The 55,000-nt window shown below is 39.6% G+C and overlaps 4 protein-coding genes across 10 annotated transcripts in view; 2 read left to right on the top strand and 2 right to left on the bottom strand.

Moving 5' to 3' along the window:
* Positions 1–9,304, top strand: part of peli1b (pellino E3 ubiquitin protein ligase 1b) — a 48,729-nt gene extending 39,425 nt beyond the window's left edge. The window contains exons 6-7 of the mRNA XM_067610738.1: positions 385–573; positions 4,668–9,304. Of these exons, the coding sequence (XP_067466839.1) occupies positions 385–573; positions 4,668–5,246 (768 nt within the window). The 3' untranslated portion in view covers positions 5,247–9,304. The remainder of the gene's footprint in view (positions 1–384; positions 574–4,667) is intronic.
* Positions 9,305–10,287: 983 nt separating this feature from the next.
* On the bottom strand, positions 10,288–46,687 carry ugp2b (UDP-glucose pyrophosphorylase 2b). Of its 3 annotated transcripts, XM_067610729.1 has the most exons (11): positions 45,398–45,889; positions 44,278–44,310; positions 41,890–42,017; positions 39,841–39,948; positions 26,386–26,571; positions 22,129–22,262; positions 17,710–18,007; positions 16,752–16,949; positions 13,496–13,738; positions 13,171–13,275; positions 10,288–12,525 (listed from the first exon to the last, which is right to left on the bottom strand). In XM_067610729.1, the coding sequence occupies exons 1-11, from the start codon at positions 45,414–45,416 to the stop codon at positions 12,418–12,420; spliced, it is 1,560 nt and encodes a 519-aa protein (XP_067466830.1). In that variant the 5' UTR covers positions 45,417–45,889; the 3' UTR covers positions 10,288–12,417. The 3 variants fall into 3 exon arrangements, with proteins under 3 accessions (XP_067466830.1, XP_067466832.1, XP_067466831.1); XM_067610731.1 differs by lacking the exons at positions 44,278–44,310; positions 45,398–45,889 and adding an exon at positions 46,411–46,687; XM_067610730.1 differs by lacking the exon at positions 44,278–44,310 and having other exon boundaries at positions 45,398–45,886.
* Positions 46,688–47,859: 1,172 nt separating this feature from the next.
* On the bottom strand, positions 47,860–54,694 carry mdh1ab (malate dehydrogenase 1Ab, NAD (soluble)). The gene is made up of 9 exons (XM_067610739.1): positions 54,548–54,694; positions 53,907–54,005; positions 53,343–53,439; positions 50,978–51,153; positions 50,346–50,468; positions 50,024–50,200; positions 49,436–49,549; positions 48,890–48,979; positions 47,860–48,759 (listed from the first exon to the last, which is right to left on the bottom strand). The coding sequence occupies exons 1-9, from the start codon at positions 54,548–54,550 to the stop codon at positions 48,637–48,639; spliced, it is 1,002 nt and encodes a 333-aa protein (XP_067466840.1). The 5' UTR covers positions 54,551–54,694; the 3' UTR covers positions 47,860–48,636.
* Positions 54,695–54,717: 23 nt separating this feature from the next.
* Positions 54,718–55,000, top strand: part of wdpcp (WD repeat containing planar cell polarity effector) — an 86,795-nt gene continuing 86,512 nt past the window's right edge. For 3 of the 5 annotated variants that reach the window (XM_067610732.1, XM_067610733.1, XM_067610737.1), the window contains exon 1: positions 54,718–55,000. This exon is cut by the window's right edge and continues 353 nt beyond it. The gene's annotated coding sequence lies outside the window, so the exon portion shown is untranslated. The other 2 variants (XM_067610734.1, XM_067610735.1) reach the window with 1 other exon arrangement.

The following is a 55,000-nucleotide window of genomic DNA, read 5'->3' as shown; positions in this document are numbered from 1 at the left end:
ACCTGTTTACAATCATGTTTCCTGTTACTTTCACATGTATTTATTTCTGTCTCTATCCAAGGCAAATAAGTGACAACACTGAACTCACCCACACTCCATTTATATAAAAATCTTGGGTTTTTCTCAAGCTGCAGCATCTCATTTAGACGTTTTGGCATCAGTGTGTTCAACAGCATGCTGCTGCTAAATAAGTCAAGAATTTTCCATTACTCCCTTTCCTTCCTATATTACACTTTACTCCCTGTTGAGTTGTTTGGGGTTAAGCGCTGAGAGAGTTGGCAGGGATCCAGTATAAATAACAATATACCAATAACAATATAAAATGCATTTTGAATTGTTCCCCGTATTGATCGCACCTTCCCGTGTTTTTTTTGTTTTGCTCAGGAGAAGGCCGCCAAGTGGAAGACGTCGGACGGACAAATGGACGGGCTGACCACCAACGGCGTTCTGGTGATGCACCCTCGTAACGGCTTCACCCAGGACTCCAAGCCGGGCGTCTGGAGGGAGATCTCAGTCTGCGGCAACGTCTTCACCCTACGGGAAACCCGCTCGGCGCAGCAGCGGGGAAAGATGGTGAGAATAGATTTTAAAGAAAAATAAATAAATCACGCACAGAATATTCAAAACATAAAATCAACCACTGAAGAGCTTTGTGTTTCACACTCAGCGTGTGTTCGCCGAGGATTCTTTCAAGCCGACGCCATTGGTTTGAGATTAACCTTAATAGAGTGTGGCTGCTTTGGAAAAGAACAGCGCTTGTGTGTTTCCTGAATGTGAGAACAGTTTGGCCTTTTTTAAGAAGACTACATAATGTTGAATGTCGTAACTCTGAGTCCACTAATGACAACAAAGAGGCAGAGAGAGAGAGTGTTTTTTAACACGCAGGCGTTAGAATAAACAAAGATGTTGCTGCTCTCATTTTAAAAAAATTCAATATGGAGCACACCGGATGTAAATGTAAGACTTGGACGTGAGCTCGGTTCGCTGTGTGACCAGATTTTTGTAATTACACGCAAGACATCTGTACTTTTCTTCCTCGTCCGCTTCCTTCCTCACACTCACTCACGCACTGACACTGTTACTCAGGCAGGAGGAGGTCAGCCACAGCTTAACACCGCTGGGAGGTTATCACGATGCCGTCTCCAAGGCAACACGCCGGGCTGTCAAAGCTGTGTGTAACAGGACCTTGTAAGGGGATCCTCCGGCTGACGTCAGAGTCTCTCAGCCAACCGTGGCGCTCTCGCTGCCTTGTCAGCGTGGCCACCGGTAGGCATGTGTCTGATTGGATTTAGGTTGTAGTCGGGGGGGGGGTTATTGAATAAGATCTTTGTTTTAGACGGATTTCACCCAGAATCCTCTCTTCTCCATCCCGCCTCTCCCACAACACCGACCGCAAAACACATAGTGAGCATGTCCGTGGTCTTTATCTGGAGTCCCACCTGTTTTATAGTCTGTCCAGCGCAGCACAAACGAGCAGCTCTGTTATCGCCAGCTGCCCTTTAAACGTCCAGAGAGTTAACTGTGTGTGTGTGTGTGTGTGTGTGTGTGTGTGTGTGTGTGTGTGTGTGTGTGTGTGTGTGTGTTATGCATCCCTACAGAAACCGCTCATTATTTCACAGTTGATTGACAATTTAGATAGTCGACTGTGGGAAAGCATCTATTTTCATTATGTACGGTGATGGGGTTTAATTGCCATGCTGATTGCACACAGTAGTGAGTCTTCTGTCATTCTGGGTGATGATGATGATGATGATGATGATGTCACAAACACCATATCTGAGATTTTTAGATACATTTTGAAGGTTTATGTTAGTTTATAGGAGATAATAGTATGATAAACCAGAATGGACTTGGCACTCTGACAACATTTTCTCTGGAGTTTGACTGGTTCACACTTTACAATATACTCGACCTGCAATGATTAATTGATTAGTTGCAAACTATTAAATTAATCGCCACTATTAAGATAATTGATTGATCGCTTTGAGTCATTTTTTAGCTTCTCAAATGTGAATATTTTCAGTTTTTTTAGTCTTTTATGACAGTAAATTGAACATCTTTGAGTTGTGGACTAAACAAGACATTTGATGACGTCATCTTGGGTTTTGGGAAACAATGATTAACATTTTTCACTATTTTCTGACATTTTATGGACTAAACAACAAATCCATTAATTGAAAAAATAATCAACAGATTCAGTCAGTTTTCAAGCAAAAACACCAAATATTTGATGGTTCCTGCTTCTCAAATGTGACGATTTGCTGTCACATTTCTTGTCATATATGACAATAAATTGAATATCTTCACATTAAAGACATCACAGACTAACGATAAATCAAATATTCAAGAAACAAGAAATAATTGTCGGATAATGAAAATAACGGTCAGTTGCAGCTCGTTCCCTTGAATGCCTCACACAGTTACGACTACATGGTTCTTGAAATGGGAAAACCGCTTTAGTGAAGGTTAACATCTGAAGGACATTCTGACTGAATGGAAGGAGAACGTCGTCTCAGCAAGTTTGCCAGAAAGCAGTCTGGGCTACCCATAACTGTGTGTGTGTGTGCTTTTTTTTGTTTTGTGAATCCCGTGTCTGTAACCTCCCCTGTCCTTACACTGTTTCTACCTACCTATAAGTGATGAAATGAAGTGACGTGTTTATTTGATACAAAGCTGTAAACACCAGGTGATATTTAATAGTTATTATGAGCTAACGAGGAATCGTGAACATGTTCTTTTTCAGTTTCTGGACGGACTCACTCAGCCTTGCCAGAGGGGCAGCTGGTTGTCCTTCTGCAGTTTGACACAAGGTTGAAGCCAGCGTAATTAGGAATATCTTACAGTGCAGTTTGCACACACACTGGTTTTCTGGGAGCCTGCTGCGGGGAATGTGGTGAAGTATAATAAATGAGCAGAGTACAGTGTCTGAGCTCCTGCTGTGTTTAATAAAAGCGTTTGTGCTGATAAATGATTTGCTTCGGTGTAATTAAATTATAACTGTGTGTCGACGGTGAGGGTGCGTCTGCGTTCACATGGATGACCTCGGAAAATTAAGATCATTACACCAGAGTGAGGTTATTTATTGATCAGGCAAACGGTTACTCATTTTTTTTTCATGACGTGGCGATAGGTTATTGATTAGAGGAGCAGAAGGTTGCCGGTTTGAAATCTGAGCAGAGGAAAAACAATAACAGACGCTGAACTCGTTTGTATCGTTCCAGTTGAGCTGCTTGTTGGGCAACAGTAGAAAGGCTGTGGTTTTACTGGGCAGATGTGAACGTGTGTGTGTGTAAGTGTGTGTGTGTGTGTGTGTGTTGCTGCATCGCTGACATAAAGAGCACACACGTGCTCAGCGAACCTTCTCCCGGGATAAATGAAGGTTAAAAAAACTGTCACCGGGAGGGACACGTCAGCTCGTGGCAGCGTAGTGCTGCTGCCACAGAAATGTGTTTGCCCCGAGACACTCGGTGACCTCGACGTCAGCGTCAGCAGGAGTGATCTCATCAAAGAGCCCTGGGAGCTGCACTTCCCCTCATCTGTGTATCACTTTTTTAAAAATAGTTTGTTATGTCTTTTAGTTGTTTTTTTTTCTGTCTTTCCCCTCTCTCAGTCACTCTGTTTTTGTCTACATGTGGAATTTCCCACTGTGTCTGATCTGTGTACCACCCAAACTCAGCGCTTCTTCCACACTGTAGGTTATTAAATCTTCCAGCTGCTTTCTCTCGTGTCCCCCTGCTGTCGTCGTTTCTCCCCGTGTCATCTTGCCACCAGCTGTTTGTCCCCAGCCTGCTCTCTCTGTCTGAGGGTGAGAGATGGAAATACTCGTGTTATACTGACACCTGCTGTTGTCAGATGAGTACTGCAAACCTCAGCAACACGTCCGACAAACCGTCCAGTCACTTATCGGTTTATCCTATTCAGGGTCATGAGGGGGCTGGAGCCTTTCCCAGCATGCATTTGGTGAGATGTGAAGTGGGACGCACTGGACAGTCAATCTCAGAGGCAGGAAATAGTATGACATAAGTAATAAAACAACTGAGAATATCTAGGGAAAAAATCCCAGAGCCCAAGATAGAATTGATTTGATTGTATTTTATTTTACAGATCAGAAAACAATTGATTTTTTTTTTTTGCAATGGTTTGAGCCTCTTCAGTGTGATTGTTTTCTGCTTTAATTGCAAATCTTTGGGTTTTTGGATTGTTAACTGGACAAATTGAGACTTTTGAAGATGTCACCTTGGACTTTCTGACCTTCTGATGGACATTTTTCATTATTTTGTGGACTTAACGATTACTCAATAATGAAAATAATATTTGTCTGAATCCCTGATACAGTCAACTTATGAAGCTATATCCAGTATTTTGAATTAAGTGAGGCTGGAAAAAACAAAAATAACCTGAAAATAGAATAAAATAGAACATGTATTATAGTGTGATCCATGTTGGGTTTTTGAATCTTACATGAGAGGTTTTGTGTGAAATGTCTCGACAACTATTACGTGTGTTCCCATGTGATTTGTCACAGATGTTCATGTTTTCCTCAATATGAATTGTAATGACTTTGGTGATTTTCTGACTTTTCATTTCACGCCATCATAAGTTCATCTGATATTTAGTGATCTGAAAGTGTGACCTGCTGTATTTTGTGTTTCTGTCTGTCTGTCCAGGTGGAGACTGAGAGCCAGGAGCTGGTCGACGGCTCTCTCATCGACCTTTGCGGTGCGACCCTGCTGTGGCGCACTGCCGAAGGCCTGTCGCGCACGCCCACCCTCAAGCACCTGGAGGCGCTGCGTCAGGAGATCAACGCGGCCCGGCCGCAGTGTCCTGTGGGTTTCAACACGCTGGCCTTCCCCTCCATGCGTCGCAAGGACACGCCGGACGAGAAGCAGCCCTGGGTCTACCTCCAGTGTGGCCACGTGCACGGCTACCACAACTGGGGCAACCACCGCGAGGAGAGGGAGGGCCGGGAGGGCCGGCACAGGGAGTGCCCCATGTGCCGAGCTAAAGGGCCGTACGTGCCGCTTTGGCTGGGCTGCGAGGCGGGGTTTTACGTGGACGCCGCCCCACCCACTCACGCCTTTAACCCCTGCGGCCATGTTTGCTCAGACAAGACGGCGGCCTTCTGGAGTCAGATCCCGCTGCCCCACGGCACGCACACCTTCCACGCCGCCTGCCCGTTCTGTGCCCAACAGCTGACTGGCGAGCAGGGCTTCGTCAGACTCATCTTCCAGGGACCCCTCGACTAGCGGGGGCGGCTTCCCAGCATCCTTTGGGTGAGGCAGCGTGGGGAGTTTTTTTGTTTGGACGCTGACCCTGATCTGCTACCCAGATTTGTTTTCTTTCCTCTGCAGTTGGAATATGAACTTTTTTCTGGACTTTTTGTCTCTTTCTCATTTTTAAGTGACCTTTGTATTGCTTTTTCATGAATGACAACAAAGATTTCTATATTTTCATGTGAAACCAGAGACACAAAAACCAAACAAAGAACACTGCTGGGTAAAAGTTTTGTGTTTGTTTCTCAAAAGAACTTTCAACAACAGTATTTATCTAAATTACTAACATACCGTAGTGCAAATATACGGTTTTTATTCATGTTTATTGTTGCAATATACATCTGTGTACATCTCTTAGAGCTAATTTAAACAAAGATGTTTATTTATGGCCCAGAAACCATTGCTTCATCCTTTATCTGTCAGATATGCCGATCTTCAATACTATTTAGCATTTTTAAGTTGAAAACACAGTATATTGTTGATCAGATATAAAGTTCTAGGTGTGTCCTGAGGGTTTCGTTCTGTGTCTTTCCCCACGTTCACCTCTCAGATCTGTTTGTCGTATTTATACACCCCCGTCCTCTGGCGTGCTCTCACTTCGTGTAACGTGTGTTAACCCTTCAGTTGTCTCTCATTAGGCGTCACCATGGCCTTTTTTTCACATTCAAAGCAATAGATTTGGAATGGGAAACCTCCTAAAGCATTATGGGAAACCAAGTCTTCGCAGGCTTCCGTGTTAAGCCTGAATGACCGTTTTCCTCCCTTTAAAGTCCGAGTGAAACCTTTCTGTGGGTGAGTGAATCTGATCACAGGTTAGCCATGATATGTAGCTAATGTCACACGTCATGCAGACACACACACACACACACACACACACACACATAAACTACAGACCTGGTCAAATACTTTAGTGGAAGTAGAGAGCAACTGTCAGCACAGAAACTCGTGGTACAAAAACAAGAATATGAATGAAAATGTCAGTAGAGCGGTGTGGACAGTGTCTGGTTTATTTTTGCTGTGATGTTTGGGGCTCAAATGCACAGTCACAGTCAGATTGATGGTCAACATTTTGCCAGATACAGTATTCTGATCAGTATTAATCTTTGCATTAAGCTAAAAGCTCAGTTATGCTCCACTTTTCCTGTAACAATGTTTTTTAGCTACCACAGACATTTTAAATGAAGTGAATGACTTTTGCCAGTATTGTGGTAATCAATGAGTGACTGTGTGTCCTACTGGAGGCTGAAAACAACACAGCACAGATCCACTTTACCACTTCAGGCATGTGATTTGCCATAATTACATGGATGCAAACGAGGAGTTGAAACAGTAGAAGGCATTTTGGTTTGCTTCTCTTCTTCTTCTTCTTCTTCTATTACTTTAATTCTTATCATGAAAGAAGCTCCGTCCATCTGATAAACAAGACAAAAGACAACTGTAGCCGTTTGACTCAGGTTTGATGCTCACAAACACATGCATGGCTTCATTTCTTTAATCCAAGCTGCAAAATCCTCTTTATAGATGTGTGTGTGTGTGTGTGAATTTATCAGGGCTTCATATTAATTTGTGCTTTTCAAACAGTACTGAGAAGATCCTCATGGAGCATTTTAGGGGCGATGAATGTGCTCTACAGTGTGTGTACAAAATATCAAGGCTGCCTGTTCTTCTGTGAAAACTCTGATGATAACTCATATATTTATATATTCTAATAACTAATAACACACTGGCTGAATGATTCATTGCTTTTGTATCAAAATTGCAATTTGAAAGAGGTTGATTTCACCAGCTGTATTGTCCACTGTGGCTGACAGATCGATTAGTGATAATGCTCGGTACAAGCCTGTCTTATTTAAAACTATGAACCAGACCACAAATAAAGGCCTGGAGTTCAATTAACATTTCATTTTATGAGGTGGCCAAATAATCAAAAGAAACCATTCTCTGCTGTCGGGATTAATACGGTCTGTGCACATGTTTGTTGGTTATTTACGTCCTCCTAACCAGTCTGTCTGAGAAAAGTCAACTTTTATGTGAACTTGGTTGATTTTCTGAAGAAAAATCGACCAGTTTATCCCACCTTAATGCTAAATTACTAGTTGTTTTTATATCAAAATAGCTATTAGAAAGAGAGCAATCATTTAATCACAAGAGTGGGGATTTTATTTATTTATTTTTATATATTTGAGGGCATTTTTTTCCTTGTATTAGAAAGCGAAATGACAAGAAATGAGGGGAGAGATAGATTAGGAATGACATTCAACGAAGGATCCCGACCAAATGTAATCCAGAGACGTTGCAGTTCAGTTTTTCACCTGAACCCACCAGGGATTACCTGCTGATGACTTTAATTATAACTTGATTATGATTATGTCACATTTCACCAGCTATAATGAAACCTGTCAATAAATTTACTCAGCTGTAGTTCATTAACATCGGAGGACTAAAGTAACAAGCAACTGCATGAATTCATATGATTCTGCGAATATAAAAAAAACACAAGACACATTTGTGATAAAGGTTGGTACAAGCGTGTCTCATGTAAAACTATGTAAACCACAAATAAATACCTTGAAGTTTATTTATAGAAAACGATCACAATATAAATTTCAATCACAATATTGGTCCGAAAAATCCCAATTTTTCCTCAAATCATTCAACCATGACTGTCTTCTCTTTAAAATCCACGTCTACAGTCAGACAGAGAAGAGACAAAAACAAGCATGGCATATTTATTTTTGTGATCAATTTTGTATTGATTTACAAAAAGCAAAGAAAGGACGACCCCCCCCCCCCCCCCCCCCCCCCACCCTCACTAATATCAGCCACAACATCTCAGAATGATGACATCAATACTGTGAACGTCACAGTGATCGAACTTACTTAATGTCAAACAGCACTTCTTAAAAAAAACACAAAAAGAAATTGACTTGATGTGCTGAAGAAAACAGAAACAAACAAGAAATAATTAAAATAATGACATTTTAAAAAAAACCTCAATTTTGTAAGCCAGCCTGTACCAGAAGCCCTTAAAATGCTCAGAAAAATAGAAATTTGAGCATCTATAATTCAAGGAGGTGGGAGAACTCTGAGGAAGATTGTGTGATATGATGGTAAGCTCCACAACAGCTACTAAATGCATACGGTGACAAACTTGTGGTGAGTTTGTCACCGTATGCAAACTGTAATATTTCACTTAAAATGCCAAAAATCATCAAAACAGTAAAGTAGTTTGTACTTTTTTACAGAAGCTCCAAACCACACAAAGCAGAGTGTTAAAAAAATGTCTGTAAAGAAGGCAGTCCTGATATTTTGCTGATATTTGGGTGTGATAAAGCACAAATTAAAGATTCCCGCTGCGTTACACACAACACGTCCTACGACGTCGCTGCGGTTCGTCCACTTCTTCTCATGAAGCCACAGGCGACATCAGAGCGAGACACAGGCTCGTACTGTAGAAACTCTCCAACAGTGAAGCAGCTTTACTGATCAGAGTCACTTCCAAACTGACAGAAACAGTTCTGCATGTGAGGTCTGAATTCAGTCAAAAACTGCAGGTATCAGTAGCGTGTGTGTATCTATGTGTGTGTGTGTGTGTGTGTGTGTGTGTGTGTGTGTGTTTGTGTGTAAGAGAGAGATTGTAATTTATGTGTCCATGATGATTGTATGTGTACAGTTTTCAGTTTGTGTGTTCACTCAGTAGTTCTCCATCGGTATCCTCCCAGTGCTCGGACTGCAACACACTAACTCACCTCAGGGAGAAAAAAAAAATGTACCTGTGTCACATCTACACACACACACACACACACACACACAGCGCTAAGGTCTTCTGAGGATACCTCATCAGTAAAAAAAAATCTCCACCCTGGATTTTGTGTCTCACCTCTCCTTCACTCAGTCTGGTTTTGTTTCATTGACTCTCGAGGCACCGTGTCTGTCTCTCTCTGTGGATATAAAAGTGTGTGAGTAAGGGCTCCACTCTGTCTCTGTACTGTTATCTCAACCTAGTCTTTTTTTTTTTTTTTTTTTTTTTTTTTACACAAAGACATGTCCATCAAGCTGTCCCACCTCCCTCCACTCGCTCTTCTTCTTCTTCTTCTTCTCCACTCCGGAGTCTCCTTGTGCTTGTAAAGGCGAAAGCAACGAATGTTTCCAGCAAACACTTTTTTGTAATAACTTTAAACAATAAAGTGTTAAAAGTGACACATTTCACTGTGTACTGTTTATGTGTGTGTGTGTGTACTTATATTACTGATGTTGAGGGGACATATATATGCTTTGTCACATTGTGGGAACAAAGTCCCCGTAACGTATATATTTCAGGACGGGGTGACAATTTTTCAGAACATTAAAACATGTTTTTCTTGCTGTAATCATTCTTCCTGTTCATACTGACCATTAGAAGATCCCTCATAATGCACTTATAATGTAAGTGATGGGGGGGCAAAATCTAGTCCTTCTTCTGTGCAAAAATGGATTTAAAAGTTTATCTGAAGCTAATATGAAGCTTCAGTTGTCCAAATGAGTCAAATCAAGTAGATATCTTTCAAAGTCCCTCTTTTTATTACTATACTTCCACTGCAGCTCAACAGGGAAACACAAAGAGGGAATGTGATGCTAAAAACACAGTAAATGTGGCAGATATCCACTAACTCAGACTGCTGAAGCCTCATTACAGCGAGGAAAACCTCTTTCACTGTTCATATGGACACCTCACTGTTGTTTTCCTATAAAGAGGAAGTATGGTGCAACATTTCCAGGTTTGGAAAATGTGGACCTGGAATATCTTTGCATGATTTGCATTTAAAAACTCCTTATTTATCTTATGCTGGTCCTTTTTTAGCTCCTCTCTCCTCCTGGAAGCTGCCCCTCGACAGACTTCCTACATAATCACTACATGCTCTAATTTGATGTGTATCAATAAGTTATTTTTTTTAATGGTTTGGTGCATGAAAAGTCGTCCCAGTGGAAATGACACTGGACTTAATGACTGCGAAGACACAACAGATGACACACGTTCAGTATTTCATATTGCACTTTATTCAGCTCTGAGGAGGCAGAACTGGGCTGAGACCTCGTCACTGTCACAGATCAACACTTATTGCTTTCAGGCTCCTGGTCTGCAAATATGTCAGACCCATCTCAAGTATTCTCACACTGAAACTTTGTGTGCATGTTTTAAAAATGCTGACTCTGTGTCTGTGTGTGTGTGTGTGTGTGTGTGTGTGTATGTGTGTAAAACCAACACTGCAGATAATATTGCACCTCCTGTCTTGCTTTGTGTGAAGAGTTAATGCTGGATGGCGGGATGGACAGAGGCGACAGGAGAGGTTTGACACCGAAATGGAGGCATCAGGTTTCATAAAACATGTGAGCACACATACTGGATAAAAACAGAAAATAACGCACAACACTGTGATATTTTCCAACATCATACAGGGACTGTACAAAAAAGAAAGGCCTTCAATTTAAAGCGATATAATTTCAGTTATTACATACATTTCATGACATTGTGATCTTGCCTGGATATGATCATTACAGTCTTCAAACAGGAACATCATGAAAAAGCTCAAGAGCAACAAGCAGACAGAGGTTGTTTAGGCATCACATGGGTAACATTTTGTTTCTCCTCTATGGCACAAACTCCTGGGAGCTTCTCAGGTTATTCTGGACACTGGAGGTGTAAATATATCCAGTGGAAGTATGTTCTACGCTCTATTTAGTGGAAGTCACAGTTGTCATTGCTCTGGAAAAATATTAGTAATTTATTTCTCGGCACAGACTTCATTTCAGGCTCCACTAATTCCTGTTGTACTGTTGTTGTCCTGTAACTGAAAGCTGCTCCAGTCAGTATCTTTATATCAACAACAGCTCAAATGGCTACACGTATGTTGAAGGTTTCACAGAGAATTATCACCCGACTCTGCGGTTCCTCTCTTCTCTACAGAGCGTTTTACTGTCTTTCAGCTCTGCACCAAACTGCAGAAACCAGCTGGTGAACATAGCGGAGCATTCAGCAGGTAAAGAGACAGATATTTTTCTCAGGACTTGAAAAGTAGAGTGAATATTGGACTTATAATCGTCAGGTGGGAAGATACAAGACCCCACATAAATGCTAATGTTGCTCTTTGTCTGTGTAAATAGGCGACTGTTTGCAATATCAAACTTTATAATGTGATAATCAGTATTAGTGCTGTGTTAAGAGCTTGTTCTGCACAAGTGGGCAAACATTTATAAATCCGAAACCTTATATAACATGATTTTATTATGACAGTTTTGGTGAGACAAGCTTTTCACGGCGGCAACAATTTCTGGTGGATGATCATGCAAAATTGATCAGAACGGTTAATTTGTCTGAGGTACACTTATGCAAATACTTATTCATTATATTTTTATTTGACTTATTCATTTTATCTTATTATTATTATTATTATTATTATTATTATACTGCTCTGTGAGTGTAATTAGTTGTGCATTTGTATGCATGAAGCCTGTGATCGACTGATTACTGACTGATTGCACATTATTCCAGTGATTTCTTTCATGTAACAGCTGCATTTTGGAACCATATTAAGTACTAAAGTGAAGTCTCTGTGCTTAAGATAAACAACTAAAACTCTTCCATAGCTTTAAAATCCATGACTTTACCTCTTTATGTAAGTACACAATGTGATTGCATTAGCAGTGCTGTTAAGTGCACAATGAGGATGACGATTGTTCTTTGATGTCTTGTTAGTATCCCTAAATATACTTTACAGTTCAAGAAAAGTAGACAATAAATCTGATTTGTTGTTTTCTCTCTAACATGAATATACTTACATTATAGGCTAGTGCTGAGCTCATAATCTTTTAAAGTGGCAGCCATGACTAGCTCATTATTAATACAATTAGAGGTTTATATTATGTTATCAACAGCCTCTAGAGGGCGGTACACCCCCGTCTTCCACCATGTAAACTACTTCCTAATGTTGGGACTGCAGAGTAGCACTGCACATGCAATCACACACAGCCTTCAAGGGAAAGCGACATCCTCTTAACAATCTGTTGGTGTCGGGTAAACATGACAAACAGGTCACATGACTGGGATAAAGCTAGCTGGGTCACATGATGAGGGCGGGTGGCTGAAGTTGAAGGGGTGAGAAAGGCCTCAGTGGTCCAGGATGCGAAGGTTACCAGATACGATCTTGTTCTCGAGCATGGAGCCGGCTGGAATATCGATCCGATCGCCGTGGTTGGCGATGATGATGACGGTTCCCTGTAAGGGGGGGGAAAGAGCGATGGCTTTTGTTTAGCAGCACATAAAAAACAAGCGCAGTCAGACGTGGAAGGGTGACATGGTGACATTTTCAAACCAGGATTTAATTAAAGCAATAAATCAATGACAGGCTCAGCAACCTGCCACCACGACCTGTTTCTTTCAAAGACTTGAAAGCTTCTGTTACATTCACTCGATGGTTTTTGCATCACCTTTGTTAAAACACACAACCAGATTATAATCTCACAGGATTACACTTCCTTTACAGAGAAAGGTCAGCGAAATTATAAGATTTATCTCTGCCCAGAGTGTTTCTGCACCACATGAATGAATATGAGAACTAAAAGAGGCGGCAAGGCAAAATCACTTGAGGTTTGAGGCCATTTTAAGACCCACAGTGCACCTCTCGCATCTCGTAGCATCAGCGTGGGCACCAGAATAAATAATGCAATAGTCTCTCTGGGTTATCACACTGCACATTTAGAACAAATACAAATTTCATGTTGTGCCATTTGAGCCCCTGAAACCTTTTAAAACCCAAATGTATTTCATGAGTCTACAGTGATGCTGGTTTACAATACAGAGATCTCCATAAAAGGAAAATTATCTTTTTCATTAAAGCTTCATTTAAGTGAAAATGTTTACCTTGAGTGAAACGTTTTTCCCAAAGGTGACATCTCCAGACACAGTCAGGTGGTCGAGCTCCAGCATGTCGGGGATGCTCTCGAAGCGGGTCAGATACTCCTGAACCTGAACACAGACAGTGTTTTAAGAATTAGGGTCTATTTAATCACTTCAGCCCAGCAGATCCTTCAGCAAAACAAATTATACTTTAAATTCTAGTTTGGATAAGAATACCAAATAATGTCTGTCTGACATCTAGAAATTTTTGCATTTGAGGACACGGAGGTGCAAGCTTTTAGTATCAAACATGTTTTTACATTTTCACCGTCTCCATACGGAGCGTTACCTTGGTGAAGGAGCTGCCCAGTTTGACATGCGGCGTTGTTGGGAACTCTCTCTTGGGGCTCATGGTGAGCGAGCCGGCGTCCAGGCTGTACAGGTTGGACATGACCAGCAGCAGGTCGGACGTGGTCTTTACAGGCAGGAAGCGGCTGCGGGGGACGTTGATGCCCATGGCGTTGTCGAAGCATTTGATGGCGGCGCCGACCGCCGTCTCCAGCTGGATGACGTTCTGCCCGCCGTCAAGCGTCTAAAAGATACCAAACACATGAGAGAGGACATGTTTGTTGATGTAGGAAAGTAACGTGGTTGTTTTTTTTGCCTGCTCGTGCAATGAGAGCACTGATTCCTATCACTAAGAGGAAGTTACTGCTCTCTCTTTCCGCTTCCCTCGTCTCTCACAGACACGTAAACCCACTTGTGCAAGATTTGAATGCATTCATGAACTGCAAGGAACCCACAACAAAACAAACACAAACTATAATTATACATAAAGATAAGTGACTGTTAAGATCAACATCCAAGTTTAATTTTAAAATCCTTTTACATAAAAAGCTTAATTGTGTTGTTTTTCCTAAAATATTTGAATTATTACTCTTAAACTGTAAAGCTTATGCAGTCTGCTTTTTCTTACTTTTACTTTATTTCAGTGATACCAATGAAATAAATTTGAATTTGTTATGCAGCAGCTCCCAAACAGTTCTGAGCTGAAGCTACTTTATTTAAAACATGTCTGTGATTCACTTTGAACACGATTACTCAATAATAACTGTCATCTCTATTGGTAAAAACCTTGTTTCTCCAAAAATGGCAAACATCCAGAACCTGGTAATAGTTTTCAGTGACATCAGCAGAGTTTTAGACATACTGGTCGATCCACCACTTTGGTCCAGATTGAAATATCTTGATAACAATTATATTGATTGTCGTGTAATTTTGTACAGATATTCTTGATTCCAAGAGGATGAATCCTACTGACTTCTGATCCTCTGATCCTCTTGTGCCGTCAACATTCTGAGTAAAATGTCTTGACAATTATTAGAGGAACTGCTATGAATGCCTCACAGAGCCGTTGTTAACTCCTTTTTTTTTACTTTGGGAAGTGAAAGGTAACATAACAACATATAATGATATCATGATCTGGGTCTCAGGTGTAGCTATCAGAAGGATTTATGTAACACTCACCACTCCACGGCTGCTTTTATCTTAAGTGCCTCTCAGTACCACGATTGCACATATTTCAATATGTATGGGGGCTATAATAGGAACGGGGCCCTTCTAACTCTGCAGTTTTAGTGCTGCACTCTTACCTAGATGGGACCACACACTTACATAAAGCCTTACAGCTCTGCACAGTTATCACCAGTTACGTAACAGTCTCTATGTCACAGTGTGCGATTCTGTAGCCGAGAGCTAGAAAATTACATCTAGAGACCCGGAAAGCAATAATCAGGAATGAAGCTGGGGTGCAGCGGTGAATTTATTACGCTGGTTACAGGGTTGCATACCCTGAGGAGAACAACCAAAATAACATCAGCATCATCACATTAAGTCAAATTTGTTTGCTGCACTGCTTTTAAGAGGGCGGCTCCGTCAGGAAAAGCGCTTTGGGGAGGCAACAGAGGATAAACATGTGCAGGGAAGACATGCAAAATTGGGGTAATCCAAATCAGAAAAGATATCACATATACTTTTTGAAATCTTCACTTTTCTTTAACAACTCTTTGCTTTATTAAAAAAGAAATGTGTAAGAAAACTGCAGCTGCTACAATATGTTTTTTTTAACACAGTTGGTCTTCAACTGCTCCGTAGAATAAAAGACAATTTTAAATTTTTACGTCTTTGAAGGAAAATGTTTGTGTGAGATCCCGCAAACAAACATACTCTTTTCTTTCTCAGCACAAACAGCTTCAATTGGAGTCCAAGTGGGGCAGATGAGCCACCAGAGAGGTGACCAGAAAACTGGATTGGATTGAAACTGCTTTGCCCCCCTCCCCCCCCCCGACTCCACTCCCTTGTATGCAAAAACCTCACATGACAACAAAGTGAACACAGAGAAGCTTTAAAATGTGGGTTTATGATTTTTTCAGAAGTGCGGCTCTCTGCAGAGGAGAGTGGTGCTGATATCTCTTCTTAACGTCGCGCTGAAATAGGACAGGTGATATTATTCTGGGAGGTCGGCTCGTTACCGAAAGTAAATCTATTTTGTTTCATCTGAGCACCCTGGTGTGCTTCCCTCTTTGAAGTGTCCCCCCTCAAGGCTTGAGACTCATACATGGCGAATTATTACAAGGACATTTATGAGTCATTTCACTTTGATGGCCTCCATAATTTATTGAGAAGGGAAGGGAAGAGAAATAGACATAAAGACCAGATTGTCATACAGAATGGACATATATACAGTTTCACTAATGCACGAGAGGATTTATGTTGTTGTTGAAATGACGGATAAGACTCGTGTTATTTGTCCTGATGGATTCTGATGTGAAGCTGCTTTTTTCATAACCAACCGTAAGTATCTCCACATGTGATAGATGCTTTAACTTTAAGCCATAGTTGTTTTTTTTAATGTATTCTAAAATTAAACTCTTCTGGTATTTTTTTGACATTATTTCTAATGTCTTTTATTAATTATTCATCTGAATCAACAGTGAACCATACTACACTCCATAAACATGAGAGAAATGAAAGAAACATGCTGTCTCAACCATTATAATGTGGTTGAATGACTTAACTAATACTCTCTATTTCACAGCTGTTTAATATTTCAGAGTCATTACTGTACAAACATGAGTGAAAGACATGCAGAGAAACTGGGTTGATTGGCAGGTGACAGGTATTTTATTTTAATGTTTTATTGTGTTTATTGTTTCTATGTTTTTTACTTGCTGATTGAATGTCAGTAGATGCGTTCATGTCAGTATCAGAGTTATCGTGATTATAAGATTCTGAGTTTTCTGCCAAATGTGTCGTTCGTGGTGATTAAACTCAGATTTAATTAATATAATTTCATGTTGTCAAGTCGCAGTATTTTTAACCGTCACTCACTCCGACCAACTCTATAATCATTCAGCGGTCTTGAGTTGTCCGATGACGTGAACAAGTCGTAAACATGGGAATCTTTGTCATCCAAACCACATGACCTGACCGCAGCAAATACTCTTCATTACACAAGCTTTGGCTTCATAAATATTAAACTGATCATCAACTGAAACTGTTCCGCTCGTCGGTGTTCCACTGCGTGTTCTGTATCGTGTACTCACCTTGGGGTTGACTATAATCTCCATGTCCATCGCCTTCTGTTCCTGCAGCCTCTTGATAGCGGCCAGAGAGATCCACAGGTTGTTGGTGTTGAAGATCTTGAACTTTGAAACGGATTTGAACTCGTCCACATGAGCCTTGGGCACCTGGGCGATCTCCAGCAGACGCAGTTTTCCGTCGTACTTGATCAGCGTTCCACCCTGAAAAATCAGAGGCAGCAATTTTATAACATGTGTCACTAGAAACTGCCTTTGTTTTCCTTCAGAACTATAATTTTCATAATGCTGCTGCATTTTTTAATAAGGAATGCTGGTGACAACAAGTAACAGATTTGAGCATCATTGAATCTCCTTCATTTATTACACCTGCCTTTGAACTCGGCTATTGGCATGTAAAGAATCCATAAGATCAGGTTTACAGACCAGATCAGCTGCATCATATATTCAATCATTAATATTACCTTTTGCCATTTTAGCTTTTTTTTCTCCCACTGAAAAATCAAAGGGTCAGTTTACCCAAATTTCAAAAAACCAGTGGTGTCTGGTGCATGCAGATAGTTTTGGTTTTGGATATCTCAAAACCTGGGCATGAAACCAAATATATCTACATGTCTAAATACTGATAAGACCAAGTGAGAAACAACTGTGATAATTTCATTTTCAGCAATGAAACACTGAGATTAATCTCCATTTATTCTGTACAAAAAGACAAATTCTGTTTAAATTTGAAGCTCTCTCTTTACATGATATAACACATACAGTTCAAGTTAATTTGTTCTGGTGATGTTAGTACAAAGACACCTTTTAAAATGACGCAGCACAAACTGATATGTAGAACAAGACCACATGTAAAGAAACAGAGCAAATAGTGTAATAGTATCACTCCAAAAACTAACACTAAATATTTGAACTCCAAACTGAAACCCAGTTCTCTTCCTGCTCCTCCACCTCCTCTACGTACCTTGACGTCAGCGCGCGTCTTGTCTGTCACCTCCATGATGAACTCGCATCGCTTGCCGTTGGGCTGGCTGACCAGGTGGTGCAGGATGTGGAGGTCCACGGTGGCTCCCAGGTTGTCGATGTTGGACACGAAGATGTACTCCTTTCCTTGAGCGATCAGCTGGTCCAGCAGGCCCGAGTTATAGAAGCTGGCGTAGATGTCGCCGTGACCCGGAGGGTACCAGCCTTCTGCGCTTTGCCCGGTCATACTCAAGTTTGTTGACACAGGGAGGAGCGACTCTTTGTTGATGCGAGGATACCTATAAGATCAGACACACTCTTACTGGTGTATAAACACTCAACATTCAGCTAGATGGTAACTCAATATCATAATTTAGTGTCGTTCGTTGTATCGTACTGTAATGTGATAAAACTGTCATAAAGATAAGATCAAACTCATTGATCCCAGGCGGGAAATAAGGTAGTTCATAGTGAGTAGCACCAACTTTAGTCCAGGTCTACTAAACATCATTTAACTCTTCTATCTCTAGGGTATCAGTTGCCATGAGATGTCATAAGATCTTGTTTCTAAGTTTAAATGATACAATTTCAAGACTATAGGACCAGGTTCAACTAAAAAAAAAAACCCTAATATAACAATTTGATTTAGTGCAATAAATTTAAATGATCATTTTGTTTTTGAGGATCCTCTATGAACAGTTCTGTATCTGTTTCATATAACAATAAGAAGGTTGTTCTAATAAAAGAAATCTCACTACATGTTAATTAGATAAAACAACACAAAGAGAAAACAGTGTGAAATCTTTTTGCTGCACATCTGAGGTGAAACCTTGACAACTCTGAAACAAAGCAGCGTGCCAAGTGCCATGTCAGTAGATTTGTTTTTATATCACTGCAGGACTTCAAACGCTGCCAGAAAGTAAACTTTTAAAGTTTTTTTTTTTTTTCTCTTTCTGAGAAGGCAGATGAGGCAACAAGCCAAAGGGACCAAGCCATCATCGCTATGTGCATTAACTTGATCAAAGGGTTTCTAAGAAGGATCCGCGTCAGGCTGAGTTAACAAACCTCATCGTGAGGAAGAGCACTGAGTGGGAGCCGCCTGCGATTTTGGCAGTTTGAGGATATTTCAGAGCGCAGATGAGCTGGTCAGGTGAGAGCAACTGCAAGAAAGAGGCACCAAGGCCCTTTTTAATGGAGGATTAATCCCAGCCAACTGTTCTGGAAAGATATTTCAGATGAGTGGTTTTGATATGAGCTCATAGAGTTCAAAGGCTTTGTGCCATCTCAGACTCAAGTAAGAACATTTTGTTGCCTCCACAAAAGATGTTTTTCTTGGATCCACTACTGCTACCTTAAAGGGAACAGTGACTCTTCCTAGGGTCCAAAAGGACACGACTGTACATCTTATCAGAGGATCACTTGGATTGTTTGACATTAGTATTAATAACAATTGAGTTGTTAACTGATCTTGGAGGTGACTTTCCATTTTCTCATGCCTCCAACATAAGTTGTGTTTTATCTGTCCTGCAGTAAAGGTATCCGGAGAATAAACATATTTTAGTTAACATTCAAAACCAAATTGTGTCTTTAAGGCCTTACAATCATGTTAAATGCATTCATGACCTCATAAAACATTATTTAAAAACTATTTCTGGATATTTTTACACCAGTTTGCGTTTTTTCTTCTTCTGCAGCCTTTTATGATGCATTACTGCCATCAATGCCAACTGTCAGACTTATGTTTGACACCCTGAAAACCACCAGTTTGCACAAGACACAAACTAAATGGGGACTCACTCATTAAAACATTACAGAGTACATTTAATGTCATATATCATGAAGTCTGTTTAAACCTTAAAGGGGTGCTTGATGTACTCCATTTAGTGCGTTACTTCCATTAAGTTGAGGGACGTATCAGAGACAGATTTTTCAAAGCTGAGATATCTTGAAATTTACTCTCTAATGTGGGTCAAGCTCCGAAAAGACTGGATCCTACATTCCCCATAATGCAACTGTGCTATTTGTTAGATCCTCCCTCAGGTTTATGACACAGGCTTTCTGTAATAAACATTCAGTCTTCAAACAGATAACATGGATGACATCATCAGTGTTTATTGTTTTGTTGTTCATAAACTGTATATATGAGTTTAAGCATGAGAAAGTGGGAGGAATACTTTTTCCTTTTCCAACATGTAATATTTACTTTGTGTTGAGAGTTGGTTTATTGAGTTTATCGTATAGGTTTATTTCATTTTATTGTTATCTGTGTTTTGTTTTTATCTGTTTTTTTTACTTTTAAATGTTCAAAATAAAAACAGACTGACTGACTCCTTCCAGGCTGGATGAGACTCTCTGTGATGAGAAAACTGATCTTTATGTGTAAAATTGGTGGAATTACCCTTTAATGAAATAATAAATATTTCTGTTCTTTTCATCTGACAACCATCCATCTGTTGTACAACTGCAGATTGTTTTCAGTAATTTGTCTACAAGTAAAATTAAACTTTACCCAATGATCAATCACAGCTGGAGGGAATTTGTGGTTGTTCGAACTAATTTGGAGAAACAGGCTGAACTGTTTTTTAAGGGAAACTGAAAATCACTTCCTGTAAGTGTTCAACAGCTGAGTAAATCATATTTAGTAAAGGTCAAACATACGCAAACACAATGATACTACAAGGAAGGAAGCAAACTGATTAGTGCAGGGATCCATAGGATATGCAACACACACACACACACATACAAGGAAGTTGTTGGGGTTTTTTTTGAGATTAATTCCAGCTCACAGAAGACATTCAAATATTAACACAACAATGCTGAGTAACAGGTTGTGTTCACTCTGTGTTTGCATGACTCTAAAAGGGTGTGTGATGTATTTATATGAAAATGAAGCCGAACGTACAAGAGATCAAAGCAATTTAGTCTGTTCTCACGTATCTAAAATGTATCTTTTGTATTTTTATTTTATCTGTGTCATTTACTCAATTGTTTTTGTTACTCAATTTGAGAAAACGGCTTTATTAGATATATTTAAAAAGAGCTTAAACAACCAATTGATTAGTCAATCAGTACATTGACAGAAAATTAATCAGCAACTATTTTCACATCGTTTAAGTCATTTTCTTATAGCAAAAATGACAAATATTTATTGTTTCCAGCGTCTTTATTATGAAGATTTGCTGCTTTTCTTTGTCATACATGATAGTAAATTGAATATATTTGGGTTTTAGACTGTTGATCAGACAAATCAAGCGATATGAAGATGTCATCTTGGACTTCAGGATGTCGTGATGGGTATTTTTCTCTATTTTCTGACATTTAATAAACCAAGCGATTAACTGATTAATTGACAAAATAATCAACAGAATGACTGCAGCGCTAAACAGGATTTGCATTTAAAATAAATTTAATTTTCCAGATCTTTGGAGCACAAATGTTGAAATGTTGCTTTAAAAAACAATTACAAACAAACAAAGCGCCAGACCTCTGAATGTGACTGCTGAGTCTATTCATTCTGCTCGTACCTTTGGCAGGTAACTACGCGGTTCTTATTGGCTGGTGAATAATGAAAGTGGCTGGAGAACGTCTGGATTTGTCCGGTGGATAAAGCAAATTGTTTTCCCTCATCAACTGGAACACCAGATAGAACGACGTGCAGCAGAGTTTAATTTACCTTTTATGAATTACTGTCACAACCTTTACCACGCACTGTTTGTTCTTTTATTGATTGACATTTAACCGCTTTCTCTGTGCTGACATTACAACCACCAACACACTGCCGTCCAAAACTGCTTTGTGCTACACGCCTTTCAGCACACAGTACATGCAAGTGCTCTAAAAAATTCAAGGGAAATAGCAAAGAAAAGCAAGTTCCACTTGACTGACAAACTGGAGACATTAAATATGAATGTCTTTCTCCATACGTTACATGACATTTCCTGTCTGGATGCCGCAGTTCTTGACAGTCTGAGCACAGAATCAGGAGCAGAACACAGCAGGCGATTGTCCGCTGGCTACTCAGACACTGAATTTAGACTAGTTCATTATCAGAGGGGGTTGAGTTCAGTTGGCGTGTTTCGGTTCAATACTGCTAACTGGGAGTGGAAGTGTCTCATACGTCTGACAACACTGATACTGACTTTTGCAGTACGACTGGAGCTTCAGCGCACACATTTTCTTGGCCGTCTTTGCTGTTTAAGGTGTAGTGTGACAGGAAATATAACCTGAATCAATACAATATTAGTCAGGAGTGTGTGTGTGTGTGAAAGATTTACATTAACAATGAGTGAAATAACAGTTTCAGTGTTTAATTTCCTACATTGTTGACCTTAAAGAGTCAAATCCTTCTAGTTGGTTTGAGTCCTCTCTTTCACTCAACGTGACATTTACTCGTTTATGTGTCAGTACCGTGTTCTCTCACCTGCTCTGGTTGAAGGTGTGTATCTTGACGCGGTGGTGTGTGTACTTCTGCAAGATCTTCTTTGTGTCTTCATCTGTGTTGAAAGAGTTCATGAGGACCAGGGGAACATCTGTGTTGTAAGTCTTGTTCAAGTGCTGTGGGAAGAATAAAAAAAAAATCAAGGTTCAAGTCATAGATAATGCAGACTGTCGGACATCTCGAGGGTCTGAAGGAACATTTATGTATATGCTTTGAGCTTCAGATATGATCCAGACCAGTATGATGGTGGGGATGCAGGTTCTAGTGGCTGAAATACTCCAGCTGAAACATCTTTTCAGAGATGGATTATTCAGCTCTTATGTGAATAAATGAGGTGTTCCTGTAAGAAAATAGAACTAATCATACTGAAGGTAAATGAAATGAGATTATAGTATGTAATAATGAAAGACAGGACACTATAGTAAGCAGTCGTTTTGAATACAGGTATGTATGTAGGTACTGTATGTATATGTAAGCATTTGTACATGCAGATGTACAGTATATCTGCTGGTGTTGGTATGTTTTCTTTCGTTCTTTGTGTGTAGGTGTTGTTTTTTTTCCTACACTTTGCATATTAGAGAATGTTTGTATTCGTTTATATAACAAAATCAATAAAATACTGGATTAGTCATAAAAAAACGAGGTTAAAGTTAATTCTTCTTGTAAATGCCCCCTTTTTTTGTTGTTATGTTTAATTGATGTGTAAATCGTCAGTTACAAAACCAACTCGAATGTGTTTGAGTTGCTGGATTAACATGTAACTAATACTGAGGAGAAAAACTGCCAAAGACACAGTGTCCATCCAAACAATAACTATCTAATATCTAATAACTAACCTAACTCGATGATTAGGTCAGAGTGAACCGAGACCTAAGCAGAGATGGAAGCATTTTCTCTTATCTTTATCGAGATAAGAGAAAATTAAAGTGAGTAGAAGAGGACGATGATAAAGTTGAGCAAGAGTTGAATTTCCCGTGAGAGAAAACAAGGAATGATTAAACTTTTCTTAACTTTCTTGTGTTTTTGACATTAAGTAACCAGGATGGGTGTTGGCTCAGATGTCCAGACACTTCACATCAGGCGTACCCGAACACTCATCTCTCATTTGCTAGAGTTATAAAAGTGGGTAAACTGTGTGTAACTTTCCAACACCTCACTGTGTAAATGTCATGACACTTCAGGATGTAAAAGAGCTCAGTTTAAATGATGCACCCCTCCTAATGCTCACACACGCATCGTAATGTATGACAAACAAAACTAAAAATAAAAAGGATTACAGCAACTTGCTTTCCAGTATGTTGACACTGGGTGTGTGGGGAGGCCGACACAACCAAAGGCAAAGACAGGAGGGATGACTGTGACCGTGAAAGAAAGGAAAACCAGCTTGATCATTTTTCCACAGTTGAGTAAAGCCTCACTGTTATGGAGAACAGTGCGTCTCTTGGATACACTGGTAATCTTAAAGCATCTCTATGTGCAATTTTCATACTTCTTCAAATGTTTCTTTTTCTGTTCAACAACCCGAAGATTTCAAGTTTACTATTACAGAAGACCAGTGAAGCCACTACCAGTGAATGTTTTTGGCATTTTTGCATAAAGAATTACAAAAACAACAACTGATTATAGATTAGCAAAATTACTGCAACTAACTTATTAACAAACCAATCATTTCAACTCTTAATACATAATACAAGAAATTTGAGGGTTTGGGGGTTTTCTGGGTCCTTAAAATCTCCCAGTTTTTGTGAAAAAACTGAGGACATGACCTCAGTGTCCTCAGTGGTAACTATGGATCTGGTTTCCAGTACAAAAGTGCTTCTCTCAGTTTGTCTGCTTTTGTGACTGTGTTTGTAGTAAAAGGTTTTTAATGTGGACAGAAGCTTTATAGACTACTTCAAACGAATCTGGAGATCTCTGATATTAAAAAGTGGTCTGTGCCTCTGCATTATTTTAAGATATCCTGATCACAGACTTACATCTAAGCCATAAGCAACAACTTTACAACTGCACTGTTTTTTGTCTAGTTAGAAGACAGTGGACTCGTGAAAGATATGGATTTTCTGCAGCCAGATGGCGCCATTCCAGTAAGCCTGTCCTTTGTCAAATCTTTCCACGTCTGCTCTCAGTGAGAGTGTACAGATCTCTGCACTAAAGTGGTCCAAAGTAAATGCGTCTCTCTGACTGAGGCAGTGTAGTAGCTGAGAGGGGCGTTCACACTCAGGAGATGCGGTTAGGAGTCGGTGAGTGTGTGTGTATGGGATCCATTTTCTCTCTCTCTCTCTCTCTCTCTCTCTCTCTCTAAACAGGCTGTTTCAGTCAGGAGGTAATCTGACCAGACCTGAGTAGAAAATGGAGAGCAGTGACTCGGACACAGAGAGCAGTGTGTGCTGGGAGGAGAGAAGCGTCCCGTGGGGCTGTTATGAAACACAAACACACAAACACAAATAGCACTCAGCCACACACACATTCCCAACATAAACTCAGTTACACAGTATTACTAATTATTACACCAGCTCTAGCATCACCATCTCACTGACAAACCTGGATAGGTTTCTTACAACTATCTCAAAACATTAACCCAACTTTCATCTATATCTAATTCTCCCAAAATGTATTATTCATTAGCTGAAATCAATATGAGGACAAAGCTTTCACCTGGTAAAAGCTGCTTGAAGCTGCAAATTTAATTTAATTGAATTTATTTATTATACAGTAGATTAATAAAGAACATAAACTAAGTTTGAAACAGCATAAATGACTCAAAGGACTGGTTGTACTGCTGGTGTGGGGAATAAGGGTTTTTTTTTTTTAATAGGACATGTCATGTCTTGATGTATGATCATGCACAAATAACTGCCGTCGCCCTCCGTATACACTCCTCTCCTCCAGCACACAGTCTTCTCTGTTTCCCTGCCAATCCTGCAGACCTGCCTGCCTGCACACCAACAGATCCTCTTTCACTACAACTCCTCCCCCGACCCCCAAGATATTACACTGGACTCCTTTCAAAAAGACCCTCAAGCTGATTTTCAAAAACGCATGTCTCTCCTCCCTACACCTCAGATACATGAAGCAATAGGGGCTTGTGCCTGGAGGAAGATGCACGTGCAGCATCACGGATAGGAAGGAAAAGATGCTTGTAAATTTTCAGTTCATAAGGTGAGATTAATTTTTTTCCCCTGAATCCTATTTTTTTTTCTGTACTTTTCTAAGCTCTTCAGTCTAAAAGCAGATTAAGACACACACACTATTTAAACATTGGAGCAAACAACACTACACGGAGCAGATGTTTTGCATCACTCCCTGCTCCCCTGCCCCACCCATTCTGACATCACAGCCACATCACGAGCGCTGGTGTGACAACGCTCCGCTACGTACGACCGCACCTCTGAGTGAGGCAACATCTAACTGTCAGTCCTGCTGCCAAGCTTAGGCTCCAGTAAGGCTGTCAACTGTGAGAGAAAAAGAAAAACTTGCAGACTGTGAAGAGTTAAGAAAACTTAAAGCTATTATCCACTGATGGATTTATGGGCTGAGAAAAGAGGTTTTATGACTACTAAAGAAATAAAAAAATAAACATGAATAACCTCATTAAGAAACTTAAAGAGTCAAGAGAAACTCCCAAGAACACACAGAACATGAGACAGTTAGTGTTTGAGCTTCATGGGCGCCTGAAATGATTCATCCTACTTCTTAATGGAACACTTCATTTGGTTCTTACACCTAAATGAAAGAAGCAGTGAGGTTTGGTGACAGAGTTTTGGTGCCTGCAACAAGTCACATCTCTGTGTTGAGTCTATTATTAGCACATAGCGCCCTGGTGAACAAGTGGTTCAAGAGGCCAGCCACGTAATCGCAATGTCAACGTTTCAAGTGTGGCCAGAGCACTTCGTTGCATTGTCACCCACATCTCCCCCTTCATTTCCTGTCATTACTCTACAGTCTGCTCTATAAAAACACCTAAAAATGTATCATCAGCCAACTTGTCTGTCAATTTATTAATTTCTTTTAAATGCATCAAGCCCAAACTTACATTCATTTGATTTTTTTTTTTTTGGCACAACAAGCTATAAACACAACATTAGCATATTATCCCTTTATAAAGTCATATTTCTAGCTACCTGAAGAATCTAAGGGACTGTACAAAAACTATTAGGGTGTTGAGTGGGACTGAACCTTATGTTTCATGTTTTAAAAAAGCAAGACCAAGGTCTTATAGTCTGTTATTGATTTCTTTACCTCTATTTGTTGCACCGTGAGGTCCAGGAAGGTGTTCTCGTTGCGGACGCTGATCAGGCTCTTGGGGCCCTTGCATCCCATACTGGTGCCCAGGCCTCCGTTCAGCTTCACCACCACAAGTTTGTTCAGGCTGTCAGCTACGCTGTCTGGCAGGCCTCGGGCGGCGATCTTATCGTAGGGCTGGATCTGGAGGAGAAGAAAAAAGAGACAGATGGAGGGTCAGAGAAAACAGCAGCAACAGCAATGACTTTACAGTTCTTGTAATTTTGACTCTCACGCCTCAATCCCATCAGGCACGGCTGTTCTGTCCTCTGCACGGTTTCATACCCCACCAGGAGCGTTTCAGAGGAAGTGTACCCGGAGAGGAAACCAGGGACCAAGGCAGTCATGGCAGCAGTGGTCTCATAACATCTTGTGATTTTCCACTTCCAAGATGAACCTCTCGTTGTCTAATGTGACAAATATCCTCTGACCGGTTTCCTTCTGGACTGGTGCCACCGGTCATAACATATGTTGATGTAATGATGTGATATACGATTGGGAGCCTGCACAGGCTGTTATATTTTAAAAATTGACCAGATGCTCTATGCAGCATGTCTGGTGGGATCACAAGCATTCACTAGAGTGGCTGCGGTCAGCAGTCACGGCCGGAACGCAACGCAGATGCGCCCGGTGGGATCAAGCCACTCTGTCTCTGTACCAAACATCCCAGAGAACACCTGTGAATCAATGGAGTTTGTGATAATTTTATGTATTTTTCTTGGATTTGACTGATTTTACTGCTTATTGAAAACAAATTGGTGATGTTTTTTGCCTGGGAGATGCAGAGTGCTTTGAGTGTGGGCTTATTAATTAGTGAAGAGGAGGAGATGGAGCAGTGTAATAGGCTGAATTGACATGGAAATGTGAAAAGTCACACGATGTTAATTTGTTCTGTTGCAAAGTGCTTTTTTTGTAAGAAAAGAAATGCTACATGCATAAAAGAAAAACTAAAGACACAAGCACATAACATGCTTATTTTTTTGTGAATGGTGCTGATAACAGTAATTACAATGACTTAATGCACAACACAGCTGGTTCCAAATGTCTGCAGCACTGCTGTTGGTGAGGCAGCAAAAAATCATTGGAGTACAGTGAATGTGTGTGTGTGTGTGTGTGTGTGTGTGTGTGTGTGTGTGTGTGTGTGTGTGTGAAGCCACATTACTGGGTCAATAATCCAGCTCTAACATCAGCGTATTCACACATCATTTATTGACTTCCTTCATTCTCTCCCTCAGAGCAGAAAGTGAAGGGGGGATAAGAAAGAGGATGTGACTCTAAAATTACAAAACCTTTAACAATTTGTGAGGCAGAAATTCACAAGAATTTTCTAATTTAAATTGAAGATGCTGCAAGATCCGTTTTCAGCAGAAAATGTACTTCTTCCCCACTGGTGTCGTGTTTCTCCCTGAGTTTCATCCAGCCTGAATTCATTTTATTCTTTCACAAAGAATTTTTAAAACCAAGTTAAAAAAACCTGTGAGTAATGTGCAGAAGCATCCAGGGATACCACAATCCTAACCAGATGTTACAACAGCTTTTTGTTGTTAGGGTGTGAGTGAGCGTGTCAGTGTTTGAGTCTAGCTCCATGTGAGTTTGCCTGCATACTTAAAATAAAATGAATGAGTAAGAGCTGTGACTATTAGATGATGTGTATGTGTGTGTGTGCGCGTAAGGATATCAAAAGGCCGGGGGTCATACTGTGTCCTTTCCTGCTGAAAGCACTGAGTCACCAATCAGTGACAGCTGACACAAAGCAGACCTCCTGATGGAAGCAGACGGCCTCTCCTCTGGTGTCTCTGGTGTCCCCTCCCCCACACCCTTCTCTATACCCTCACCTCACCCCACCTCGAGGATGAAGTTACAAATACAACAGACAACCTCGACACAGCTGTCGCTCACACTCTGTCCCTCACGTAGACGGAAAGCTGTTGTCTTGGAGGACAAAAAAATATTTTTCAGAGTCAAAAGTTGCTAAATGTGTTAACTGACTTGCAGGATAACAGTGCAGACAGATTATAAACACTCACTGTTTTATATTACAGTGTTGATTGATAAAACTCTCTGCAGGTATTGGAAACTTAGAAAAGGTTTGGGAGAAATTCAAGGGGGGAAAATGTGAGAGATAGGTCACTGGTGTGTGTGTGTGTGTGTAGTTATGTGGAGCGAAATGTGTTTTTCATCTGGGATCCCCATCCTAGCCCTGTACCCCCAGAGGGAAACAGCTTCCACTCCCAGATGTTCATTTCCCCTTTCTGGACAATACAGATGGGCACTGTTTTTTTTTTTTCTTTCCTGCTCTGTGTGTGTGTGTGTGTGTGTGTGTGTGTTTGTTGTTCCTAGCTACTCCAACTAACACTCAGTAGCTGGCAGGGACCCCGTCTTTGACCAGACAGCTAGGATAAAACTACTACTTTTAATTCTAAAGCCATTAGATCTAGAGAAAGATTTTTACCTGCTTTGACTGACACGTTGCTGTCAGCTGCAGGAGTTAGCACCTGAATGACATCCAACTGACATTTCATCTACGGCAATAAGCCCAGTGATGGATTTCTGTTTTGGAATGATACAAAGAAATGCTGGCAGGATTTGAAATGTTATACAACTAAAATATGGTTGCGTAACATGTTAATCACCTTCAAAGGAGGAGGAAAGACATCTGCATGACTGGAATCAGACTACACTGACTTCAAAAACTATTAACACGGAAGAGTAGTGGAAGGGTTGATGTAACTCGGAGAGTTGCGTAACAAATTATTTAATTTGTTGTTGACCTTACTGCACTGCTTCCCGGATGAGACGCTGGTCACTGGTTTGAAGGTTACATATGACTTCTGGTGTATAAATGCACGCTGGATTTCCACTAAAGCTGCCTAATCAAAAGCAACATGCAACTCAAATATCACAAACATCTGCAACGAAAAATCAGAAACACACTCGTACATGTGAGAGAATGATTAATGTCCAAATATGTGAGAGATTTTTAAATCTGCCATGCTGTAGTGGTGGTTAAATAACTGTATACATGCTGTGAGACATTCACTACAACTGACTTATGCTTAGATATATGATGAGAATGATTTCACAAACTATTTGTGCATTAATGTGGACATCCGTGCAGTAATAAGCCCATATCCATGTTAATATTTCAAAATATCACGCTAACAGCTCTGTGAGGGTTCACATAAGTACAGCAGTGCTTTGAGGTTAATGCAGACATCAGCATACTCACAGTGACAATGCTGACATGCTGATGTTATCAGGTGATATTTATCAGATTCACCATCTTGGTTTAGCCTGTTAGCGTGTAAAGATTTGCTATTTAGGCTGATGTCAATGTCATTAGTTATGCAGGTATTTTTAAACCATTGGGTAAGTTGAAACTTTGATCTGATGGTGGTGCTACACGAAATGTCAAAGGATCACCGAAGTGAATAGAATTTATCCTCTAAGGACCTTGAATATATATACAAATTTTCATGGCAATCCATCAAATAGCCTAGTTGTCAAAATATTTCACTCAAACCTCGGGCTGCAATGATTGATCTGCTGACTATTGTCTTGATTAACTAACCTTAACCCTTTGTCTATAAAGAAAGAGTCAAATTTCCCAACCATCAGTCCAAAACCCAAAGATATTCAATTTACTATCATGTATGACAAATAACAGCATCAAGTAATCACATCTGAGGAGCTGAAACCAGAGAATTATTTGCACTTTTGAAAAAAATTACTAAAACAATTCTTCGATTATCAAAATAGTTGCAGCTCTACTGAAAACCATAAATGAAAACCTCTTGATGGTGCAATCCATCCAATACTCTGTAACATATATTTCAGTCTGGACCAAAGTAGTGGACTGAATGACAAACAGACAGACATTGGTATCCATAGAGCTATGCCGCGGTTGCGGTTAAGAACAGAAGCTTTTAATAATTTAAGAGAAAATCCTCCTTACATGTAAATCTCATATATTATTACATATAGAAACTGCCGCGTCTGCATTCTTCCATGCTTTCCATCATTCTAGTTGTTTCGCTTTTGAAAAAAACAAAAACAAAAAAAAAAACCCATAAAACTTTCCTTAGGCGCACAAAACTGCAGCACAGTATCATAATGCAGGAAATTGTCTGTACCTCTATCACACTTCTTACATACCACACACACACACACACACACACACACACAGACATAAACACAATATGACCTTTTAAAAGCTCTCACTGCTGCGTGCCTTTAACTCTTTTGTCTGACATTCCAGCATTTTTTCTTACAGCTTGTATGCGATGAGGCTTCCAGTCCTCGACCCAAGGACAAGAGTGGTGCAGAGCTTAGTCACCCTTCACTATAAAAACTGAACACTGCTGCTGTATGTGCAGCCTTGGGAAGCTATAATAAACTACACTGTCATTTAAAATGCATGTTCACATGGCACTTTGCTTTATATGTGTGAGGAGATTTGTCTGATGTAATGCAGGACAGTCAAAATCTTGACTGACTTTGCATGTTGAGACACTGCAAACCCATCTGCATTCGATGTTATGAAAGTAGCATTGGTTGGTGTATGCAGGCTAACTGTGCAGTTATGCAAAATGAAACCAAACCAACAAGCTGCAACGTTCTTTATTTTCAAATGTTTCCATCTTTTATTTGTCTTTGTGCTGTGCCGCCTATTCAGAGCAGACTATCTCTAATCCAAGTATTGTTTGGAACATGTCTTAACTAAAAGCCATCACTTGTTGATGTAAAAGACTTGCAAAAGTGAAACAGCTTCATGCTACATTTCATATCACTCAATCTTGTTCAGGTCTCAGCGCCTTGAAAATGTTTCAGTATCATCAGTCAGAAGTCAAACATTTGTCTATTCTTAGCTGAATCTCGCATTTCCATGAAGCCTCAAATACAAAATAATGTCAGTATCTCTCAAACCCACCTGAAGACAGTCTCTCAAATACCAGTGACGATCATTTTTATATTTTACAGAAACTTTATTTTCTTGTCACTAATGGTTTTCATCCTCAAAAGCAGCTGTCCAGTTTTTCAAAAGGTAGGCTCTGATCTTGAACCATTTCCAACCCAGTTGCACAGTTTGGTGTTTCACTAACACCAACAGGCTACAGTGCTAAGTGCCTTGACAGTATTTTAGCAGTTACAGGAGAAGTTTTACTATGTCAGCTGTGTGGTAAACAGTATTTTGGGCAGGTCTTCATTTACAGCAATGTGAAGATCTCTCAGGTTATTACAGGTGTAAGAGAAGTCATGACTGTGACTTTCAGAGCAGGTAAATCCAGTGCCTCTTTCTAACTGGCTGAGTCAGATCTGCATCTTTAAAATACCTGTCACACACTCCTTTTTTTACCTGCTATTATGCTACTAACAATGAAGTCTGTTAAAACAGTAACATTCCTGTCATTGTCAGCTCATGAGTCGGTCAGTGTGCGGCATACTGAATGAACTGCATACAAAAATAGTGTCGAGAGAACATAATAAATTGTTTAGATCATTATTTGAAAACAGAAAAACTAAATATTTCACAAGGAAACAGCAACATTCCTTTTGACACTTATGATGCCAATTTGTTGTTCAATGAATGTTACGATATGATATGACTGATTAAAACAAAGATAATATTGACTAAGTCAAGGTATAAATTCAACAGAGAAATGTAAGTTACTGTAGGAATATTGCATGTGATGACTGTTTGTATTTTTCTAGACATGTTTTTGGTAACAAAATGTTTTGTGAATGGCTGAACCCTCCTACTGTGTCCGGGTCAAATCTGACCCGATTTCAAGTTCAGATGTGTGAAACATACTTTTAATTTTTTCTGATCAAAACAAGGCTTCATTACATCCTCTACAATCACCTACTGAATACAATAAAACATGTTTTGATCATTTGTCTTTTTTTTTTTTTTTAAATTAATGCCTATAAAAAAAGAAGTTTCATCTGTTGTTTTATGGGTCAAATTTGACCTGGTAGTAATTATGAGTTGTTTAGGCAGAGAAATACATAGTAAATGTTGCCAAACCATCATGAATAACAAAAATTACAACAAAACAAAAATGGTAGTGATAAAATCTTATAATAATATTGAGTAATAATACTAAAAGTTTCATGCCAAGAAAGCATATCGACTTGAAGTCAATTATAGAGCCGCAGGCAGCAAATAAAGAGCAAGCAAAAAAGCTGTACAGCAGTAAATAGACTGCAGCTTTCTCGTGCTTCATTTCTCACTCTCACCATGTTCACCATCTCACCACTCATCTCATCACGTTGATCTTGGTCACTTTTGGGGACATTACATAGACTTACATTAATTTCCTGGGGACTTACCCTAACCATAACCATAACCGAAACTACCCAAAAATCACATTTTTCCAAATTGGGGGCATGGCTTTTGTCCCCAATTGGACAAGCTGTCCCCAGTTAACTGGTCTTTAGTCTTAAATTTGTCCTCGAAAGTGTCACACACACACACACACACACACACACACACACACACACACACACACACTGTTCTCCTGTTCCCCAGCTGTAAAGCAGTATATAGGGTGGGGCTTTCTCATGCTTTATTTCTCACATCTCACTGCAAACCTAGCAGAGCACACACACACACACACACACACACACACACACACACACACACACACATGCAGGCAGGCAGGCACGTACGCACAGCTCTGTAACCACTGAATATAAATTTTATCTTATGGTCTTCTCATATAATCTCTGATGATCTTGCTTTTAATTTGACAAGCTTGTATTATTAATTTGTGGTTGACATTGTGTGTGTGTGTGTTGTGCTGTTGTGTGTAGCTTTGTGTTTTGTATAATGTGTCCTGTGTGTTTTTTGCTTTGTACTGTTACTGTTATTGTGCTGTTATATGTTTTATTTGTAAGGGACTGCAGATGAAAATTAGCTTTAAAGCTAACTCTGGTGCATTACATCAAACTAAACTGTTAAAACTGTACATTGTCCCAATAAATACAATATAAAACACACAAACACACACACACACACCATGGTGGGATGAAACTTATTGTGAGAAATAATAATGAAAGAATAAAATGTTGTTTTTGGAAATTAAATTGACTTTTCTCCTTTTTTTCATAGGGAAGTATATGCGGTCAATTTTGACCCCTAACACAATAGATGTAACAATAATTGTTCATTTTAACATATAAGAAAATATAAACAAGTTATTTTGGTAATTATTTTGTTTATCAGATCATGTCATGGTCTCATTTGCTTGTTCTGTTCATCATTAGCAATAAAATAGATAAATTGTGCCTATTTTAAACTAAAAACATATGTTAAATCTGGTCTAAGGTACAAATATCATAGTAAGTATATATATATATGTTATGCTTATAGATGAATAATAAGTCATTTAACAGATAAAACATTTTACTGGATAATAATAACTGTTTTTTTTTTCAGTGCTTGAAATGAAAATAATAATAACAAATGAAATAATAACAATATTACTGACTTTATTATTAAATAATTGGAGAAGACAGCTCCCCTGTGTCCTTTCACCACTCTTCCTTTCATTTCATTTGTCTGCATGACTTGAAAAATGCCTTTAGATGCCAAAAATATACCAATTAATTATTACTGCGGCAGGTCAGCCTGACATCTCTACTAGTCTCTGTGGTGGGTGGGCGAGCTGTTTCAAAAATGTCTTTATAGACTAAAAAAACTAGTGAATCATTAATTTGGTTGGGGGAGATTTTCAATCCAGTGGCTGTCTTTGGCAGTGGTTGTTAAGAAAGTTTAGTTTTCCTTGTGTTCTCCTTTTTCCTTCACTCTCACTCACTGGGATGCTGCCAAAAGATGCCTCTTTACCCTCTTCGCTCTCCCAAAAACACTCTCTCTCATTACCGAGTGTCACTGTCATTTTCTATTTCACTTAATGTTCCCTGTTTTAATACTTCCCAAGCTCTCATCTTCTCTCTGCCTCCATCTCTTTTTATGTAAAGCTCGTTTTCTCTATAAAACCTCCTCTTTGTGCGCTTCATCTTTTCCTGGTCCTCTCTCCATATTTAATCTTCTCCATCTCTCTCCATCTGCAGCTTCTGAGTTCATAAACATAAATGAGGCGGCTCAAAACTGGAGAGTGATGCAGTAACTCCGTGCTTGTTACAGACTGAGGAGGGAAAGACAGATGAGGCTTTGTGTGTGTGTGTGTGTGTGTGTGTGTGTTTGGTGAAATGGTCCGATGCCAGGCGGGCAACTGAGGAAGGAATGTTCAGTGAAACAGAACCAAACATGGCCAACAAACGACCCACAGCAGCATCCCTGGCACGAAACCTGACTGAACCTGAGATTTCTTTAGACATACAATTTGGACCAAAAGTTGTATTTCTCAACAGGAGGGGGTGGGGGGGACGGACGGATATCATATTGGGCAACACTCTTGTTTGTTTTAACTGGCAGTGGACATGATTGGTGAATGTCAGGGATTAAAGGTTGGGTTGGTAATCTAGACTCCATCAAACACAAACACTTATCAACTGGAGCAGGACTAGAGGTGGTTGATAAAATGTGCTGATGAAACATCATTATCTCTTGTCAAAACTTTTGACTGTATTTCTTAGGGAAACTTAAGAAGGCAAAATTACCCTCCCTAGTTCTTGTTTACAGAGGAGAAACAGAAAGCATCCCGACTGGAGACATCACAAACTGACATGAGATGTGTACGACCCAAGACAGGAAGGCTCCGTAGCGAGTGATTAAAACCGCCCAGAACATCATGGCTACCCGTCTACCGAGCATATTGATGAGGTGAGGTGCCTCCACAGAGTCCAGAGGATACTAAAAAAAAACCAACACCAACCCCAACCGCAGCCTGTTAACCCTGCTGCCATCTGGCAAGAGATACACAAGTATCTGCTGTCGTACCACCAGACTACAGAGCAGCTTCTTTCCTCAGGCTGTGAAACTCCTCAATTCATCCTCCGCACTCTAATATAAAAGTAGTTTTATTTCTATGACTTATTATTTATTAATCCATTTATATAATTTCTGTTTTTGTGAGCAGCATAAAGAGACTACAACCTACATTTCGTTATGTCTTATGAATGATAATAATAATTACTCATCTATAGTAGAGTATATTAGCAGGTGGCAAGTGGATATTACCTCACATTGTTTCTAGATTAAATGTCTTTATAATAATATTATTATTATATATTCAGTGGATCTCTTATAAATATAATTCTGGCAGAAGGGGAGCTTCCCATATATGAGAATCCAAAGCACATGTTTTAAGACACGTGACAGTTTTTATATGTGAACTTCTGTCATGTGACATTTAAGAAATGCTCACATATGTAAATCATTTTAAGTCCTTGAAGAATATGAAGGTTCATAAATGACTTTATTGTCAGAGTATGAAAGAGCTGAAACAAATTCATGCAAGCTGGTGCAGAACGTGATCAAAATTGAAACAATCTGCATCCAATCGATACTGGATGACACTAATTTACTAACTTTAGTTGGTATGCATCCTCATTTCCTGATTATAACTCATGCATAAATAGTTAAATCACTTTTTACTACTACCATGAAACTGACAGATTTAATAATCTGACAAGTAATGCTTATAAACACTTTACTGTCCTGACTAAAATGAGCATATCCTAGATCCCAGGCTCTGGCTTTGCTCAATTATGTGATAAAGTGATAATTTTATTGAATATGATGTTTATATTTACATATCCGTTGGCAGAGCACCTGCATATTTTACTGTTTTGTTTAATAGAGCACTAATGTTCACCCTGTTATTGGTGTAATCCACACTTTGCCACTCTTTATTTGTGTTTATGTTTTGCAATCGATTCAGAGCTGCAATCTTTTAAAAAATTTCAGTTCTGTTGTGAGTCATACTTTCCACCATCACAACAAAATAAAAAATACATGAAGACAAACCCGCTATTCTGACAAAAAACAACAAAAAAAAAAACAAGCCACTGTGGTGAAACAGAAAACAAGCAACAAAAACTGATTTACTTCACAATGACTTACTAATGCATTAAGAAATCTGATTTATACATTTTGTGATTTTGTTGAACATTAATTAAGGACACACACCTTTCTGTGCTTCATGTGATGTACGCTGACATGTTTAGCTGAGACAAAGTTATAGTAGAAAAAGAAGAAAGAACTTGAACAAACACTAAGACACACGTACTTCTGCTGCTCCATTTACTTGCTGGCTATTTTCACGTGCTGCCTCTTGACTACTCGACATTTTGACTGACACAAAACACCCCTATCTGACTTCAAAGATCCTCCCTTGAGACCGAACTGAATGAGACAAGTCTGCACTTCTAACTCTGTTAAACCTTTCAATCCTCTACTTTGAAGCTCACATAAAAACAAAGCAAGTCAGCATTCAGGAAATTGAAGTAGAGAACCGAGAGCATCCCTTGTGACCATCGACTGCGGATGACCTATAACATGTGCTTTTCAGTGAAAGAAAACAAGGAAATCCTGCACAACCAACTCAAACGAGCACTGATGACTTGGCACTTTGATTGACTTTGTAAGTGAGCGACTAACAAAGCCATCAAAATGAAACTTAGACTCTAGCGGCCTGTCACACTGTGATCTTGATGTGGACAACACAGTCACATGACACTTACCTGGTTGTATCAGCTATAATATTAGATATAACATTTTGTGTACTTTACCTTTTGATATTTAAACAACATTCTGCTTCTGTATGTTTACTTAAGTCAAATATTGAAAGCAAGACTTGCCTGTAATACTGTGTATTTATATTATATGCATGATTGCTGCTTTTATTGAAGGAAAATACTTCTTCCATTACTACCAACAATACTCTTTCATGTCTTGATGGATGGAAACAAGGTGCCGACCGACTTCATTGTTCCACCCGAAAGCAGCAACATCATCATTCATCTTTTTCATTGCCATGTTTGCATTGAAAGGGGCTCTGTGCTCTTATCAGCGCGTATAACGCAACGCATCACAGGACCTGTTAAACTAGAGAGAGAAGGCAAACAAATTGTCCTTTTGTCATCAAGATGCTTTGTTGGTTTTCATTCCTGGTGGCGCACCTCTACCAGGATGCAACAGGCGACTATCAGGCTGACATCATGTGGTCTGATCCCACCATTAGCTAACTTACAGCTAATTAACTTACAGCTAATTATGTCAACTCTGGGAAACCGAGGAAACATTTGGCAAACTTATTATGAAATGAGCCTGAAAGCAAATTTCTTGAAGGGGACAAACATGTGAAATATATATTGTTATAATGTCAGATGTCTGTGTTAAACAAGTTCTAAAATATGAGGTGAACGTATGTAAAAATGATACCTTCAAGTCAAAAGCCAGGGCTTCTGTCTGCTCTAACGTTAAGAAAAGTAGTCACACACTTGTGGCCTACATGCGAAAAAGAACTTAAATGTTTCTACGTTAAAAGTACTTTTTCTTTTACGTACATTAGTGACCCAAAATAATCCAGAAAAAGTGACAAATACACTGATACTATCACCTTATCTGTCAGTTTACTGCATTTAAATGAACCTGTCATACCTTGACAAGTAAAATCGATAAAGACTTCTAACTCTTTTAAAAGTTATTGTTATTGGAGTTTTTTTATTTCACAATGTCCCAAAAAACACTTTTAGACTCTTTAAATGAACCACATGTTAGAGGAATGAAACAATGCCCCATAAACCCAATGAGTGATTCATATTGCATCAATAAAACAGATGAATGATTTACAGTTTTATCAGAGTCGAGTCAAACCCAGCATTAAGAGATTGGTATGCCACGATACGAAAAAGACGACATCTCCCTTCATAAAATGTCACTATCTTATTATGTATAAAAGAAGGTAACTTAAGTAATTACGCAGACAAAACCATTAAAATTTCAGAAAACTCTCACTATTGACTGCACATTAACTTCAGTCTGGGCTTCTATTATTCTCTAGTGACAAAGACATTTGAGAGAAAGTTAAAAGGAAGAGTAGCAACTGACGGATATAAATGACAGGAAACTATCTCACTGTTGACTTGGATATCAGATGATACAGTGAAACATGTTGTCAGTTCATGGAGAGAGGTTATAAAAAGGGAGTCGCATTTACACAATTATTGGCACATACTTGGCACATTTTACTTCTGTAAAATTCAATCTGGTTTAAAGTTGTATCTCCAGTTGGGGTATAATGTGTTAGACACATCTATTTCATCCTTAAATACATAGGATATTATTTATTATACATGTTCAAATCAGTGGTGTCAAGGATATTTTAGTGTACAAGTGGGAGAAATAAATGAACAGCGAAATAAAATGTGTGGCAGAAAAGACTTGTTCAAAAGTATCAAAAACTTTTTTTTTTTTTTAATGAACAGATTCTGTTTGGTGTCATATTCTTTTTTATGTCTCTGATGTCTTCAAGCTGGATACCGTTTCATGATAGACAGCTCGTCATGATGACTGACACGTGTTGGGATGAGAGTTTGATCATCTGAGGCTGAGACTAAGAACACGCTACTGACTTTTACCGACTGAAAAACTGCATATGGTGGCTTTCATTTTCAGTTTCAACCTGCTTGGATCCACCCGTAGTCACAAAGGACAAAAGATGCTTTTCATGGCTAACGTTGTGATTTCACAACAGGAAAAAGCAGAACATTTACGATGGCTCAGTTCCATTAGGTTTCCCTGAAAGTTGTGTCAGTGAGTGGGTGGATATTCACAATACAAGATGCCTGGAAATGACGCACCTAAATGAAACGCATCTTTGTCTGCGTTGATAAGTCTAAATGTCATTCCTGAAAAGGGTCCTTTAAGGTAACGGTGCATATGTTCAATGAAATGTTATTACTGCCCGGGTCAGGTCATGAGAGTCCAATGGGAGTCAGGATGCAACTTTTTCTGACCAATCAAATACATGCAAGCACACTTTCCAGGGTGATGACCTTCTAATAAGAACAGCGTCAATCTACTGTTTCTAGGATAAAATGACTGTGGCTGTGATAACTCTCCACAGTTTGAAACCCTGTCTTGTAGTATTATAAACTACTGTGCAGTGTGTTGGCATCTGATGGTTAAAACTCATGGTTGTATTACTCAAACTGGACTTCCTGGATCGTATTTCATCATTTCGTCTGACTCTGTGGCAACAACGCGCCTCCACCAGTGCAGCTCCTTGGTAAATTATTTTGCGTTTGACATTGGATACACATCATGTATTCATGATTGCTTTCTGGCTAAATCCTCTTAATTTTCTAAACAACAGTCATTCATTAGATATAGAATCATGAAGGGTATGGACAGAGTAGGGATGTTACAAAACACTTAATTTTCTCTTCTCTGTGCTTAGATACAAGCACATGCTCACTCAGACACATATTAACGACACTTACCGAGTCTTCTGGAGGTCTTTGTATCTTGATCCACTCTACTGATGGCCCTTTCACCTGCAGAAATCTGTGGAAAAGATTCTTGAAGCCCTCAAAGTCTTTCTTGGACACCTGAAAAACACAAAGATTGATTTTATACATAACAAGGTAGGTTGAGGTTTCCAAAGGTTCAAGTCACAAATGCAGTTCTGCACAACCGCAACACTAATTCACTTGTCCAGAAAGATGAGAAATGTAGTAACTGCTTCACAAAGTGAAGGTTTCTCTAATTGAGGGGAGTTGAACAAACTGCCAGAAAAGCTGTACCGCTGATAGAGTGGACACCTCACTTGTATTTTTCAAAATTAGGATAAATGAAGATCATTTTTGCCATCAGTGATTCCCACTGTGGTTCTCAATCACGAAACGGAAAAATCTGACTTATCCTCCCTGGCACCTATTTCTCATTCCTTCCACTGCACTTTATTACTCCTCACCTTGACAGCAGTTACTTTTAATGCAGTTAAGGGATCAAGGAACTGGAACTTTTATTGTTCCTACACAGTCAGCTGATAGTCTCAAATATAAAATATGGGTCTGATCATCTGTAATTACACCGTGACACGAGAGGTTTAACCATCTCTTGCGGCAGCCACTTATTATAATGATGTCACTGGTAATTAAACCTTTGTTCACCTGTGACAATTATCATTCCCAAGTACAGATATTATGTGTTTCTGACGTGTATGTGACACATGTATGTGACCTCCATAAATTAGTGATGTGCAATTCTTGCAACTGGGTTTGTGTGTTATTAGTTGTTTTTTTAATATACTTACATAAAATAAGACAAAGAAAAAGAGGCCAAACACTTTCATTTCAACTGTGTTAGTAAAAAGAACAATCTGTTCCTGGAGGGTAGGCTAAAATGAATAACCATGTAAGCAGCCTGTCACTGGTCTGCTTCCCATTTGCATCTCTTTACACAGTGACAGTGACGTATAACCGTTGTTCACTGCAGCAGCCGCTGGTTATAAGGATGCCATTGGTAATGATACAAGTACCTTTTTTTGACCTTTGACAACTTCAAAACAAATTTCAACTGTGTTAGTAACAATCTATTCCTGGAGGCTCGGTCAAATAAATAACCACGTAAGCAGTCTGTCACTGGCCTGCTTTACATTGACATTTGTATCTGTTTACACTGGAACGCTGCCCAGTTCAGCCAGTGTGTAACTATGAAAGTGTTTGTTCTTTGTACATCTGTGTATGCACGTAATTGCACATGAACATTTTGCTTGCGTAACTGTTAGTGCTTACTGTGTATACAAAAGCTTTTTTTTATGTGAACAAACCTGACAGAAAACACGTATGAAGAACAGTGTTGGGCTCGCCTGTGTGTGCCTGACTGTCCCTTCTGATCATTTTTCAGTGTATCATTCCACCTTCTGTGATTGCTGGCAGTTTAAACATGCCTGGATAATGTCTGAGAGGCAACTGCCAAACGCTGTGTGTTTCTACGTGTGTGTGTGTTCAGTCAAGCCATATTTAGTGACAGCTTTGTCTCAAGGTCTGTGATTGTTTTATATCAAAAGGAACCTAAAAAGGCAACAGATTAAATAGCAGCTTTTTTGTTTCTGCTATTTAGGACAGGGGTTTTAGATTTCCATCTTAGCTTTTGATTCATCTACTGCTGTGGCCTGAAAAAGTGCACGCTCTCCAACAACACAATTAATTCTGGGCGAGCTGAACAAATTTACAGGGTCTCAGTTGGGCTGGAACTCTCTTATGACGCATTATATTATGATTTAGGCTGATAAAATGAGTGAGTGTTTGCGTAAAAAACCTCGCCTTCTGCAATTTTATTACGTATCCACATGTATGTGTGTGTGTGTGTGTGCGTGTGTGTGTGTCTGGAAGCATGTACTGTAGGTGGGACCCCGTTGGCACTGTGGCACACAGTATGCGTCACTTTTGTGTTTTCCCAGTGTTCGTCTGTGACCCCACCACCCCTCTAAATCACAACCAGATGGTCGGAGAGAAAGAGGAGCGAGGGAGAGAGAGTTAGAGTACCTCTTTCTCTGCCCCTGTGGCAGTGTCCAGCAGTTTCTCCAGCTCAGTGTGCATGGAGCTCTCCAGCTGCTGCCGCATCATTTCCTGGAACTGAGCCATCCCTCCGTTGGCTACTCCTTTACTCAGACCTGGACAGGCAACATTGTAGAGATAGAGGAAGATAGAGTTTAATACATAACATAGATTATTCCCAGGTTTATTCATTTTATGGACTCAACCCATTAGTGTTAGCTTTGTCTGCCATTGAACAAAAATATAAAAGTGATTTCTGTATGTTGGAGAATATTATAGCTACTGAAGGTCAATAGATATTCCTAATATGTAATTCTCATCTCTGGAAGAAAAACTCTCGACTGAAATAAATATTAAGTAATTTAAGTAATAAGGTCATTAAGGCAGGATGTCCTAACAGCAACAGATCAGAATAACTGAATCATTACAACCTTTAATAAATGAAAATCAGTATAGATAGTATAGATATACTGTATCTACAAAGTGTGCATGTTCTCGCACCTATTATTGCATTATATATATTATATGTATACTGTAGCATTTGTGTCAGGATGCATATTACTACACTGCAGGAAAGGAAGCGATGATACGAGAGGGTGGATTCATCTAATCAACAGTGACAGATCTGAGCTTTATATATGGATTCCTGGCATCACCTTTTATCCTCTTATCACAGGTAACAACGCCCTCACGATTGGCTTTTGCGCAACACTTGGACCACGTGTCAAGTTTGAAAACACAGATAAGCATTCAAATCTGGAAAACAGGGGTTTGTGACATTAATTATTGACGTGTATTTCAGAGGCACATATGAGTTTCTTAAGATGAGCGTGAGGATAGCTTACATATGTGAAAGAGATCGTAACGATATATCGGGTCCATAGAAACGGCGAAGATATTTTTGAGGTAGTTGAGAATGAGTGTCACCATTATATAGTGTGTCCGCAAGTTCATTTTCCAACAGTAAAATGTCCCACTCAACACATATCTTGGTTACAATCCTTTAATGACTTAACTTATGGAATCCTTATTTGTAATGATTGTTTGTGCTGCGTGTTTATGTTATTAAAGTGTATAAATCTCAAATATCGATATTGGCCTCAGAAATCCAGTGTTGGTCAACCTCTGGTGAAAATGAAAACCTCAGAACTTCACTAGCTTTGTGCAGTACAGCTGCGCCAACGTGACTGGTAAAGTGACCAATTAAACAGCTTTGTTTTAATTACTTAAGTACTTTAATTATACCTGTAAACTCATTCTGATTGTCCTGATCAAGTTCAAAAGCATGGAAGACAGTTTGGGTGTGATAAAACATTTCCAAAAAAAAATGTGACCATATTAACCTGTTGATCCAGTTCTGGTTTCTGAGCTGTGTGAGATTAGTGGTTTGGTTTGTTCATTGGCGTGAAATCAAAAATAGGATTTAAAAAAGGCAAAGCTAAGTCATAATACGGCTAAAAAAAGATGCCATCAGAGCCGAGAGCTGTACGTGCAGCTGCCCTTGAGAAGACAAACGTTGAAGCTCATGGTATGAAAATACATTTAGAATATAATTAATATTAAAGACATAACAAGGGCTGAATGATATGAACCAAAACACGTACACTTTTTATGACTCAGTAGCTTGATACGGACCATTTGCTGCTATTATTTTAAAAAAAGAAGAGTATTTCGGGAGAGAGTAAACAGGAGAGGGAGGGAGTGATAGACCTTGAGAGTGCAGTGCAGTGCTCTCTATTTGAGATGTTAAAGATTCCTGCCAGCCTGTCTTTCGGCATCTTTCTCATTGGGTGGCAGAGTAGCACAGTGAGCAACCCTGAGTAACATCACGAAGACAGAATAACTCAATGCTTCTGGCATAAAGTCAGAAAAACGACAACAGGAATCAAACCTTTCTGGTAAAATAAGACAAGACAGATCCCATGACACCATAGATCGCCAAAGGCAGTAGAAGGAAATGAGAAAGATTTACAGCATACCAGCGTTACAAAGATTTTACCATCCCTGGTTAGGCTTTTGTTAATGTAATATTTTATTTTTTGTCATAAAGGACAGATGAATCCCTGGTGCCGGCCAACTGCTGTGACTGTGGTTAGTCTTGGGATGCAAGTAGCTTTTCCGTTATGATTAATGGTTAACACTTTCAAAGCTAAACTACTCCAGTTAATCAAATAATTGTTTAAATGGACTGTGTAAATATGACTTCCCACAGTTCATTTAGTGATTCTCTAAAGAGCAAGCTAAACGTCTGAAGCTGCATCCATCAGATTTGCGATTTTTACCTGACTGATGATCAAAATAACAGTCAGGCAGTTGATTGTTTGATCAAATCAAGTGATTTGCTAGGTAGGTCTGTCACTTTGAAAGTTAACCAACCATCATCTGGAAGTCCTCTTCTCTTCAAAAGACCTTAAAGCAATAGAAAAAAAGGGTGTGGAGAATTTGTTAATGTGAATGATCGGCAACCGTGCCCAAAAATACAGCTGTCATTATGTTATGCTGTCATTAAATGGCTGAGTGCTGAGTGGACGGCAGTGACATGTCAGCTACTGGCAGGCTGGATGTTTAGCTTATTTAAACCACAACTTCACCTGAGAGCCACCTGACTGCTGTCCAATGCTTTTCAAAATAGTTGTTGTTGAATTTATCACACGTTTTTACATATAATTTGATAAGTGGAGTGTGGAGCTCCTTTATTTTTCAGTTTACTACCCCTCTCCAAAGCATTCAAGAGTCTAGAGCTGTCAGAGCTGACGACTATTACATTAATCACAAACTCTTTTGATAATCGATTAATCGTTCCGAGTCATTTTTTAAGAATAAAATGCCCTCATTCACTGATTCCAGCTTCTCTTCTGGTGAATATTATCTGGTTTCTTTAGTCTTCTATGATAGTAAACTAAATATTTTTGGGACAACAAGACATTTGAGGACGTCACCTCGTGCTTTGGGAAACAGTGATTGTCATTTTTCACCATATTCTGACATTTTATGTGCCAATCAACTAATCGATTAATCAAGAAAATAAATCGGCAGATTAGTCGATAATGAAAATAATTGTTAGTTGCAGCCCTACAAGACACACAGTTACTAGTTGGCAAAGAAGAATGGTCATGTGGTGTTATGAAGGATAATGTAAAGAAAACTATAATGCGCATTCTATGAGTCTCAGATATCAGAGCTTTCATCCTTTACATGAGGGCATCTATCACCGCTTCAAACTTTACCAGAAATAAAACAGAGCATGTGGTGGATTATACAGCGTCTTCACTCTCTAATAGTTGATTGACAGCCAGTGCCAGGCATTTTTAAATGCTTGGAAGGTAGGAAAACCAAATTAAGAAATGTAGTTTGCTTTGGAAAGTGATTTTTAAATGGGGAAAAGCACAGGTATGGTTCTTCAAATCCACCTGGGGTCATAACTGTAGGTAATTAATTCCCCTTCAGCCTTTTTACATCAAAAATTTAAGTTGAATACCCCCACAACACTACTCACCTTCTACATAAAGTGCCATGTTTCAGCTGCCAAGTAGAGACCAGTTCAGCACATACGCTTAAATAACAAGATAAATCCCAAACACAGCAAACAGAAACGTTTCAAGTTAAATATTCCAGGGAGCATTCACCATTAAAAAAAACAAAACAAAACAAAAATTAAGTCTCATTGACCAAACATCCCGTTAATTAATTAAAAAAAAAAGTTTCCTTGAGGTATCCTATAAGACAACCGGTCCTTCATTCAGACGTGAACAACCCTTCAAGTCCATTCACTACTGGAGCTGTGGAGGATAGGACATCCTGTCTTGCCTCATGTAGTCATAAAAAAACAGAGCAAAACAAGGACACATTCATCCGATCACACTTATCTCTCTGGACAGAAGCCAAATGTCGTCCCTGAACATGAAGCTGGGTCGGATCTAGCAGGGTCTTTTATTGCTTGCAGTTTTCCAGCCCCAATACAGTAATCCACGTCACAACTCCTGGCTGTGACTCCCAACCTCTGGTTAGGTTTTTCTTTTTTCTTTTTTTTGCCTCGCCCCCCTTTGGATTAATTTTATGACCTTATTGCTACTGAGCTTTTTCGGCCTCTTGTACACAAGAGTCCACTCATATTACCAACCAACAAACCCCTGGTTAATTATTAACCGGTGAGATGCACACTTACTCCATCCGCATGACCTGCCTGACGGAGAACTTCACAGGATATAGGCTGCGGAAATGAGATAATGATGGACGGGTATAAAAGGACGGTGTGTTCTCAATAATCAGTGGATAATAACGCTGCCTACAGTGTACAGACATAGAGACACATAAACGCATCAGGCTAACGTCGGTACCGTGAACGCCACACGGAGAAACACGACCGTTTACAGTAAAACCCCCCCAGTTGGGCTACGTATTAGCTAACCTGAGGTACTGTGTTACCTCGACACCTCTCGGTTGAAACTACTGGGTTATGTCAAGAGGCAAAGTGGTAAAATGTACACATATTTAAAGTCATTTTCTTACTGTGTGGCTGTAGGATGCTGGCGGAAGAAAAGTCGATGGGGTCGGCCTGGTCCAGCGGGTCTAAATGGACCACAGCGCAGAGGAGACACCAATATTGTATTTTGTTTTTTGAAACGGACTTTTACCTCAACACAACGAGCGTCTGTTTCCCTTTGACATTACTGAATAAAAATCAAAAAAGGCTTTTAAAAAAACACTAAAGAACTTAAGAAAAAAGGTGATTAGTTTTACAACATAGTGTCATTCCGAATTGGAACGTTGCAGGAGGATGGCAGCCAATGAAAAGCCTTTTTAACCGTGACGTAGCATTTAAACACCAATAGATTTCTGCTACGTGCGACAGGAACATTATTCGATGGGGGAACAGATTTCGACAAAACACCAGGTTGAAAAAAGCTAAAAAATAAACCCATATACTCTACTACTACTGTTTGTACTTGTGTAATACTAATCTTTTGAGGTACGCCCTTATAGTATAATGAGTATTATCAAACAGGCTGTGCAGCATTTAACATTCCTCTAAATACACCAGATTTACCACATTAATGTTGGAATAGTTTTGGTAGATTTGTCCTTATTAATGACTGATTGTTTTTATCAACAATTGCAAGTCATGAATTTTAACTAATTACAGAAGTTACATAATCTTTCCTTGTGTTGCTGGTATGCAACAGAAAAATTAGGACACACTGCCCCTACCTGGTGAAACTGTGACATTGCGCTTGTACTGTACAGTGTTTTACTCACATTTCAGGACAGGTTCACAATTTTCCAAGTCTGTCTTAACCTGACAATTGTTTGGTGCCCAAATGAACATTGAAATAGTGATTTCTTACTGTAATCATTCCTCCTGTTCATACTGGCCATTGAAAGATCCCTTCGTAATGTATTTAAAATGTAAGTGACAGGGGCCAAATCCACTCCTTCTGTGCAAAAATGTATTCAAAAGTTTATCTGAAGCTAATATGAAGCTTCCAAATTAGTCACACCAAGTAGATATCTTTCAACGTTACAGTGTTTTTAGTGCCAAAGTCCCTCTTGTTATTTTAAGACAGACTTGAAAAATTGTGAACCTGTCCTTTAACTGTGCAAATACCTCTCACTGGGGCTGGGCAAAACAGAGATATATGAATTATTTAAAGCCCCACTCCACTCAAAAAATGTGTCTTGCCAATGATGTTTGGCCTTCACTGTGCAGAGTTTTTGACACTAGAAGGCTGTCTTCAAAGGTCATCTAGCTAAAGAGAAAGTTTCTCTGTGCTCACCAAAAATCACAGTTTAAGAAGTGCATGATTTGACATCACAAGCAGTTTGGAAGCCTACATTGCAAACTACATTGAACCTATTCGTTTTGTCATCCTACAGGCAAATGAATAGGTATGTTCCACTTGGAAAACACAAAGCAAAAGCAAAATCATCAAAAAACAAAACAAAAACAAACAAACTACATTGTTTAATCTTTGTATTGTTTCAGCTTTAATAGTTATTGATTCCAGTGTTTGAAAACTTAGTGCATCACTGACTATATGTAACAACCATCCATTGACTTATCCCCAGAGAAAAATGATCAGAAAATACCTGGTAACAACTTTGATGGACTTAAAGTGAAGTTATACTTGTGCGTCATGGTGTAAAACAGCCTCAACACAGCGGTGTCTGTAGTCTACTGAAAAAAAGAGACTAATGCTGTGCAATCATTTGTAGCCAAGGCGAACCTGTTTACATTCTTTTTTTTAAATTTGTGATAGACAGGAGTGATCAGAGCAAGCAGAAAGTTTGCAATAGAAATGGCTTTGATGATGATGATGGATAGATGACAGAATATATCTGGTGTTACTGAAAAAGAGAGGATTATTGATCATTTCTTCCACTTGCTTAATGTTGCCTTCACTATCAACAGTCTCCACTGGCATCGGACACTTGTGGGAGAAAACACAAGCTACCCAAACTAGCAGATCATCATTCTTGCGGTCCCCATTCAGTTTTTGAAAAAGGTGCACGTTAGCGTAGCTAAAGCTACAGTGGCTATATGTGCACACGCACAAGTATAAATCCAACTTTACACTCATAAACATGAACTCACTCACTCTCTGTCACACACAAACACACACTCACACATACACACACACACAGTAATGTAGGGGTTGGTGGAGTGCTTTATCACAGGCGTGAGTCTGGAGTTTTGGGGTTTTCTAAGCGCCGGTCGGGTGGCCCTGTAGGGTTTAGTCATACTGCCAGGAAAGCCACAGCTGTGTCTCTCTCCTCTATCAGCTCTGTGGCTGTGGCATCCATCTTGGATCGGGAAAAGTCGTTGATGGCCAGGCCATCCACAATCTTCCAGGTCTTGTTCTGATGAAAGAGGATACTCTCATAAGTTTTGTATTTTCAACTGATATCATTGTGTCTTTATTTACTAGATAAATTCAAAAACATACAGTAGGCTGCTAAAGAAGTGAACACAAAGTTAGATCATTCTCACCTTGATCTGGACAGGGAATGAGTAGATGAGGTCTTCTGGGACTCCATAGGCGTTGCCAGAGGAGTAAACACCCATGGAGGTGAACTCACCCTAAACATAGTGGAGAAACTGGTTAAAACTGCATTTGAAATACAATGTTGCTCAGACCAGATAGAGGAAGTATCTCATCATCACTGAACACTAAACTTCAACACTAAAATATTACATTTCACAGAGCCATATGCAGCCTCTCCCAGTGTCAGATACATAAAAGTCTGTGTAGATTTATGGAAAACTCAAAAACACAGAAATATCCCTACATACTCTTTTTGTCAGATTTTAATGCATGAAGCTGTGCATATGCATGTTTCCGTTTTATAAATCTCAATCATCACACCCCTTAACTTTTTGTATTGTAGTAATACCCCGGTCTGCTCCACCAGTCTTCAATGGTCAGCAAAGAACAATCATTAGGTGTGTGGACAAAGTAATAGCCACTTCTTTCTTGAATGCAACAGGCAGACATTCCCACATCATAACTAAAGTATAAATAAATATATGGTTTACCTCAGCGGTGCCTGACCAGATGTCTCTCATGTGGTCACAGATGGCCTTGGCTGCAGACATGGCGCTGGACAACTTCCTGGCCTTGATGACTGCAGCACCTCTCTGCTGCACCGTCTGCATTACAGCAACATGGACCATTAAAAATGATGTCCAAGCAAAGATTAGTAGTGAATGGAAATGTGAGCAGAAGCACTAAACGTTTAGATTACAGGGTCAGTTACCCCTGGTGGTAGTGAGTCATGCACCTAGTTTTGGTTTTATTTGTCAAAGCGTAAAAAAAAATTAACTGCATTTTTTGTGGTTATGTATAAATCCGCAGTTTATCGTGATTTTGTGTAATCAATATTTGAGTAGTTGCTAAACAGCTCAGGTCTTATGTGATTAGGGAACATCTCAATTGCTACTCCTGTCAAGTATACTGCCATCATCTAACCATTTGATTTAAAAAATGTCTATCAAGAAACTTCAATTAAATTATGAAAATATTTTTGTATTATGTGCAACTTCATGTATCATGGCTTTACAGGAATGTTGTAAAAATGCAAAATGTATATCAGTCCAATAGAAAACAGTTAATCTTTAACTCACAGCGATGAACTCTCCTTTGAGCCAGGTATCATCCTTCACTGCGTCGAAGCAGGCAAGCTCACTGCCAGACAACTTGACCATGCAGTGGTGCACATCTGGGTACTGAGTGGATGAGTGATTGCCCCAAATGATCACATTCTTCACCTGGGTGGCAGGAACGCCGCAGCGCATCGCCACCTATAGGACCGCCGCAAAAAGGACAGAAAGAAGGTTTCATAATCAGCTCAGACAGAGAACTGGAAGGCTGACGATATGGAAGCTAAAAGTCTATGAGTCTAGTTTGTAAAATGTGCAGAAAGGTTCCCAAGGAACACATACAAACCTGAGAGCGAGCCCTGTTGTGGTCCAGACGGGTGAGGCAGGAGAAGTTCTCTTTGGGGATGGAGGGAGCGGACTTGGCTGCAATCAGACAGTTGGTGTTGGCAGGGTTTCCCACGACCAGAACCTGAAAACACACGCACATATTTTAAAATAAGACCTGAGTGACGCATCTGATCAAACATATTATTGTAACTGATTAATAACTGCTCGCTAATAGGCCTTGGTGCTTTCTTAGGATAGATTCCCTTCATTTAAAAAGCACAACATGTTGCTATAAGTTTTAGATTTTATTTTTACCAGAGGGGAGCCAGACTCTTGTTACAAAAGCAAACTTGTATTATGCTTAATTTCACAAAAGGACCACAAAATGATGGTTAAGCATTAGAAAATGAGCTTGTACTTTGTTTATTATGTTGCCATGTGTGCAAACATAATCTAATGAACAATCTAGCATAAGCACAGTAGCAACAAAAAGTATGTGGAACATTTTGTGCACCCTCCCAAACAATGCAACATGAGCAACTTTGAACAGTCTTGTTCCAGAGCCTTCAACACGAGAAAAGGAGGGGAGTGGACGGATGAGGAAATGAGCATGTCAGTGCAGGTTTATAAGCTGAACTCCTTTGTCGTTACCTTAACGGTCTTCTTGGCGTACTTCTCCAGGGCAGCTCCCTGGCTCTTGAAGATGGCCACGTTGGCTTTGAGCAGGTCCTTCCTCTCCATGCCATCCTTCCTGGGCATGGAGCCCACCAAGATGGCTGCATCCAGGTCCTTGAAAGCCACCTCCTCCTTGTCAGTGGGAACAACATCTGTGAAAGGAGAAAGGGATTGAATTACGGATTCTGTTTGAACATGTTTACATACTGTATGGTTCCTTGATTTTACATTAAAAACACTCAATAGATTCATGTCACCATTTACATTTTCGTTTTGCTATAGGAGAGCTATTTTACTGACTTTTCCCTAAATTGACATGATTTTTTTGTTCTTCAAGGTGCTTATTTGTCAAATGAAAGGATAAATATACTAATTTACCATGGAAAAAAACATTTTGCACGATTCCTTAATGATCCTTTGTGTAACTGGTGAGCTCACTCCACTGTTGGAGTTCCTAATAAAAGTTAAGTGTAAAATGAACTTGTTCGTACACCCTCTAAAACAACTGCACCAAAGAACGTGAAATTCGCTGCTTATGACCCGTCTGTCCATGCTGTGCTTCTCACAATTCATCACTATAACAATTCCCATCTTTCATTGTTTGAAGCCAAAATTCATGCAAAGTTTTTCCATTCTTTAGAAACCGTACATGCATACAATTTTGAGAAAAGCACAATGTACATGTGTACATGTGCTACTAGTATTGTACTATATGACTAGGCCCATCTCAGTGCATGACGCGTTTTCTTTGCAGCACAGTTGGTTAATACAGGGGCCTCTCACAGCCCTGTCCCAACAAAGCAAAGGACAACACCATTTCAAAGGAAAAATTCCAGGTCACAATGGAGACGGCACATAATGGTGCCTCACGACTGATGTCATGACAGCGGTTACAGTGATGAGACCAAAAAACCTATTGGAAACAAGGGCCCATATTTCTCAATTATGTCAGAGAGAAATTATTTTTAACTGTCCAAGAATTCTTACAATGACAGATATTTGGTCCTAAAAGCATTTAATCAAACTTCCAAACCAAGGGAAATTCATACCACCGCCAAGATTTAGGAGAGCTGCACGGCTGGCCTAAGCTCTTAGTAGCTCCCAGTAAGTGGTGAAAGATATTCTGACAGGTGTACAAATTATAAATGACAACAAACTTCTTCAATGATATTGATTGATTCAGGTCTTGTGGCTGATTTTCTCTGGATTAACTGCTCCATCTAAAAAAAAATTGTGCCTGCTTTGCAAAAAACAACTTCTTAAAATTTACACTTAATTGAAAACAAGAAGAAACATCTGCAACATTTTTTATTTGGGATGTAGCAACTATGATTGCATTTGTCCATCTAATACTGTGCATTTCAATAATTTCCTTGATGAATAAATGAATAAATACGTGTATTGACTAAACAGTGCAGTTTGTGTAGGAAGAATTGATTAAAGTGATTTTGATATGCTAAATAAATACAGACACTGGCTCCCTCCATTGGAGGTGTGTGTGCACTTGAGAGCGACGAGCAGAGAATTAAACTAAAACAGATTCATTCCTCCTTGGGCCAAAAAATGCAGGAATGCTTTGCATTCAAGAATGTAAAGCACTTTAAATAAAATTGTCCACAAATCTTAACCCCAGCATCTCCTTCTAATTACCATTAATTTAGATTCTCCAAAAAGCAGGAAACTATGCAGAGGCCAACGGTCCATGTGAAACATGCTGGCATGATGATGGGACATGCTTAAGCCCCCTTCCCCCCACCACACAATGAGCTGTGGAACTGAAAGGCCAGAGCTATGTTTACTGGGAATGGGAATAATAGGATAACTCGTAATACTATTAGTAGTAATAGTGGTAGTAGTAAGAGTGTTTCATGATATGCTGTCCACAAAAATAACGATATCAGAAGCAAGACAATCATCTACAGTGCATTCATATTTGTGGTAATGAACAGGAAATCATAATCCTATAACAGCAATATAATTTAGTAAAAATCAGGAGGCAATTATGTGCTATTTTTTTCTAATCACTGTCACACTGCATTATGAATCAATTTTAGTACCACAGCATAAACACGTGTGCTCTCATTACAATGGAAAAAAACTATAATCTGGCAAAAGGCAGAACTTCTAGAAAGCACCTGTTTTAAAGAAATTAAATCTTTTCAATCTTTGTTAATTCAGTTGAACTTAAAGTAGCTTCTACAAGACCTGCTAAAGTAAAATCAATAGTCTGCATGTTTAAGGAAACTGATATCTGATGCCAGTATATCAATACATACAGTATGGGACAATGTATTATGGTAGTTTTATGGTGTACATGTTTTGTCCCGCCTTAAATAGTTACCTCTCAGAAGTGGGAGGGCACAGTCCTGCAGCTCCATGACAACACCTTCCAGGACTGGCAACATGGGTGTAATGTCCAAAAGGAGCAGGGTGATTGGCTGGCAGAAGGAGGAGGGAAGGAAGCAGACAGTGGGATGAATGGTATGCGATGGATGTGACTCAAAACATGCTGAACTAAAATGACATGTCAGTGGGAGACTTAGTTGTGTCTGGAACAGAGTGCGAAGGCCTAAGCCATGTGCGCATGCCAAATGGATCAAGTGGTTTTAAAGTTGGCCTAAGACTCTTGGCACAGGATCCATTTCATTGACTTCAAGGACATCCTGGCTTGTCCCAGGGCGCGTGGACAAGCAGGTGCAATCTGCTAAATTCCCACAGGCACAACATCTGTTCAATGTCACCCCCACCCCCCCCCCCCAGACATGACCTGACCACCTTGTGATATTCACAGCCATTTTCTGAGGGCTGTTTGTATCCAATAAATGTCTTGTGACACTGCCCTTACACTGCCTAATGAGATAAGATATTGAGTGTGTTACGCGAGCAATACAAAGCCCTTCTTTACCTGATCTTTGCCAAAGACATCTCCCTTGGCAATGCTGAACAACAGGGAATAGGCAATCTGCCCAGCAGCGCCGGTCACCAGAACTCTAATAGGCTCAGCCTGCAAAGACACAAGGTTAACACTGATGTTAGTACTATGAGCATTGATTTCACTATGAGGACAGGTATGAAAGTGACAGTTCAATTGTCCAAAGCACGTGGGCTGGGTGTCCATTCTTGTCTACAGGATTAACTAAAGCAAGAGGGGTCAGTTCAAAAATAGACACGGATGTAGTCTCTTGCATACAGGACTCACTATTACATAACAAAACCTGTTCATACTTACGTTATCAAGTTCATCGCCATCTTTACCATTCACTCAACACAATTCAATCAAACCCTCAGATTATCAAACTAACTAAGAGGCTAGCGTTAAAAGGGAGTACTGTGTGTCACTATGACTGAATTTTCCAATAAAATCAACTCCTGTGGTTGGTTTCATCATTCGGCGAGCCAGACTACGAGTACCGTTAAAATTATGTTGCAGAGCGAACTTTGACGAACTTTGCAAAACTTTGTAAACTGTCAGATAGTCTAGTTCTACTTTCATTGCTGAGAGCATAAATAACACATTTATCCCGTATATTTCCTAAATGTACTCACCATGCTCACAAGGACAGGGTGGACTGCTCTCTTTCTCTCTCCCACTTCTCGCTCAACCCGGAGGTCACTCGTATTTAAGTCCTTAGTTAATCACGACACTTGTAACGGTCAGACGGCAGATGGAGAGTCCCGGTAATTGTAGTTTTCGTAGTGATTGTAGTCCTCTGTCAAAAAAGTAAACTATTCTCAACAAGTTACACAGCACATATTTGATAGATAGTAAAACATCGCTATCGGCGACACTACTATTAGCTTGGCAGTATACATAGGCTTCTAACGTTACAAGATATTGCTGTCTAATGAGCTAACGTTAGCCGGTTGACATAGCTGGTTAGCAGGTTAGCATAGCCTTTAAATAAAGTACCGCTTGTAGTTGCTTAGCGACCTGAATCCAGCGGCAGCAGAGAGCACTTAGCATCGTGAGGATTGCTTGTGAGTTACTTTAGCTTAGCT

This window comes from Thunnus thynnus, chromosome 14 (genome assembly GCF_963924715.1).
Source record: "Thunnus thynnus chromosome 14, fThuThy2.1, whole genome shotgun sequence".
In the NCBI taxonomy this organism is placed as follows: Eukaryota; Metazoa; Chordata; class Actinopteri; order Scombriformes; family Scombridae; genus Thunnus; species Thunnus thynnus.
This window is presented reverse-complemented; position numbering and strand designations above follow the sequence as displayed.

What these genes read in the sequence shown, in the direction of transcription:
- ugp2b (XM_067610729.1), bottom strand. An exon ending in CCACAGGGGCAGAGAAAGAG is followed by an intron (nt 39,949 to 41,889) that starts GTACTCTAACTC and finishes TGTGTTTTTCAG; the next exon opens with GTGTCCAAGAAAGACTTTGA. An exon ending in AAAGACCTCCAGAAGACTCG is followed by an intron (nt 26,572 to 39,840) that starts GTAAGTGTCGTT and finishes CTTCTCCTCCAG; the next exon opens with ATCCAGCCCTACGATAAGAT.
- mdh1ab (XM_067610739.1), bottom strand. An exon ending in ACAACAGGGCTCGCTCTCAG is followed by an intron (nt 50,201 to 50,345) that starts GTTTGTATGTGT and finishes GCGGTCCTATAG; the next exon opens with GTGGCGATGCGCTGCGGCGT. An exon ending in TCAAAGGAGAGTTCATCGCT is followed by an intron (nt 49,550 to 50,023) that starts GTGAGTTAAAGA and finishes GCTGTAATGCAG; the next exon opens with ACGGTGCAGCAGAGAGGTGC.